Genomic DNA, 72089 nt, shown 5'->3' on the forward strand with positions numbered 1-72089 from the left:
TGGATGATCTTATGGACTACTTGAAGTGGAGCTTAGTACTTCACAAAGATAGATCTCAAGAGTGGCTATCATCAGATATGGATACGAGAAGGAGATGAGTGAAAAATAGCCTTCAAGACCAAGGAGGGTCTTTATGAGTGGTTAGTCATGCCCTTTGGATTGACGAACACCCCAAGCACCTTCATGTGGCTTATGAATGAGGTACTTAAGAAGTTCTTGGGAAAATTTGTTATTGTCTATTTGGATGATATTTTAATTTTCAGCAAGACTTTGGAAGAACATTTATTGCATATTTGTAGTGTCCTTGAAAGGTTAAGGGAAGAGAAACTGTTAATTTATTTTAAGAAGTGTATCTTTGCAAAAAGGGAGCTAGTCTATTTGGGGTTTGTTATATCACCTGAAGGTCTCAAAATGGATCCAGAGAAGGTAAAAGCCATCTTGGAATGGCCTACTCCAAGCTCTGCTACTGAGGTAAGATCATTTCATGGTCTGGTTATTTTTTATAGGAAGTCAATTAAGAATTTCAATGGCATATGCACACCCCTGACTGACGCAATAAGAGGGGATAGAAAAGAGTTCAAATGGATTGCGGCAACTGCGAGAAGTTTTGAAATGCTGAAAAAGAAGGTGACAGAACAATCTGTGTTGGCACTTCCAAATTTTAGAAAGGTTTTCCAGGTGGATTATGATGCTAGTCGCAGTGATATTGGGGATGTATTAAGCCAAGAAGGTAAGCCTATTGCATATTTTAGTGAAAATTGAATGATGTGAAAAAGAAGTATTTTGTTTATGATCAAGAGTTCTATGCAATAGTTTAGGCCTTAAAGAAATGGAGGCATTATTTATTGCCAAAGGAAATTGTTTTATATATTGATCACCAAGCATTACAATACCTAAAAAGCTAAGGTAAATTGAATTAGAGGCATATGAAGTGGGTAGAGTTCTTGCAGAGCTATACATTTGTGTTGAAGAAAAGAAGTGGAAAATATAACAGGGTTGCAGATACACTAAGTAGGAGACAATTGTTGCTTACAATAATGTAGGTTGAAGTAGTTGGGTTTGATTCACTCAAGAATATGTACCCTGAGGATCCTAATTTTACTGAAGCATGGAAAGCTTGTAAAGAGCCTGTTGCTGTAGACAAAACTAAGTGGTTAGACTATATAATTCAGGATGGTATGTTATTCAAGGGTAGTCAATTATACATTCCAAGGAGTTCCATGATGGAGAATCTAGTTAAGGAGAAACATAGTGGAGGGATGGTAGGACATTTTGGTCAAGATAAGACCATTTCCATTCTTAGAGAACATTATTTTTGGCCTCAAATTTCACAAGATGTGAAGAATTTTGTGCAGAGTTGTCAAATTTGTCAAGTTGCCAATGGATTTAGTCACAATACTAGACTATATCAGCCATTACATGTTCCATCAAAGCCATGGGAGGACATAAGTATGGATTTTGTTCTTGGATTGCCAAGGACACAAAGAGGTAATGGATCAGTATTTGTGGTGGTTGATAGGTTCTCCAAAATGGCACATTTCATTCCATGCCACAAAACTCATGATGATGTCCATATTGCAGACTTATTTTTCAGAGAGGTGGTAAGACTAAATGATCTTCCAAGGAGTATAGTTTCTAACAGAGATACTAAATTTGTGGGGTATTTTTGGAGAACATTGTGGAAAAATTTGAGAACAAACTTGGAATTCAGTTCCACACATCACCCGCAAAGTAATGGCCAAACAGAAGTGGTAAACAGAAGTCTGGGCAATTTGCTGAGATGTTTAGTTGGGGATAAGCCCAAGGGGTGGGATTTCATTCTACCACAAGCAGAGTTTGCTTACAATCACTCTATAAACAAGAGTATTGGTAGATCACCATTCCAAATTGTATATGGAAGTAGCACAAGGATTGCACTAGAATTGAGGAAGATAGAGCAAGGGGAGAGGACAAGTGCTGAAGCTGAAGAATTTTTTGAACATATCAAGCATCTACATGAGGAGGTTCAGGCACACATTATCGAGTTGAATCAAGAGTATAAAGCTAGGGCTGATCAAAGGAGAAGACATAAAAAATTCCAAGTAGGGGATCTAGTCATGGTACACTTACAAAAAGAAAAATTTCCAACCGGTACTTACAACAAGCTGAAAATGAAGAAATTTGGCCCTTGCAAAATTTTGAAGAAACATGACTCAAGAAATGCATATGAGGTGGAGTTTCCAGATGGTATTCACATTTCTTCTATTTTCAACATTACAAACTTAACAGGGTATCATGATGATGGTGCAGATGAGGAGCAGATGTTAGAGCCATGTCCAATTTCTGCTTCTAAGAAGGAGGAGATAGAAGACATTCTAAATCATCGTGTAGGTAGGAGTACCAAAAATAGGCAGTATCAAGAGTATCTGGTCAAGTGGAAAGGACAGCTGATAGAGGACTCAACTTGGATATCAGTAGCTAAGGTTTCCCATTTTGGATTTCCTCTACCATTCATAAAGTGACAGGTTCACTTTTCAATCTACTCTGGGTGTCTGATGCAGGAGCACCCAGAGGTATAAGGGCAATCCTATGTCATCCAAAAAAAATGTACTTAGACTTATTTTTTGTTTCATGTATTTTCATTTTTGGATACCCATTTGGGTCAAATAAAGGTTCCAACTCTCACAGTTCCACTATTGGTGTTCTGGGTTAGAGGTTTTAATCACCTTGGGATACGTGGAAATATTGAAAAAATAGGAGTATGTAATTGAGCCATCATTTTGGTGAACTAGAAGGTGTAAATTGGTTAGATGAATGTAATTGTAATTTAGAGCATTCCAAAAAAAGAATTAGGTCAAAAGGCCCCATGGTTTGAAAGTTATTACAGTTTTTTGATTTCTAGAGACATCCTAAGAATGCTTCAAAGTCAGGTTAGGGGCATTAAATGATTTCAAATAGGGCCAAAAAATGGGGGATGAGCAAAGCTGGTCCATAGGGCTATAGAGCACTTTGAGATATTTTTGAAAATGTAAACAATTCGTCAATCGGAGCTACGGTTCAAAAGTTATGCCTCCCGAAAGTTTGATTACCGTTTATGAATTCTTCTAATTTTGTGCTGACTTCTAATGCGACTTCTAGAGCCTTCTATTTGGTTGTTGGATGCCAACTAGCACTTTCTAGAATGTATTCCTAATCCTTAACCCTCTAGGGTTTATTTAAGAACATTTTTGGCATTTTAAAAGGCAGTTCGAAGTGGAGTTTGAGAGAAGGTACTAGGAAAAGAATTTATCTCCAGATTTATGCTATTGTAAGCCCATAAGGCATGTTTTGTAGTCTGTTTCTCTGCACTAAGTGTACTAGCATATTTTTACAGTTAATAAAATTTTCCCTTTCCTATTGTGTCCATTTTGTGCTTGGGTTGTGTCCCCATCACCTAGTTTAAACTCCCGATTCACCCCCCCTAGAAGTTTACTCTCTTCCCACTTGTAATTTCAACAATTGGTATCAAATCCTATTTCTCTAAAAGAGAAGCTTTGCTACTTTGAGGAAAGATCTTGAAATGGAAGTCTACAAGTTGGGAAAGACTATTAAGAACCTAGATATTGAAATACATATCATACTACATCAACTAAATGAGGCAAGAGAGAAACTAAAGAAATCCTTGAAGAGGAGGAAAGAGATTTCTATTGTGGAGAATGACACACTATACAAAGAGATAGACACTACGAAGCTATTTGTAGATGGTAACTCCAATGAATTTTATGTAGCAGTTGGAGACCTATTAGAAAATAACAAAATCCAAGATGAGTAAATTAGAAATCTCAAGCTACAACAAGAATCACAAGCTATACTACTATGTGAGATGACTAAACAAAAGAAAAAAACCATAGAAGACAAAGTCGTGATTGAATAAAATAAAAGAGTTTTGGCAAATAGATTGGAAGAGAAGTCAATAGAGCTAACCAAGATCTCCAACATGCAATTGGATACTCTAAGTCAAATGATGAATGCCAACTATGAATTTAATGTCAAAGAAATTGAGATAACTATATTGAAGTTGTAGAATGAAAAATTGTAGACTAGCCTGAAAAGAGAAAAGGAATTTGCTAAAAGTCTCAACAAGCCAAATGAAGCCATCAAATACTTTGAAAAATTACTAAGATCCCCTAGATTCAGCAAACATATATTAGGATTGGGATAAACAAGCACTAAAGAAAGAGAATCATCCAAAGTCACTGAAAAAAGGAACATCAAAGGTAAGAACTCTAAACCTATTTGCAATAATTTTGGTAAGAAAGGACATATTGCTAATGTGTGCAGGTGCAAGAATACAAATTAGAATGTCAAGCCTAAGAACATGACTCATTGTCATAAGTGCAACAGGCAAGGTCATCATGCACATGAATGCATAACTAGGACCATGCATAAGCAAAGATTTGAAGCATATTGCTACAACTATCAAAAGTATGGACATAGAGCCTTTGAGTGCAGATCCAAATCAATACAGTCATCAAAAGAGCCAACAAAGGTAAGAAACAATGGAAACTTTTATAATTGGGATTATAATACAAGATATAGTTGTCACTATTGTCAAGAATATGGACATGTTCCTGAGAATTGTATTAGGAAACACTTCAGTGGTAACTATAAAAGATGGTTAAAATCACAAACCTGTGTCACCTTTTTGTAAAGGAAAAGGCTAACAAAAGTATAACTATTCACCTTAAATGACATAAAATTGGTAGTATTATTTTGAATATGGAAATGAAGTAAACTAATGAAATGTGTTAAAATGGATGAATTTTAGGATTATAATTTTTAATAATTATTTGGAATAAGAATTGATATATTTTCCTAATTTTTATAGATAATTTTTTAGTTGCTAAAAATGCTGAAAATTAGGAGTCTAGTTCCCACCACAAAACTATATGAAAATAAAATTATTTCCCTTTGATTTCAGGATATGTTATAGATATCATATATAGCTAGAGTAGTCAAAAATAAAAATTGTCTTTAGATCTATATTTTCTCTTTTATAATGATTAAAATTTCAAATCACCTAAAACTGATAGTTTTCATCTCCCACCACATTTTTTAAAACAAATATATTCTAACTAAGAGAAAAATTATAATTCTAGAAGAGGACTCTCTCCTCTAGAACACTAAATATATGACTTAATATTTTTTCTTTCTCAAAACTGACATATTTTTTAGTGTTAAAATACAAGCTTGTAGAATTTTTTAATTACAATATACTATATCTAATTAAAACACTATAAACTCTATATGAGAATATTTTTGACTCTGAACTCTATAAAATGGTGTTTATATGCTATTAAAAATAATATCATAAAAATTAGTAAGAGTTATTGAAATGCCACTTTTCTGAAATAATTTTATTTCTTAGTAATTGGATGCAAACTAGTATAAAACATGCATTTAATAGACATTTCCAATTGGAAAAGTGTGAGACCATATATAACTTACCTAGAATGAATTTATCTAGATCATGTGTTTAAAAAAATGAATTTTACATAGAAATACTCAAATTTAGTTGTTCTATTAAATCAGCCTAAAAGGTGACATAGATTTTTACTTTTACCCAACTACATGTTTTAGCTATTTGAAGATTGGTCACATCAGTAAGCATTGTCCAACTAGGTCAAAGGCACCAAGTTGTGAATTTGATAAAGGCAAAAGCAAGGCAAATGTTGAACACATCAAAGATAAGATAAAAAAGACATGGAAAAAGAAGGATGATTGCAGCACATCAAATGGAGAAGGGATCACTTCACCCAATGGGTCAAGTGATCACGCCTCATCAAACTAGGCAATCAAGAGTTATGTGGGACTGATATTTAAGTGCTATATCATACATCAGTTACAGAGAAGATAGTACTAAAAAGAATATATTAACATGAATAAAGCTACAAAATGTTGAAAATTTAAGTTAAAACTTTAAGTTTTTCATGTTGTTACTGAGCATGACATGTTTCATATGTGTGTTGAGTAGAATGCTAGTTGATGCCAAGCTACCAAGCTATCTAGTTGATGTCAAACTTGTAGTAGCTACAAAGTGGTGGAAACATCTAATGAATGTTGAGTGATTCTAAAATTGAGTTAATGTCAAACTTACAGTTGTATAAGTAGTTAGCATTAAATGCAAGGTAATTTGAAGGGCATACGATCAATTTGTGCTCATTATTCATCATTTTGAATTCAAGCAAGAGTAAAAAAAATAGAAGGTGATTCAAAAACCTATCCAAAGAACTTGTAGAGAATTTAGCAATGATCTCACATCAATTTATCAAATTTCATAACATACTTATCATAAGTTGAGCTACGTAATTTAATTTTGCATAAACCCTAGTTTAACAAAATGGCATCTAGTTCAAAAACTATAGAAGGGAAGGAAGTTTTGAATGTCCAGCTTGTTAGTAACAAAGTTAAACAACCCATATTTAAAGACAATCCTGACATTGCCTATAAAGAAGATCCTTATGGCGCACTATCAATGATCCTGCCAAATGTTATTATGGTGCAAGATGTAAGGAAGGGTTACAATTATAAAATAAGAGGTATAGGAGACATGGAGATTAGAGATGCATATAAAAAATTATGTGAGAATAGTGTTTTGAAAGAGGAATACAAAATCATTGAGAAAAAGGGTTTGACACGAGCCCAAGATTTTCCAAATGTGTTTAAAACTGAGTGGATAAGAATTGTACTAAGCTAAATTCATGATGTTGGAAATATTTAGAATAAGGTAGGTTACTAAGAGGGGAGGGGTGAATCAATAACTTATAAAAAAAATATCCTATTCAGCATTTTAACCATTCACCATTCATTCATCTAAACTACTGCATAACTAAAGAAACAAACATTCATTGCACATGTACCCAGATATTTGGTGACCCAAAAACCTTCCAAAATAGAAAGTAAAATTGGGGTGAGGATGATACCCACAAAACTTCAATACTGTAGTATAAAGTTGGCCTGTTAACATCTGGTGATCTATCCTGTTAGGAGCAAATAGGACTGCTAGATCCACCCTGTTAGAGGATTTACAAACATACAGTGAAGTATGCACTCTATTATGAGATTTACAAAAAGACTGTTAGGTCCACCTGGTTAAAGGATTTATGAACTAATTCACCTGTTAGGATGAAGCAGTGGATCTACCTACAACTATTTTCTAATAAGATCCTTGTTGCATTGATCACCTAATGTGATAGGTATAACTTTTCTGCTCCTATGTTGACCTTGTTGTATTCCCTTTTATTCTGCTGCTGATTTGCTTTCACTTTTCTCAAAATATATCAATGCCTTCTTCATATGCAAATATTACTCTTATTTCTACACATCATGCCATACTACAAATGATATCATACATTTCATATATACCATTCCAATATTTACAATTACAAGGTCGGCTAAAACATAAGTGAACAAAATATTACTAAGTCGGCCAGATAGTAGAAAACTCGAGTTCCTCAAGCTGACTTGGTGACCTTTTGATACTTGGCATCTACTATATTACTCAGCATCATCATGCACTTGGTAGAAGTAGAGGCTTGGTTCATACTAGCCGCACAATATTGCTTGAGACTCAATAACCATTGGTGACTCGATAGATATAGTGTCACTCAGTAAAAGCTAACTTCTTTGTTTACCTTGATGTGCTCGGTGAACACTGAGTCCTTCATTTACCTTCCTATGCTCAGTGAACATTGAGTTCTTCATTTACCTTCCTTTTCTCGGTGATCACTGATTTCTTCATTTACCTTACTTTACTTGATGAACACTAAGTTCTTCATTTACCTTTGTTTTCTCGGTGAACACTGAGTCCTTCATTTACCTTGCTTTGCTCAGTGAACACTGTTGAACTGTCAATTCACTCAGTAACCTCTGGAATGCTCAGTGAGAACTGTTTACCTACTGAACTTATAAGGTAACTACTAAATGCTTGGTATATACTATAGACTAAGTGATGAGCTCAATAGGCATTCAGAATCGAATAAGTGTTTGCACTAATGACAAATATATCATAATTCCAACAATCTCCCCCTTTGGCATTAGTGACAAAAAAATTATGAGCCACAGCTTATGTGCAAAATTTGACGTCCTGATTTACATATATCTCCCCCATACAATATTCACATAGTATTTGCAAATATCTTTATCTTTACACATGGCTTCCTTATTTATATATGTCTCTATCTCTTCTTTTGGTACTCTATCCCCCCCTTTTTGACGATAATGCCAAAGTAAACAATATGTATTTATATAGAAACATCAAAATGAGAGATAAACTCATAATGTACCTTGAGAATAAGAGCCAAAGTCTTATCCCAATTTTCTTGCAAAATTTTGCAGGTGGAGAGTGTTATCTGAACTTCAGCTAAAAGTTCAATCACATGATCTGCAACTGAGAAATTGTTGTCATGGATCAATGTTTTGGAGTAGGCAATGTGTTTTTACATTGTGTCCATGATAGGAAGAATCATATTCTGAATGTCAATTAATGTAGATCTGATCCTTGCTTCCTCTCTCAACAATTATGCCTGCTTTTCTGACAAAAATTTGATTTTGAGATGATGGGATGAACTTGAATTGGGGTCAAGTTGCAGCATTTGGGCACTGACCTTCATATCCTCATCAATTTCATTCAATTTTTCTTTGATTTCCTTGGTGTACTCGATAACATCACAAAGTTTGGCAAAAAGTGAAGTTACATTATTAAAAGAATTTTTTAAATTGACCAAAATTGTGAACAATTCTACCTGCTTTATTGCAATGTGCTGAGTAATGCGCTCAAGCACCTTATTATCAAATTTTCTTTCAGCCTTTTCAATCAATTTTTCTTGGCCAGAGGTGTCCTCATTGAATTTATTTATAGCCTCTTCTAAATGAATCAAAATGTGTTGGGTAGAATCTACTTCAACACCTATAGCTTCTGTAATTATATTCCTGGCATTCTCAATTATTTTGTACTCCTTATCCCTTTCAAACCTTAACTGCTTCTGCATAGCCTTCATCTCTATTAGTTGACTAGCATACCTCATTTCTTCAATGGTAGCATTTTCATAGTCAATTTTTGGAATCACTATCTCTATGTCTAAGTCAATATCCTTAGGAATTTCTTTTCCAGTGAGAAAAAGTCTTAATGGTTGCTTTTGTTTGGCTTCTGTGATGACTAGTTTGACCTTGGGAATAGACACAATAGTGGAGATGGAAGGACTAGCAGTGAAAATTGGGATACTTGAGGATTGAGTGCCAATAGGAGTATTTATCAAATCAAAAACTAGAACATTTTCCAAAAATTATGGTACACTTGGTAATGCAGTATTTGATCTAACTAGATTTGAAGTAGATGTAGATAATTTAGACAAAATTGTAGAACAAGCTGGAATATTTATAGTGGGAGGACTAACTGGTGCAAAAATTGGTGCCAATGTAGCTGACAAAATTGTGGAACTTACTACTATACCGACTGAAGATGATGGAGCTGAGGAGGCTGGCTTGGTAGCTAAAGGAGAGGGTTGTAACTCGGTAGATGAAGTGGTAGACACTTCCATTGATGATACCTAGAGCTATGATGAGGCAGGTGCAAATGATAAATCTGATGTGGATGTTATCAAACCTACTGAATCTGACTCCAACCTTGATGATGTGATAGTTTTAGGTGGAGAGTGAGGAAGGGATGTAATGATTGTTGCCGCAATTTTTACTAGATCATCTTCCTCCTTATCTTCCTCTTCAGCTCCTTCCTTGTCGTCTTCTCCCATTAATGCATGTGGCTCACCTGGTGAAACTGTGATAGATGGAGTGCCATCAATGTCCTCACTATCACTACTGTCATCATCGTTGATTTCTACTGGGTCTTCACTGGGCTTATGTAGATGATAGATGTGTTTCCACATGTTTGTAGCATCATTTACAACATACTCAATGTCTTTGATCAAAATTAAACATGTGTGAAATCTGATCATCATTTTGCCTTCATGGTTTTTCATTGTAGTTTTTACTTCTGCTCCAATGAGACTTGGTTGAAGATTCTTCAGAGATTGCTCATATATGTCTTTTACCATTTGCATTGTTGACTCCCATCTCATTTGCAATCTCTCCAATAGTTCCTTTGAGATTTGGGAGGTAAGTTGGTCTGGGGAGTATTTCCATTTACCTATCTTGCCTAGTACTAGTTCCTCTATCTACATTTTCTCAGCATCTGTTCTAGTTTCAAATTTCAATGCTTTTAAATTTGTGATGCCAGCTCCTTCTTCCAATTGTTTGAGTCTTTCCTCAAATGTAGGTGTAGGCCTAACCAATATAGGTTCCTGCTTACCTTTTCTAGTCCTTCTGGTAAATACTACAGTAGGCTTCCTTTCAGGTTTCGTAATTATTACCCTACCTTTCTTCTTCAGAGGTTCTTCTTTAGTTTCTTGTTCTTCTTTTTCTTCTTCCCCTCCTTCTTCTTCATCATCTCCTTCATCCTCACCTTTTCCTTCTATTAGCATAAGAGGGCCAGATGCAGTTTTCAATTTTGCTATCTTCCTCTTACCTTTTCTTATGGCTTGTGGTAGCTTGATTTCAAGCTCAATTCTAGCCTTTGCTTCATCATAGGTTCCAAAAATTTGTTGCCTTGGGTCTACTGTCTCATTTACTAGTGCTTCTATGATGTCTTTGGCTTCATCAATATTTACCTCATAGGGAAGAGGTTTTACCCATGCAACTCGGGGTCTGACTGCCTGGATGTACACCTTATCACAGTCAACCATTAAGCATACATCATCTTTGTAATCTTCAACTAACTTTGGTGGAATCTGGAACCTATTATTCATTCTCTACTTGAAATCTTCAAAATAGTTGTCCATGATGCTATCAAAATTTTCACCCATCTCTGCTATAAACTCATTTATTTGATACAAAATTGGAATGTCTTTTCTCCATACGATAGTTCCTTTAGATGGAAAGAATTTTTGAATGTAGAAAAATAAACAAATCAATAGAGAACCAAATTTACAAGATTTATTCTTGGAAGTCCTTATACTATCCATATTTTTATTCAATTGTTTCAGCAATACCTCAGATAGATCAAGTTCAAGGTTTTTCTTTACAACCTTGAGGGCTAAATCCACAGCTTCACAAGGTACACTGTTCAATCTACTGGAATTGTATAATTTGTAAGCAATGACATGAATGTCGAATCTTAGTTTGACATTAGATACAGTGTTTACCTTTACACCTCTACCATCCCATTCGGCTAGGGTTTTCCCTTGTAGCTCCTCCCAACTTAGGGTTTTGGTGGTTTTGGCTTTGCTGAGCATAGGGAGACCCATGATTTTGTGAATCATTTTCTTAGTGATTAGCACTAGCTACTCTAACCATAATTGTCCATTATGTACCTGACTCAAGATATACCTAATCCATTTGGTTTGGAAGTTTCTAGGCATATGCGAGATATGAGTCAATCCTTTGGTTTCAAGATGTTTGAATTCAAGTTTCAAAGAGCCATCTACACTCATTTCACCTAGGGCACTGTCCATTTCTAGGTTTTTGATTTCTTGAATAGAACATTTGAAATGAGTATGAATATCATTGATAAGAAGTACCTTAGGGGGTATTTTTGATTGAGCTCCAGTTGGGTCGAGTGATTCTGTAATGGTCAGAACAATCTTGAAATTGGGCACTTTCCATTATGTACCCTTTACTAACATTTCTGAACCTCTTTTCGCCTTGCTACTACTGGTGCTTGTGGATGCCATAGCTGCTCAGTAAATATAAGAAAATCTTGAACAAACTTTTCATTTGAAATTTTCTTAGAATCGCTTGGGATTTACTCTAGATTCACTGGAAATATTTTAGCTCTGAGTATTCTTAAGTTGCGGTGAAAAATGAAATCAAATTTTGCCCTTTTGATGAAAATGTTATCATTAATGCTCAGTACGAAGGTAGATGAGATGACATAGTGCTTGCCAGTCTGTTATCACTCTACTCGATAAAGCTTTGCAAGTCGGTGATCAAACAAAATCTTTGATACTCTTGACCTAGCTCGATAAAGTCTTTAACCAACCTTGCTCAGTAAATGCAACATGGTGAATGATAACTTTCCTTTGGTTCTTGAACCTGAGATACTGATCTGATCATTTACACTCTTTCACTCTGGAACTGCTTGAGATATGGCTTGATGATGTAGTTCTTGATTCTTCTTACATCTAATTAGAAATGTTGGATTCACCCATTTCTTGAGTGAAATAACCATCATTTGAACTGTCTTGCTTGGTAGATTTAGGAATCCATTGTTGTCTCATCTGCCTCCAACTGTAATCAGCTTTAGCTTTTTTTTTCATCTTCAATTCTATTAGTATTCATGCAATTCTTGGCTATAGGACCAAGTTCTATACATGTATAACATCTTATTGTTGTGTCTCTTTTCCTCAAGTGATGCCTTGAGCAGTCTTTGCCAACATGTCCATATTCTCCACAATAATGACATCTACACCAAGTATTGTAGTCCCATCTAAAGAATTCTTTGACAAGTTGTTCAGCTAGATTGAATGATTTAGATCTACATTGGAATGCCTTGTGACCGTTTTTCTTGCATTTGTGACATTTGCCTTCAAATTTTGGTTTTTCTTTGCATTCATTAGCTTTGTGACCATGTTGATTGTAGTTGAAGCGTTTTCCATTGAATTTTCTTTTTCCATTACTCCAACATTTGTTTGATGTATGACCTATCTTACCACAGTGATTACAAGTGGGTCTTTGATTCCCTTGGGCACCTTGTTTGGAGGATTTGCCTTCTTCCTTGTATCCAAGACTAGCTTTACCTTTTTTTCTATGAAGGTTCTGCTCATGTTGTTGATTCAATTGGTTGGTGTCTATTTGAGATTTCATCATTGTTTCATTGACTTGCCTTTCAGTGACAAGTCATTTTCCAAGCTTTCATTGATTTGTCTCTCAGATCTCAGATCACTTTGTAAGCTTGCATTGATTTTTCTTTCATTGATTAAATCATTTCTTAAACTTTCATTCTCATATCTTAGATTCATAACTTCTTCATTTGCATTAGATAGCTGACCTACAAGATTATCATGCTGAAGGAATTGATTATTTCTTGCCTCCAGGTCTTCATTTGCCTTGTTTCTCTGTTCCAACACTTCACATAGCCTGATGGATTGGATTTCCTATTATCTTTTAAGCTTCATTGCTTCTTCCTGCAGAGAACCATTTTTAGCTAGGAGTTCCTTGATCGCTTCATTAGCTTCATTTGAACTACTTGATGGTAAAAGGTCTTCAATCTTTTCTTCAACATACTAATGATCATTCATTTGTCTTGCAAGTTCCTTCCTTCTTTTTAGAGATTGAGAAAGATGCTCCTTTGCTTCTTTGAGTTGAGCCATGGCCATTTCTAGATCTAGCTTTTCATTTTCAATAGATTTGTCAAGTTTGAATATCTCCATTGTTCTTGATCTTTGCTCAAGCTGTCAAACTTTATCCTGAGAACCACAAAGCTCTGATACCAATTGTTGGAAATATTTAGGATAAGTTAGGTTACTAAGAGGGGAGGGGTGAATCAGTAACTTATAAAAAAATTATCCTATTCAGCATTTTAACCATTCACCATTCATTCATCTAAACTACTGCATAACTAAAGAAACAAACATTCATTGCACATTACACAGAGATTTGGTGACCCAGAAACCTTCCAAAATAGAAAGTAAAATTGGGGTGGGGATGATACCCACAAAACTTCAATACTGTAGTATAAAATTGGCCTGTTAAGGCTTATAATGATCACTTCTGGTGATCTACCCTGTTAGGAGCAAGTAGGACTACTAGATCCACCCTATTAGAGGATTTACAAACATACAGTGAAGTATGCACTCTATTAGGAGATTTACAAAAAGACTATTAGGTCCACCTGGTTAAAGGATTTATGAACTGATTCACCTATTAGGATGAAGCAGTGGATCTGCCTACAACTATTTGCTAATAAGATCCTTGTTGCATTGATCACCTAATGTGATAGGTATAACTTTTTTGCTCCTATGTTGACTTTGTTGTGTTCCCTTTTATTTTGCTGCTGGTTTGCTTTCACTTTTCTCAAAATATATCAATGCCTTCTTCATATGCAAATAGTACTCTTATTTCTACACATCATGCCATACTACAAATGATATCATACATTTCATATATACCATTCCAATATTTACAATTACAAGGTCCGCTAAAACATAACTGAACAAAACATTACTGAGTCGACCAGATAGTAGAAAACTCAAGTTCCTCAAGCTGACTTGGTGACCTTCTGATACTTGGCATCTACTATATTACTTGGCATCGTCATGCACTCAGTAGAAGTAGAGGCTCGGTTCATACTAGCCACACAATACTGCTTGGGACTTGGTAACCATTGGTGACTTGGTAGATATAGTGTCACCCGGTAAAAGCTAACTTCTTCATTTACCTTGTTGTGCTTGGTGAACATTGAGTCCTTCATTTACTTTCTTGTGCTTGGTGAACACTGAGTTCTTCATTTACCTTCCTTTTCTCAGTGATAACTGAGTTTTTTATTTACCTTGCTTTGCTTGATGAACACTGAGTTCTTCATTTACCTTGGTTTGCTCGGTGAACACTAAGTCCTTCATTTACATTGCTTTGCTCGATGAACACTATTGAACTGCCAATTCACTCGGTAACCTCTGGAATGCTTGGTGAGAATTGTTTACCTACTGAACTTATAAGGTAACTATTGAATTCTTGGTATATACTTTAGACTAAGTGATGAGCTCAGTAGGCATTCAGAACTGAATAAGTGTTTTCACTAATGACAAATATATCATAATTCCAACACATGATGGTTCTTTATGGCTAGAGGGAGGACCAATTAAGATCACCAAGAGAATAATTCATAGGGTAACTAGCTATCCAACACTAGATTGACCAAAGATAATTAGAAGTGACTGCAAGGAAGTAATTGAGAAGAACACTAGAGTAGTTTGCAATAAGAGAGGGATGACTATAGATACCATCCCTGATCCACTGCTAAACTTTTTTGTCAGGGTAATCTCTCATGAATTCTATCAATCTAGTAGATTGAATAGTGTACCCTGCATAACCATGGATGTTGGATACAAGATTGTAAATAAAGATCATATATATGATCTAGTAGAGCTTCAATTGCAACAACTTATGGAAAATCTTAGAGCTATCAAGAAAACCAAGAGTGCACAATGCAATTTTGGTTCAATTCTAGTTTGCATATTCTTTTATGTATGAAACACTTTTCCATCATTTGAAAAATTAGGATGGATGACAAACGGATCAGCTGCAGTGAAAATAAATGATTACATTGAGCAGATGGGAGAAAACTTTGAATCCATAATGATAAGTTACTTTGAAGATGTTGAGAAATCAATGAAGGGAAGAATGAGGATACTAATTTCTTTGGTTGAACAAAATTATAATGACATATGTTTTCTTGTTGATGCTGATTACACTTTTGTGCAAGCTGCCACACCAAGGGTAAGATGGTTAAGACCACTTAGGTATGAAATAAATGTTGATGAAACTTCTACAACCATCACAACACTACTATCAGAGGAAATACATAAAAGTGCAAAGATATTTGGCAAATATGAGATCATAAAATCAAATTTTACCATGGAATTGAAAACTACATCATTTATCAAGAAGAAGGATAAGTTAGTGAAGAAACTAAAGGCCAAATTTGGAGAAGGTGTATAGGAGGAAGAGGAAGAAGAAGAAGAGGTTAAAGAGGAAGAACAAGCACAAGAACCTCTTACATTGACCCAAGGCATGGGAGAAGACAAGGAAGAGGAGGAAACTAAAGGTACCAAGGGAGAAGAAGTCAAGGACACACCTATTCACGCTGAGCCAAAGAAGAGGAAGGATAAAGCATAGCCAATGGAAAAGGTAAAGAAATTTCTTAAACCTAGCCCAGCCAAGCCCATAGCACCTACCACTAGAGCCAACAAATGTAAAACTACTCAAAAGGCCAAGTAAAAGATCAAGCAAATAGAGCAAGGTGGCCAAGAGCAGAAAAGACAAAGAAGAAAATATGTGGCGAAGCCAAATTTACATGAAAAAGGACAAAATCAAATGAAAATAACCAATTTAAAGTGGTACGTCACAATCCTTTATTTGATCTTGAAAATTTATGTGAAAATATCAAAATCAATGGAAATTTATCTGGTTTGAAATGTATTGATTTTAATAAATTGGGAAAAGAAGAGAGAAACCAAGTGAAAGAGGTATTATATGCCATGATTTCAAAGTTTAAAAATACTCCAATAGAATTTTCTAGCACAATACCAAAAGTTTATATGATGTTCTTGAGAAAAAATGACATTACTATCTGAATTTGGAAAAAGAAATCAAAGAAACAACATTAGCTCAAGTGATTCCAGAGTTGACAAAGGGACAGATTGCTAAGACTATCAAGAGTATGTAGTTAGGTTTAGACCTAAATATAGAGCCTTTGGAATTCTTCAAAAGAACATTGAAGATGTGGTTGAGAAATAAACCCAAATATGGAAACTTATCTATGGGCTAACCATTGTAAAACAAGGAGAAGCTGACCCTTTAGAGGTTAAACAAGATGATAAAGATGATGAAAATGATGATTACAAAGTAAATGATGATAAGCAATATGATACAATTGGGGAAGAAACAAATAAAAAAGATGATGAGAAGGCAACAGTTGAGCAGCAGCAAGATGAATAGAGTGTGAGGGACACACAAATGCCGAGTGTCATTCCCCCTCATGACACAAGTGTAATAACTAAAACTATAACTATAAAGGATGTTTCTGATACTTTAGCTCAGAACATCAATCCACTTCCTATAGAAGACCTGAAGAAGGTTCTAGACCAATTTATACTCCAAGCTAAACTCTACACAAATCCAATTTTGGTTAGTGTAGAAGAATTTCAAAAGGTAGTAACTGAGGTCACAAGGGAAAAAGTGAATATACAAGAACTGCCTTCTATCATTCCTTCAATTACTAATGTAAAACCTTCAATTCAAACAACAATATACATATCTACCAAGGTTGATACAAGTGTTAAAGATTATACTATTGAGAAGAAGCCAGCAAAAGAGAAAGATATTGCAAGACAATAGAAAATAGGATAGATAGATTCATCTATACCTAAAGCACAAGAACAAGGTGCCATTCAAGTCATAGTGATAGATTAGGGAAAGCCTAAAGAACATGAGTTAACACCCAAGGTGAAGGAATAGGAAGCCATCTAAGCATTGGTAACTCTACCAGTATCGGTTACTCCTTCTACATAGGTTCTTCAGAAGCTGAGCACAGAAGCCATTCCATTACAAATCTCAGTGCCAAGCCCTAGCTCATCAAAGGTTGATAAGGTGATTCACTATGGAGACATAAGCCTTGATGAAGAAATTGTGATTCCAAAATTTGACTATGACACCATAACATTGGAGAAAATAGGCATTTTACAACATGCCTTAGAAAAGAAAAAGCATCAAGAAATGCTTAGGAGAGAACATAGGCAAAAGCAAGCACTCCAGGATATTAAAGACATCTTTTAAGATGTATTTAGCTTGCCAAATCTTGAAGAAACCAAGCCATTAATAGAAAAACTAATAGATATAGTGGAAAAGGTCAGTAATGAAGACCTTGATACTACTATAAAACTTTTAGAATGGTCTGAGAAAAAGTGTCAAGGAAAGGTGAATGAGAAAATATATAGTGAAATAGCACTAACTCAAGTTGCATTAGCAACTAAGGTTGAAGAGGTGAAGAAGGTACTTGAGAATATATTCTCACTATAAACAAAGTTATGTGATCCTACACTCTTCACTTAAGAGACTAGGAGTCATATTTTGAGTCTGGATAGAAACCTTAACATATCAGGTACTAAGCTACCTCAGAACCTAGCTCAAAGTGAGAAGCACAAAGTCAATTAGCCATATTGACAACAAATGAGGCTAGTATAAGAGCCAAATTGACATGTATATAGGCATCCCTTACCCTACACATGGAGATACTACATAAGGAACTAGGTTATGATGAGACTCTAATGAAGAAAGACTCTAATCTTTCTACTCTAGATGGCCTAGTGCACCTTGCTATCGTGCTTGCAATCCAAATCAAGTCATTGGATGTTTCATGTGACAACTGGGATGCAACCTTCAAGATCATAATGGATGTCCATAAATCCCTTTTGGACCAAAACACTATAAGTGTATATCCCATTTGACATAAGTGTCAAAAAGGAAGAGAATAAAGAAAGGGGGAGATATAGTAATAAATGGGGGAGAGAAAAGAAAGGAGTTAAAGAAACAAAGGAAGAATAAAGAATGGGGAGATACATCATAACAGAGCATATCAGATGAAAGAGTATTAGATACAGTGCATTAAAGTCAAAAAGGAGCATAGATTTTGGAGAAAAAATTAGACACATTAACGTAGGGTTATTACAAAATTTTGAAAGTTCTATATATAATTCGAGTCATGGATATGTTATGCTTGAGAAGATTAAGGTTGATTATGTATATTCAAGTTTTTTTGACACTCATGTCAAAGGGAGAGATTATTTATCTTAGATTGGTTTTGACAAGTGAGTGTCAACACACTTAATTCATTTACTTAGTTCATGAAAAACTAGTAATACATGCTAAGCACAACATGTAAATATTAGACCATGTTGAGTTGCAATGAGTGTCGAGTCACTCATGTGCTGAGTCACTCAAGTGTTGAGAAGATAGACCATGCTGAGTGATTCAAGTGTTGAGTAAATAGTGGATGCCAAGTAATGCAGGTGCCAAGTCATAGTATACAGAATGGTGCATGTTGAGCATCAGTGACTTCATATGCTGAGTGACACGATTTTTACATATTTTTTTTTAATGGCACAAACAACTATGTAAACCATTTTTGAGATAACTTAAGGATGGATTATGATCCTTTGGAGATAAGGATGAATCTATATTTGGAATCCCTATGCAATTAAATGCAGCCAATCAAAAAATGGGAAGGTTTAAGTGGCAAAATGGGTGAATATCAACCGTAGATTCATAACTAACCCTAAGCCACCTAAATCTTCTTAAGGAGGATGAAGCCTTAAACTCTATACAATGGATGGATGGGTGAATGATCAAATTTGAAGAGTGAACAAGATAGTTTTTAGAGCATTCAAAGTGACTTAGAAGTAAGAGTGAATTGAATAATCTATTAGAGAAGAATAGAGCATAGAGAGAAGGATACAACATTGATACATCAGATCATGAAGGATCAATTAGAAATTGTGTGGAGGTGATCTATCATCAGCCAAGCAAGTTCCAATCATAGGATCTATGTTGAGACATTTTAACAAGTAATTTTAGTTAAATCTCTTAACAGAGTAGTCGTAATAGACTGTATGAAATCCTTTAACAAAGTTCTTACTTAATTGTAAGTTGAAGTCCTTTAACTAGGCACACTTCTAATAGGGTGTTGAAATCCTCTAATAAGGTGAGACCTAAAAATCTTTGTAAACCTTTAATAGGGCAAACCTTTCATTGGGTAGACCATGATTCATAGTCAAATCATTGTAACCTTCATTAGATACACTTAACTATTGTAGTAGTGAAGATTTGTGTGTGTCATCCCCATCCCATTTTTACCTTCTCATTTGGAGGGTTTCTAGGTAATCATATGTGGTCTTATGTGTATGATTGATTACATGTTTACATGATTTAGATGTATATTCTTTACATGTTATTTATATATATTAATGAATGTGATGAATGAATGGTGAAAGTTTTATGGGTCCTAGTTTAAACTCCTAATTCACACCCCCCCCCCCCCCCCCCAGAAGTTTACTCTCTTCCCACTTGTATTTCCAATAGATGATTTTTTATAAATACATGGATGTAATATGTACTCCAGGTCATTATTTTTATGTAATAATATATGCTATTGGTGTTCTCATTTTGAGTGTAGTTATTCTTGATGTAATGTGTTATTTTTGTGAATGCATGTTCATGAGTAATAATGGAGCCAATGGTTTTATTGTTTTGTTATGATTGTGAAAATATTTTATTTTTGGTGTTTGCCTTGTGTTAATGAATTTTTCTAACTTACCAATTTGGAGAAAGGATCATCTATTTGTTCTTGCATAAATTTTGTCTTGCATGCACACACTTTATGTGACCTTGCGATTTGATGAAATGTGAATTTATTTTGGTTCATATTGAGTTCCCATCAATGATTTCATCAATAGAGTTAAGGAAGCACCACACCTAATTTCATTGGTTTCCTACCCAATCTTTTTGACGATTTAATTTGTAGACATGTTTTTACCATGGTTTATGTCCATTAGGAGTTTTCCTTTCCAATTATTTTCTTAAATCTCTTGTTACTTCTTTGTTATTATCTTTTCTAACATTTGGTTAAAATAGGAATTTGTATAGTTGCATCAATAAAATGCATTCATAATAAAATAGAAATACCAAAAAATATATCTCTTTTGTGGTTACATTTTCATATAGCAATAGATCAAACTAATTATCTAAAATTGGTTGGAAGAAACTAGCAAGGCCTCCTCGTGAACATATACATTTATCTTCACCTAAGTTGATTACAATAAGGTTGTAAAACCGCTCAAAACCTTGGATTTGATCCTTAATTAGCTTTTCAAGAGAGGAATTTTCAAGGATCCCTGTCATTCAACATCATGCAAAACAACAACTTAACATGTCCCTAGGGCAGGGACATATTCTAATTGATCCTATGTGTCAAAAGGGGTCATAACTTAACCTATGAGCCCTTTCAATACATTTGATGACAATATTTGTCCCTAAGAGTCCTAGGACCCCTTGGGACATATTTTAATTTATCATATGGGTCAAAAGGGATCACAAGTTAACCTCTAACCCCTTTCAAGACATTTTATGAAAACATATGTCTCTAAAAGTCCTAGTACCCCTAAGAACATATTTTAATCTATCATATGGATCAAAAGGGGTCATACAATAACCAATGATCCCTTTCAACAAATTTTATTGCAGCATATGCTTGAAGGAGTCCTAAAACCCCTAGAAACATATTTTAATTGATCATATGTGTTGAAAGGGTTAATAGCTTAACCTATAAATCCTTTTGACACATTTAATGACAACATATGTCCCTAGGGGTCCTCAGAACCCTAGGGACATATTATTATATACAAAAAAACCTAACATTTTGAAAGCACACATAAACAAGAAAAGTTAATCACACATGTATATCAAAGATTTAAAGTAATGCAAAACAAAACTAATTCTATGTTTTACTTTTAATACTTAGTGCAACTAAAAAGAGAAGTCCTCATGCAACCTCAAAATAGCTCAACAAGGGTGCCCAAAAGAGGTCTTGTTGATGTGCTTAAGATGAGGGATATGGACATGCTCTCCCAAACATAACTACTGAGTGAATCCCATGATGATTTAAAAAGAAATGCAATGTGTATGAAGCTAACTAGATGTGAAGAGAATGCTTCAAACAATGGTTATGGATACAACCATGCTCAAAGCATTAAAGGATGGTTAATATAGATGCAACAAAATAAAATAATAACCATGCAAAAAAATGAAGCTAGCAACTACCAAAGGCCAGAAAAAATGCATAAAACTACTAAGAGCTCTAGAAGTACACTAGCATGATAACAATGCAAATGAGAGAAATGAGAAATGCTTGAGACAAGGGCTCTAATTATAGGCTTGAGAGAGGCATTTTGGAGGTGGCATCTATGTGGCATCCACATAGGTGCCACAAGGGACACACATAGGCTAAGGATACAAGTCATGCAAAGGTTAAGATAAGCCTTTTTGGTGATAGAGATGGCTCAAGGTGTGCTCACACATGTGTTAACAACCTTGGAGAAAGGAAAGGGGGACAAGTGTGTAAGAGTGTAAGAATTTTTTGATAACATAATAAAATGGAGGCTTTCTTGTATTTTGAGTTGCTCACACATGTGTAAAAAAATACTTAAGGACTAAAAGATGCTTAGGAAGGCATTTAGGATAATTAAGTAGGATTAACTAGTAGGCAGACTTAGAAGGATGAGAGTGATGGGTGGTAGACTAGGTTTTAGGATTATATTATATAGGATTTACTTAATCACAAGAATATAGAATTTAATAAAGTGGAGGCAATTAAATAAATTAAAATTTATTTAAAAGGGGATTTAAGGAGCATTATGCATTAAATAAATTTAACACGTTAGGGGAGATACATTTAAATTAAATTTAAATACATTAGAGAAGTGAACCTGTTTAATTAAATAAATTTAAATAAATAAGTAGAAGAATATGACAAATATAATAAATAAATAAATAATTATAATGTCAAGGGAAATATTAAATAAATTAATATAGTGTTTTGGAAAATTTTAAGCGTCTACAATTCTAATTGATTGTATGTGTCAAAAGAGGTCGTAACTTAACCTATGAACCTTTTGGACACATTTTATGACAACACATGTCCCTAGGAGTCCTAGGAGCCCTAGCAACATATTCTAATTGATTTTATGTGTCAAAAGAGGTCATAGCTTAACCTGTGACCCCTTTTGTTACATTTGATGACACCATATGTCCCTAGGGGTCATAAGACCCCTAGGAACATATTCTAATTGATCATATGGGTCAAAAGGGGTTATAGGTTAACCTATGACCCCTTCCAACACATTTCATCACAACATATGTCCCTAAGGGTCCTAGGACCCTTAGGGACATATTTAATCTAGCATAAGCATTGAAAGGGATCATACATTAACCTATGACCCCTTTCAAAAAAATTGATGGCAACATATGTTCCTAGGGGGCCTGGAACCCCTAGGGATATTCTTATTAAGCATATGTATCAAAAGGGGTTATAGGTTACCTTATGACCTCTTTGACACATTTCATGACAACATATATCCCTAGGGGTCTTAGGACCCTTAATAAATATTCTAATTGATCATATCTGACTAAAGGGGTCATAGGTTAACCTATCACCCCTTTTGACACATTTGATGACAACAAATATCCCTAGGGGTCCTTGGATAGCTAGGGATATTTTCTAATTAAGTGTAAGTGTCAAAGGTTAACTAAAGACATATTTCATGATAATATATTCCCTAGAGGTCCTAGGACCCCTAAGGACATATTTCATTGATTGTATTTGTCGATGACCCCTTTTGATATATTTGATAATAACATACGTCTTTAGGGACATATTATAATTGATCATATGTTTCAAAAGGGGTCATAACTTAACCTATGACCCCTTTTGACACATTTGATGACAAAATATGTCCCTATGGGTCCTAAAATCCTTAGGGACATATTCTAATTGATCATATGAATCAAAAGGGGTCATAGGTTAACCTATGACCTTTTTCAACACATTTCATGACAACATATGTCCCTAAGGGTCCTAGGATCCCTAGGGAGATATTCTAATCTAACATGTGGGTTGAAAGAAGTTATAGGTTAACCTATGACCACATTAGACAAAATTGATGGCAACATATGTCCCTAGGGGTACTAGGACCCCTAGGGACATATTAGATGGTATGTGTCAAAAGGGTTCACAGCTTAAGCTATGAACCCTTGGTTCATAGATTAAGCTATGAACCCTTTTGACACATTTAATGACAACATATGTCCCTATAGGTTATCTAACCCCTAGAGACATAATTTACTTGATATTATTCATTGAAAGGGGTCATAGCTTAACATATGACCTCTTTCAACACATTTGATGACAACAAATGTTCCTAGGAATTTATTCTAATTGATCGTATGGGTCAAAAGGGGTTACATGTTATCTTATGATTAATTTTGACACATTTAATGACAACATAAGTCCCTAGGGGTCCTAGGACCCATAGGGACATATTTTAATCTATCACATGGGTTGAAAGTGTTCATAGATTAACCTATGACCCCTTTTGAGACATTTGATGTCAACATAAGTCCTTAGGGGTACTAGGACTCCTAGGGAAATATTCTAATTTATTGAATGTTTCGAAAGGGTTCATAGCTTAATCTATGACTTCTTTTAACACATTTTATTACAACATATGTCCTCAGGGGTCCTAGGACCCATAGGGACATATTCTAATTGATTGTATGTGTCGAAAGGATTTAGAAGTTAACCTATGACCCCTTCAACACATTTCATGCAAACATATGTTTCTAGGAGTCCTAGGACCCCTAGGGTCATATTCTAATTAATTTTATACATTGAAATGGGTAATAGGTTAACCAATGAACCCTTTCAAGATATTTTATGACAACATATACCCCTACAGGTCCTAGGACCCCTAGGGACATATTCTAATTAATAGTATGTGTTGAAATGGCTCATAACTCAACCTATGAGCCTTTTTGACACATTGGATGACCACATGTCCCTAGGGGTCCTATGAACCCTAGGGAGATATTCTAATTGATCGTATGTGTCAAAAGGGGTCATAGCTTAATCTATGACTCCTTTTGACATATTTGATGACAACATATGTCCCTAGAGATCTTAGAACCCTTAGGAACATATTCTAATTTATCATATGGGTCGAAAGGGGTCATAGCTTAACCTATGAGCCCTTTTGATGAATTTTATGAAAACATATGTCCCAAGGGGTGCTAAGTGTAATCACCTAAAAAAATTCATCTAAACTATTAGCCCCCTTTATCAACATTTTGGCTAATTTAATTAATCATTTGCCTAGGCCAAAATGCTAAAAATTAACTAATTTTTAGTATAACCTATAGTTTGACTATATTATCCTAAGTTCTTCTTTTATTAGAAGAACATGTCCTCTTTTAAATAAATAAAAGACCCCATTCTTCTAACGCACTCAATGTGTACATATAAAGTCCTTTTTCTATTTACAAATTAAAAGAAAATGATTTTTATCTCACATGAAAAGTAAACTCCTTTTCATTGGTTGACTTGCTCTTGCACATGGATCATGGCAAAGGTCAACCCACACCCTTAATCATCCATCTCTTGATCTTGATCTCCATCATCCGTACACCTTTAAAAGAAAGAGCTCTCCCCTTCTCTAAGGATCCAAACTCTTGAGTATTGTTATGTTGTAGGTTTATCAAGCAATCTTTTTGAGAGCTTGTGGAGAAATTCTATTTTATTGTCTAATTCTCTCATATCATTGCATATTAACTTAGATTCATATAATATAGCATTCTTTTGCAATAATCTAGATTACCTAGTTTAATTAGCATGGATTTGTAACACTCTCATTTTATTAATCTAGTTGTATTGTGCATCTCATTCTAGCTTAGTTCATATTTTCATTACATGAATTGAGATTTTTTTTGGACACTTGGATTCTTTCTCTTTTCTTAAGAATCTCCCATTGCATGGTTTACTAGCAAAGGTTGTGTCTCAAAGGATCAGTTGGAAGCTATTCATGTTACTCAAAACACACCTTTGCACTACATAGATAGGGAGCTCTAAGCTAACATTCAAATATTCCAACTGATGGGATCACTTAAATAGTACGGTTTAGAGTGGTACACTGTTATAGTGTAGATTTGTGGTACCCACCATAGGGCAGAACACTCTAGTTTTTCTCCTAATCTGCATCTTTTTCTTGTACTTTGTCTACTCTTTTGTTTTTTTACTACTGTAAGATTGATTTTTAAAAAAAAATGTTAATTAAGACAATGTACTACAAAAATTCTAATTTACAATAACATTTTCAAAAAAAAATCGTCTTTGATCAAAGTGGCACCATGATTCTGGTGAGAAAAATTCCATTCTTTAGGTCCTTCCATAATGATCTCTCACAACTAATTTTATCCTTGGATGACAAGGCATCTCATTCAGGATAAATATTGCATAATTTCCTCACATTTGATGATAATTTGAAGCATCTATTCTTCCATATCTACTTTCTCCATCCACATAATGAAAGAAATACATCACATTATCTTGCTTCTTCATCTTCAATCCCTTCTAAAATAGTTGTTGTAACCCATATTACTTTCCATTCTAAAATTGATTCTAAACCCAAAATAAAATCCTCCTCAAAATAACATGGCTATCCAACAAATAGTATTAATACCCTCTACAAGTTCAAGCCCCTAGCTATCACCAAAGATATGATATCTAATTTTGGTATGCATATAAACTTATTTTCTTTAAAATTTCAGCCCCAAAACCCTCGACTAAAATCTTAATCATCTTGTCTAATTTAGTATATATAGCCCATGAATCCATTCCTCCATTGTTGGCCTTAATAAGACCTATTTTATATAGTCATAGAAAAAATTGCCTCCAGGATTTTCTAAAAATAGTTAGATATTTTCACTAAGGGAGAAGTCTAACAGTGGAAAAGCTTTCCATTGGAGAGAGAAAAATAAATAATGACAACTGATTATAGTTGACACCACCATTTTATAGAGACTCAATCAACCTTTATTTGTGGGAATCAAACATTGAAGTACCTGCAACTACTTAAACCTTCATTTCTAGAATTTGAATCCTTTCATTTATGGCATTTTATTAAAAAATTAATTATCCTCTTGCATGCTTCATTACACTAAGAAAACCTCTACCCTATCAAGTATAATTTCCACTTTGATAATGAATTTTCCTCACCCTTGCCTTCTCCTAATATATGACTAACATAAAAATCATCAAAATTTGTTAAGATTTCTAGAATTTCATCTATGAATGGTTGTAAATGCTAAGCATTATATATCCTTGTTATCATATCTTGAATAAATATCATTGAATCCCCTTACAAGGTATGTTTTCTTAAAGTCCATCATCTTCCCAAACTTTACACCTAGAAATACAGTCTTAGCCTTATCAATGTTGTTCAAACTATCCAAAAATATTTGAGCCCCTATGGAAAATGTTTCATCTTTTCTATCCTTGATTATAATTCCTACACTTGAGTAGTATTGATTTTTCCTTGCAATAATCTTTATCCAATCCTCATTAGTTTTCTACCATCTTACCTTCTCCCTTTTTCCTTTACCATAATTTTTATTAAAAGAGGCCCCAATAATTTGACTTTAATGCCTGGCCAATTTGAGTCAATTATTTGGTCTCCTAAGGTATAAGGGACCTAGCTATGTCAATGAGAGGTAGTTTCCCTACCAACTTCCTCAATCATATAGTTGATTTTGTATTTGAATCTATGTTAAGTCTCTTGATTTCTTACAAAAAATTATTTGGTTTCTTTCATTCTAAAACTCCAATATTAAGATAGATGGGCTTACATTCCACATGCTTGACAATACTATTTTTTTATGATTAAGAGGACAACCTTCAAAGACCTTAAGGTGTTTTTCAAGGCACCATGTTAACCCACTTTATGTTTTAACATGTCCCAACATTCTATAGATACCTCTCAATTAAGAAGAGAATTTCCAATACTCTTCTCTTCTTATTAGCACAATACACACATATATGCCCTTCAACAAAAATATCTTTCTTTATTCCCCTATCAAAATTATTCCTATTATTTCCATTTATATAAATGAGCCAACCTTTGGTAGACATTAATGACCCTTATCTACATGGCCAAATTTATGCCTCCTCATCTTCATCTAATATTTTCTATTCAACCTTTCTTCACAACACACCAAACAATCCTATCTTGTTTTTAAGTAATTCAAAGTGGCCTTTATTGAAATATATATCTTGTTAAATCCAACTATTCTTTTCTAAGGACTAAGCCATCCAAAAAAATCCAACCCCATTCCTACCCACAAATGTCATTTTTTATTTCCACATAATTACATAGTTTATCATCCCAATCTCCTAAGAAATAGTTTCTTAAATCTAGAAACTCTATAGCTTCCTTCAAAGTTTGGAGGAAATTCTATAAGTCATCCTAAAGCTTATTTTTGTGGATGTTACATATTTGTCATGCAAGATGATAATTAATTAAAATAATTGTACTCAACTATGAAATTCCAAATTGCAAAATCCTTATGAGGGTTTAAAACTATCAAAATCTTGTTTTCTTCCCTACTATCCAAATATTTTTCCTTAACCCCATGGAATATTTGGATAATTAAAAGTGTTCCACACTAACTTGGCTTCCAAAGCTATATTAATAAAATTTCCCTAATACCACCCCCCTACCCCCAACAACACTTTTAGCTTTATAAATTTTACTCCATGCAAGAAAAGTGCACTTATCTTCATCACTGTCCCTATTCCAAAAGAACATGTATTATTTTATTTTTTTATAAATTTAATAACCTTTCTAGGGACTCTTAAACACATCATTAGAAATATTAGGATTTTAGATATGGCATACTTGAGCATTCCTTCCACAAAATAGCTTTTGAAGTACTGCCAAATAGAAGAACCCCCAAATATTTGAATGGGAGATGACCAACTCTCATCCAAAAAAAATTGCATATACCCCTTTGTACTTGCAAATATGTATTAAATAAATATACTTCATAATTTGGCCAATTTATATTTTTCTGTGAGTATAAACTATACTTTCCTAAGGTTTTCTTTATCACTCTCTCTTTCCTCAAATTTTCCTCCCCTATAAGATATATGTCATCTACAAGATGTAGATGTGATGATAGGTTTAAAACATCCCTCGCCTTTATTCCTTTTCATTTCCCCTCATTATTACTATTAGAAAGCAACCTACTGAACACCTTGGCCATTATAATAAATAAGAAAGGAGAAATTGGGTCACCTTGATAAATGACCATGTTAGATTCAAAAAATCCCTAAGAGACTCCATTTACTAACATTAATAACCTTTGGGAACTAATGCAACTCTAATCTACCTAGTCCACTCCTTGTAAAAATAAAATTTCCTTAGAACTTTAAAAAGAAATCTACAATCCACTTCATTATATACCTTTCTACTACCATGTTTGATCATCATCCTCTTTGTGTTTGCATTCCTCATTGAATGTATTGCTTCATGTGCAAAAATTATCCCCTAATAAATGGATCTATTTGGGGAAAAACTACTGTGTTCACAAAAAATGAAAAAGTCCAAAATTCCTTTAAACTTGTTAGCAATAATTTTGCACAAGGGAATCGGCTTGAAATCACCATAAGTGTATCTTTATTCCTTTTTAGTGATGATGCTTATAAATATGTTATTAAAGTATTTTAACACAAATTTTCCACACCTAGACTCCTCTACTACTTCCCAAATATATGTCTATAATATCATTAAAAATTTTGAAATAAATGGTTGAGAACCCATTTGGGACCAGAGATTTATCATAATCTGTATCATAGAGAGCTCTATTAACTTCATATTTCTAAATACGACACATCAAAATATAATGAGATAACTAATGTAGATGTCTTCAAGAGTTGAAAGATATTTTGTAATTTCATAAAAATATGTTTGATGATGATTGAATCAATTTTTGTATTATCATTCATGTCAACTTGATAGTGTGTGTTGAATTGTTTATCAAGAAGTTGAGCTTTCACTGTACAATTAAGAAAGAAAGTGTGTGATTTATTTATATGATGATGTAGTGTAGAGATATCTCTAGTTTTTTTGTTTTTAATTTTCTATAATATACATAAGTATTGAGTTGGCTATGAATGATTGAAGTAAAACAATCTTATTAGATTGGTCAATTTATGATGGTCACTGAATGATTTGATTGGTTTATCAAATATTTAGTGTATCAAGTGATGATACTCAATATCTATGAATATGACTAAGTTTTATGATAAATTTTAAAGTTATGGTCAATTTTGTTTAAAGGAAAACATGTTCTGGATCAATTGAATTGAGGAATAGGTTTAGTGTTTAGGTTTGATAAAGAACTAATAACATGTGGGTCATTTCTAGATCTTTTGATTATGGAAGATGGTTAATAACGTGGAAATGATGTGGAAGAAAATATATTTGAATGATTGGGTATACATTAATTATATTATGATGAAATTTCTTATAATCATGTTTGTTCATTAGAAAAATAGAAAATAATAGATGTGTGATGTTAAATCGGTACACAATGAAATATTTTGATCATGTGGTAATAAATAATGATGGATTAGGCTTATGTAACATGTTTTGTTCAAACATATTTGGATATCCACAAGTAACACATTTAGGGTTAGGGTTACCTAAAGATGCAAAGTATATGTATTTGGTAGAGAATTATTTTGCAAGTGTGTGAGGGAGGAGTTATCAATTGAAGGAGTTATGATCAATCAGGGTTATATGATCAAGATATTAGTTGAATATATGAGAGTGGATGTAGACAGTGTGATAAAATGAATATGTATAGTAAAATATGAAGATAAATTCCCAAATCAATTCACAAGCTGAAATCCTCTAACAAGGTCATTTTTAATAGGTGGGTTGGATCTATAGCATGATCTAAAGTTAATTCCTTTAATCAAGTGGAACATAAACATAAATTAGAAAGTAAAATTATTTTAATACTCCTAATAGGGTTATACTCATAATAGGGCTAGATGTAAATTCCTTTACTAGGTGACTCCTATCAAGGTATGTTCTTAATCAAACATTATTGTAATCTTTTAACAGAGAAAGCTCTTAACTAGGTGCACTTCAAAAGAGTGTAAAATACTTGTGGGTATGAACTATTATGTTTTTTTCCCTCTGACCAAGTGTTTCTACAATTAAATTATTGGTGTTATTTTGTTAATTATGTGGATTCTTTTATGTATATGTCTTTATGATTAAGTTTCACAAGTTAACACGAATACATGGATGAATAGATTGATGATAAGTTTAGTTTTGGTTAATCATTTTTTATAGGTTTTGATTTGATTTGAAAGTTGATAATTTTTGATTCATTGACCCCCACCCCAACCCCTAGTAGTCTAGGAGCTTAGATATATTAATAATTAGTATTAGAGATTTGGTCTAGAGATCTTTGTCCTCTAGGACAATCATATATGGTCTCTAGTATTATAATTTGTCTTGAGGGTGTTTACTAATGTAGTTTGGTTAGGAAATGTTGATGAAAAGAAGAAAATAGGTGGTGGATCATAATTTCTTGAAGGAAGATTAGTTTCTTGGTTTGGTAAGAAAAAAAATTGTATATCTTAGTCAACATCTAAAGCTAACTATGCTTCTTCCTCAAATAACTTAATTATTCACAAGATATCTGATTAATAAAGTCTTGGAAGGTATACATGAGAATGTTATTGAACCACATACTATGTATTCTAATCATACAAGTGTGATTAATATATCTAAGAATTTGGTGCATCATCCCAAGATGGAACATATTGCGAAGAAGTATCATTTTATTAGAGAAGAGTTACATGAGAAGGAAGTAAGAATGGATTATGTTACATCAAAGGAGAAAGTGGAAGATATATTCACTAAACCATTACCTAAGGATGTTTCTGATTTTCTAAGAGGTAATTTAAGGTTCATTCCCTTTCTAGGTCATAATTAAGATGTAATAGTTACATCAATTCCCACTATAATAATGATTATCTTTCTATGGATTGGTGTTTTGGCTAAAATCTTTCACTAACTACGAAGTAAAAAATAATGAATTTAGGAAAGGTTTCATGATATTTATCTATCCTTATAGAATAGGGGAGGCTCCCTTCTTATCGTAGGTAGCTCCAATAGAAACTTAACTATAAATCACAAAAAGGGTGGTTCTCTTAATCAATTCCTCCTTTTTTAGGAATGGTTTGACAACAACTTTGACTTTAAAACTTAACAAAAATGTACTATTTTTGTGATAATACTAGTGGATTGGGTGTTCACATAAGAACAACACCAAACATAGCATTTTACTTTTATATTTTCTGTGAAAAAAATACAAGAACCCAATGTCTCTTACACTTGTCTCATGATGATTCAAGTTTAATAGGGCCTGTAAGACATAAAGTCTTTTATTGGATACCCTTAAATTTAATAAAAGCACTTGTAATGGAATCAAAAAGTATTTAGCTCTAATTAATTGCACTCACTACTATCCATCAAAATTTGTCCTTTTGCAACAAAAAGTATTCAAGAGTTCAAATTTGTTTTAAATGTAATAGATAGCTTAAAGTCTATACAATTAAATCCAAATCTCTCTTGAATTCAGCCCATTAAAACCTACAATCAACTCAAGATATTTTTTTCACATAATGTTTGAATTGGCACAAAGTCTCAAAATAATATGCATCATTTTTTGAGAATAATTTGATTTACATCCAAGCACAAAGTCTTAGAGTGCACAATACAAAGTGGCAAAATTTTCTTGCCTTTCCAAAAGATTCTTATTTATAATGAGCTTCCCTCCTTGATATAGGAAAAGAATGGAGAGAAAGGTGGAGAAAGAAGGGGAAAAACTTTAACCACCTTGACTAATTCTCTCAAAAACTTCTAACTAACTTTGACTTATTCAAAATCGCATGCCTAATGTGCTTATACTTTGATTGCATGTTATACTATCACATGCAATTGTATCTTATTTTTTTATTATATGTACTATGTCAATTACAAATGCATGGTAGAAATATATATTTTAAGTGCTTGACAAGACATGACTTCTATTACATCATCCTTTGTAGTCTTCATGATATTCAATGAATACTTCATGAATGATGTGTGCAAGTTTTGAGGAAGCAAGTCAAAGAAAAATATGAACATGTATCCTTGATTATTTCGATGAGTTTTCTTTGACCATTTTTGTCTTTAAATAATTCTACACTTGTAATAATTCTTTCACCTCCTTGTAGGCTCTATTACATGATCATGTTTTCCTCATCTCCATCTTTCTTATTTGCATGCATGATTGGAGGATTTTTAAGAAATGAAGGATGAAGGAATTAACTAAAAAAACAACTCTTTAAATTGGAAAAAACACAAAAATAAGATTTTCTAGGATTATTACAAATATAGTATGTGTTAACTATATAGCTTCATTCATATTAAATCATATAGTATTTTCTAATTAAAGTTGACATATATATATATATATGTCAAATTCTTCATTTTAAAGTAATATAGTATTCTGTCAAAAGAAGATCTATGATATTACAATATATCTTTAATGGTAATATTGAAAGTTTTGTATATTAATCAAATGTTGATTATAAGGATTATTACAACCACAATAGTATGTTATCATTGATATTATGTGTTTTCATAATCAAATAGCCATGTTTACATAGGATCATAACCTACATGGCATGAGCCATGTAGATTTCATGATTGTATGTAACCATGCCCCTTCATAATATTAATGTATGTATCAAAAATAATCTCCATTCACTGTAGAAAATCTATCAATAGCAATGATCATACTACTATTTGTGGTTACAGTAAATAAATCAAAGTTATATAAATAAAATTATCATTAATATTGTAACAGAAAGAATTAGATCATTAGTCAACTACAATCATCTTAATCTACATATAAGGATATATAACACTCAGTTCTGAAATATTCAAGTAATTATATTCTCAATTGAGATCATTGAACAATAATAATACACAATATTATTCAAGAAATAATATATAAATATGTGATAAAAGGTTGAGGTTCTCATCTAATATACACTAAAATAAAGGCTATTATTTTCTATCACTGATCCATATTCCTCAACATGGTATCAGAGCCTTGTTGGTAGATAGAGAAATAGATTGTGAAAACACTTCCAAAAGTTCTTGAATTATTTGCTCTACTCATAAGAGAAATCATGGTGAACAGAGTCAAGCTAGAAGATGGACTTGATGGAGTATCAAAATTTGTATCTTGGAGAATACATATCATGATCATTCTTAGAGAACTCAAATTAGAGCAATTTTGTGGAAGAGAAAAAATCCATGTCTGAAAATGAGCCTAACAATTTCTATGGAAAAGACACAACAACAAGTCCATTAAGATTAGAATTACTTTTGTAAAAGATCACATTCTTAGATATATATCAAAATCTTCAACCGCATATGAAATCTTAATGAGAATTCAAAACTCATGAAATCAATCACACCTATAGATTTCTTACTCTAAAAACTCAACTCCTTCACATCAAAATGAACAAAGGAGAAATTGTTACATCATACTTCTTGAGAATATCATAATTAAGAGACCACCTTTCTACTCTCAAAAATATTGTAAATGATGAATAAATATCTTTTATAGCTCTTAAAGGGTTACTTACTACATGATAATCCTTCAATCAAGGGATTAGTGCTTTTCCTACTCTAACTAAAATTGATCAACTCAAGAATGATTGTACTCAAGAGGAGTTACAATTAATTACAAGAGGGATCATAGCCAACAAAGAAGAGGAAGTTCAAGGCTTACATGTGAACTCTAACAATAAAAGGAAGAGAAACTTTAAGAAAAGAGGGAAGAAAAAACAAAATTATAAGAAAATAATTTTTTCAAAAATATAATGTTACAAATGTGACAAATTTGGACCTAAACACAGGTATCATCCAAAAAGAAAGAAATACCTTGTCAATGTGTCTAAAGTCAAGGAACCTAAAAAAACTCACTATTCTTTCGTGCCTTATCAAGTAAGATAAAGTTCAACAAGAATACCTAGATAATTAATAGTGGAGCATTAAGACACATAACAGGATTCAAAGATCAATTTGAAACCTTAAAAGGACACTCCACCGAGAAGTTTCAATAGGAGATAACTCTACTTACCTTGTGAAAGGAAATGGGATATGGTCAGTTCAAATGAAAATTGGAGCTACATTACAAATAAAAGATGCTCTATATATACTAGGTATCAAGAGAAATGTAGTCTCTATCTTAGGTCTCGTAGATCAAGGGAATTTCATTACCTTCCATGAAGATAAGGTCATATCTTGGACTAAAACTTCAAACATAAAAAATACAATCTCTATTGGATATAGAGACAAAAGTCAATATAAACTATGCAATGCTCAAAATTTTCTCTTTAAATCATAAAGTAATACACAAAAGAATAAACCACTTACATTTATGAGCTTTACCTTACATAGAGAAAATTTTGAAAGGTAGACCTACCCTAAAATCTGAACACAAAACATGTAAAGGCTATGCATTAGGATAGAACTCCAAAACATCTTTCCCTCATAATGAACTTAAATCTAAGATTGTACTTCAACTCATTCATACTGACTTCTATGGACCTATGTTGGTACCTTCCCTAGGAGGATACTTGTATTACATTATTTTTGTTGATGATTATTCTAAGAAAACCTGGATCCACTTCTTGAAACTAAAAGAGTCAAATGAAGTTCTATTTAAATTTAGAGAGTTTAAAGCCTTAGTCAAAAATCAAATAGGGAAGAAAATTAAAATCCTAAGATTTGACAATGGAGGAGAATACTTTTTTAAAAACTTCAAAGAATTTTGCATATCTATTGGGATTAAGAGGGAGTATATGGTACCATATTATCCTCAATAAAATGGAGTAGCCAAAAGAAATAACGAAACCATTATTGATGTAGTTAAGTCTATTATGCATGACAAAAATATTCACTTAACATTCTTGGCTGAAGCCTCCAATACTGGAGTATATATTCAAAATAGATTTCCTCAATCATTTCTAGAAAATGTAACACCTAAAGAAGTCTTCTCAGATATCAAATCTGATCTAAGTCACCTCATAATCTTTGGGTGCCTTGTATACATTCATATACCTAAAGAGAAAAGGACTAAACTAGATTCCTCAAGAAAGAAACATATATTTATAGGCTATAGTGAGTCTTCCAAAGCTTATAGGGTATACATACTAATTTCAAGGACAATTGAAATTAGTAGAGATGTTAAGTTTGAAGAATATGTTTCATATAAACACTCTAAAAATATAGAAGAATCATATAATGACTCCATCCTAGAATTATATAAAATTTATATGATTAAGAGGGAGAGTTTTACAGAAAATAATAGACCTACAATCTCTAATCCTAATGATGACTCAAATCCACTCAACAAGAAATGACCATTATGTGAAAAGAAAATTATTGAAGAAAAAAATGTGGCTTCTAATGAAATCTTAAGAGAAAATAAGAAAAAAAGAAGTCACTCATTTTATGCCACTCATATCAATGAGCCCACTCATTCTAAACCCTCAAATGTTGAAGAAGCCTTAAAATATCAAGCCTAAAAAGATGTCATGATTGAGGAATATCAATCTATATTAAAGAATGATGTTTGGGACATTGTACCTAAATGATTTTCTCAATATAAATCCACAAAGACCGAAGAATACCTACATGTAAAAAACTTTCACAGAGAAGAAAAAATAAGAGGCAAGGATTTTTCTCTAAAAGTATGCAAATTGTATTCTCAAAAATCAAAAAGATAAGAGATAATTACAAACAATCTATCCTCATAGAAGAAGATCAAAACACAAAAAAGGGTAACCTAAAAGGGAAAAGACATTTAATAATTACTAATTAATTATTAAATGTGAATGCAAAAGTACATAAAGGTGATATCTTAAGAAGGGAGAAAAGGTAATTTAATAAATGAAATGAAATTAACCTTTTTCTCTAACACCCCGCCTTTAGATGAGCAACAATGTAGCTAAAAAAAATGTAGAAAGAGAAAGGAAACTACAATGCAATGTAGAAAGCAAACTTGGGTCTTGGAAACAAGGTCTAATGAGGTACCAATCAAAATCAAATATCTAAGAAATGAAGAAATAGAGAAAAATAAGTGGGAAAAAATGTACTCCAAAAAGAGATAATAATAAAAAAGGATGCACAAATGAAACATCTCAAGAGAATCTCTGAAGACCATAAGTACAATAAAAGCCTCCATGATAGAAGATTGAGACACCATGCCTCCTCCCCTAGAATACCAAAACTCTTGTGTCAATAAACATACCAATGTGTCTCTAATCTAAAGGAAACAAAGGCATTGGACAACGATGATAAAACCCATGTATGTTAGGTGTAGCTAGAAGTCCTAGTTGATGGTCAAAGGAGAAAGCATGAGAATCTTGAAATGGAATCTCAATGGAGGTGGAATAATAGGTGTGTTGAATCTATCATCTGAGAGGAGATGTGTGTCCTCTAATATATCTTCAACAACTATAGTAGGTGGATCAATGATTGGAGTTACAATAGTAGGAAATGTTGAAGAGTAATCATGTGCAAGAGATGGAATTTGAATAGGAGGTGTGTTAGAAATGCTTTAGAATAACTGGAGGGGGAGGGTGAATCAATTATTCAAGGTCCAACATTTCCAATTCAAACTTTTCACTAAGTATAGTGTGCTCATCAAACTATTCATTCATCCAAGCTTTAACTTTCCTATTCAACAAGTTACTATAAATCAACATGCAAGCATAACACATAAAAGATCAACACATAACATAGTGATTTATGTGGAAACCCAATTTGGGAAAAACCACCAGTAACATGCTACTCAATCCTCACTCTTCTAAAGTGATGCCCTATGAAAGGTCTGCCCTATTAAAGGCTTACAACACATTGTTAAATATGATCTGGTTAAAGGATTTGACCACCCTGTTAGAAGTGGGCCTAGTTAGAGGACTTTAGAACATTCACTTGGAATTTCACCCTGTTAAAGGATTTAAAAATGGCTATTAAACCAACCTAAGTCCATAGGATTTTCCTTCTACCCTAACTGATACAATTGATAGAGAGTAAAAATAAGGGGTTTTGACCTTTCTACAACTTACAACTCACCTTGCAAATTTTAGATCACTTCTCAGCTCATATCATTGCTTGGCTTTCAATCTCTACAACTCTGATAGCTTGCCCTCATTTCAAGCTTAGTCACCATGAGTCTTCATGCTCAATGTACCAGTGCAATCATCTCTCTCTAACCACTTGTTTAAGTATAATCTCTATGCTCTATTCTTCCTTTTTCTAGATGCCTTCTCCTTGACACCCTTCTAACCACTTCATAATTTGGCACTCCAGTAGCTCTTGCTTCTTGGTCTGTGACTCCTTAAATAGAAGTTTGAAACATCCTTTTTCACTTGATTCTTCCCTCCTTTAATTTCAATTCGTATGGATTAGGTAGGATTCATTGAATCTAACCCATATTTTGTTTCTTCTAGAAACATCATGAAGAATTTACTTGAATTCACTCAAAAATGGTTTACATAGAATTATGTGCCACCAACTCATCATCCTTATCCTCCAAATGGTTCACAAAATTCAAGGTAACAACTTTGTTAGCTTGGATTTGGAAAATCTTTCTCATTTAAAATAATGCAACAGCTTAGCACTATTGAAATTCTAGTGCTCGACACATAATGTGTTATTCGACATCAACTCTGTTTTACTGATGCTCGGCACCTAAAGTTCACTCGGCACCTAATAAGATTTTATGATGCTTGACATCTGTTACATTTCTCAACACTTAAACTTCACTCAACTTCTAAAGTTCACTCGGCACACACTAGATTTTGCATCTTCTCGACTCCAACTAAAAATTTGCTTAGCTTCAACTAGCTTGCTCGGCACCCACTAATGAACTTAGTTTAAGCTTTGTAGTCAACCTTGTTACAACATATTCCTCCAATGTTTCTAAGTGTGGCAAACCTTTTTATCTTTGAATATGTTACCAATACATCATTTAACCATTGTCTTAGCTGATCCTTGCACTTCATTACAATATCATAACTCAACCTTTCCCTTAGGTGCTCTTGTTACATCTTGTTAATCAAATCCTCTTCATCAATCAATTAAGTGATAGTACTTGGATCTTATAAGAAATTTTCATTCCTACAAATAGAAAGCTTGACTTCAATGACAAAACAATTATTGAAAACATTCTTTATCAACCAATCTCCCTCTTTGACTTTCAACAATGATCTTTTCAATCAAATTTCCAACAAGGTGGAGGTGTAGAAGTCACAACACTTGTCTCTAGAACAACACATAAGTTCAAGTGACTTGAATTCACCTTAGTAGACTCTCATGAAAAAAGAGAATGAGTTTTTGATAGTGGAGATGGTGGACCAAAATGTGAGAAGGAATATAGGTGAGAAGCATGATCAATAGTCCCTATAGCAATAATATTACCTGAATCACTATCTCTGATGTGCACTGAATCTTATCTATCCCACTATGTGTAATCTAATAAATAGAGAGAAGGTTAGAGGAAAAATATTGAACACAAAGTACATCATTAAATTTACCATCATCAATGTCAATATAACCTTTCCCACATATAGTCATAATATTATTTTTCCCCATCAAAATGTATAGAGTAGGAGAAGCCTCAAAAGAAGAGAACAAATCCTTAGAAGGTGCCATATGGTGTGAAGCACCTAAATCTAGTAACAATCTAGAAGAATGAGGAACACTAGTTGCACATAATGCATGACCCTTTCATGTATCTTTACCATATGACTAAAATGATGATGATGAAGGTGGTCTATGAAAAGTAGAAGAAAGATCAATGTTTCTCTTCTAAAGGAGAGTTGTCAAATTTGAAACATGTTTGGCATAGCCATCTAACTTTTCTCATAGTAATGTGACTCATCATGTTTAGACTTATTCTATTAAGTAAATTTTAGTCTTTCTAGATTTGGTTTACCTCTTTAGGAGGAGGTGGCCCTGATGAACTATGAGTACTAGAATCAATTTGAGACTCTATAGAATGAGATTTATGAGTCTTCTCCTTCACCCTTGAAGATGGCTGAGCTACCAATGCATGAGTATGAGAGCCTATGAGAGAATCCAACTAAGAGAGCTTAGCTTGCTCTCATTTTAAATGATCACAAAAAACCTCAAATGATGGCATGGAAAGTCTATTATGCAAAGCATCTTTAGTAGAATAGAAGATAGAAGAAAAATTCTAAAAGTTTTCATGAAGCTTAGAAAGAATCAAGTATATACACTCAGTGCCAATCTTTTTCTTTCCACAAACCTACAATAAGGATCTTTGTTGATTGAAATTCATCAAGATGTTCTCAATGGAATGAAAAGAACCTAGTATAAGAGAGGCAAGTTTTGCCTCAATCTAAAGTGCCCTAAACTCATTCACTATAGCAAACAAGCTTTCAAGCTTGGTCCACATAGTTAGAGGAGTATTGCACCCATCAAGATGAAATTGTAGACTATTGGAGACCTATAAGGAAATCAATCATATTGTCTCATTCATCTTATTCCTGTGTTGCATGACCTCAAAAGGCCTCTGTAAAACTAGTTGCATTGCATCTAAACAATACCACAACTCTTTTGACTAGAGAAGCTATGTCATCAAGGTCTTCCATGTTTGATAGTTATGAGGGGTCAGAAGTTCTAGACAAAAAGAGGTCTTCGTCATTATTTTAAGAAGGTGTTGAATTATTTTTGAATTGAGTTATGATTTACATATATGAATTAGAGAAATAATATGACAAAACACCCCCCATAATGCAAAGAATTGAACCCCAGCTACTAGTAGGAATGTGTAAATGAGAGGAGAAAAAAAGCTTCAAATATGAATCAAAAATACCTATTTTCTATAGGATAAAAAATGACCAAATGCTAAAAGTACTATGCCCACACAATATTACTCACTGATACTAGATCTAGAAAGTAGACAATAAATAATGCATTTTTAAAAAAAATAGCACCTAAATATGTCTCCATATGAGCTTGAATGAAGCCTTTAAAGTTGCAAAAACTGAGATTTATGATTTTCATAAAAAATTTGAAACAAAAATCACAAACAACCTGCACCAATGTGTAGATCATGAAATTCTACCGCAAAAAAAAAACAAAAATTGCTCAGAAAAAGGAGTCTGTATGAGTGAGACATCATTGTTTGAAAATCACCTCTGTAATTATTTTTTCTAAATCACCCTCATTGCACCTCCGAAAATCAAAGAAAAATGCTTGAAAAATATTAGATTTATCCTATCAAACCCTTATTCTCCTTCTTCTCCAAATACTAAACAAGCTACAATAGATTCGGCTTTGATACCATGAAGGATTTGATCAATACAAATCCACAAAGCCCGAAGAATACCTATATGTAAAAACTTATCATAGAGAAGAAAAAAATAAGAGGAGGTGAGGATTTCACTCTAAAAATATGCAAATTGTATTCTTAGAAATGGAAAAGATAAGAGATAATTACAAACAATATATCCTTACAAAAGGAGATTGAAACCCGAAAAAGGGTAACCTAAAAGGGAAAAGTCATTTATTAAGTATTAAATGTGAATGCAAAAGTGCATAAAGGTGAATTTTTAAGAAGAGAAAAAAGATAATTTAATAAATGAAATTAAATTAACCTTTTTTTCTAACAATACCAAGACCCAAAGATAAATATGTTGTTTCATCAAAGTGGCAATTTAAAATTAAATAGGCACCTGATGGCAATATAAACATAAAGCTAGATTTGTGGCAAGATGATTCTCCCAAAACGATGGAATTGATTACAAGGAAAAATTTGCTCATGTTTTTCAATATACATCTATTAGAATCATCATTGCAAGTATACTTTGTAAGGATGGAAGATACATCAGATGGATGTAAAGACAACATTTTTGAATGGTGTTATTGAAGAGGAAGTATACTTGTAATAGCCAGAGAGTTTTTTTATTCATGACAAGAACATGCATGTATATAAACCAAATAAATATCTTTATGCCCTTAAACTTCCCCCAGGGAATGGTATGATTGATAGTTATCTTATCAAATTGGGGTACTCAACAAATGAAGTTGACCCTAATATATACTTCAAAGAATCAAAGAGTGATATGATAATACTTGTTCTTTATGTTGATGATCTTCTAATAATACATGTAGATCACCTTATTGTGAAGTATAAACAAGATCTTACATCTTAATTTGAAATGAAATATTTAGATCTTCTACACTACTTTTTGGGGTTTGAAGTATGGCAGAAGGAAGACTATATCTTCCTAAATCAAGGCAAGTATACTTGTATTGCATAAAAATGTAATAAGAGAATAAACACTAAGCAATATTCCTACATGATTATGCAAACCTCAAAATATGCAATATAAACATGTAAATAAACATAATATGAAATCAAAAGAGTATAAACGATTACTTCCCTTATGTCTTCCAAACATGATGATGGGCTTTATGGCTCAATTAGACTGTCCTCATGAAACTTGATCCCCAAATGCAATCCTTTGACCTACAAGTTTAGACTCACAAAACACTCAAAAACACATTAGATGGTTAGTTTGAACCCGTGAAGTGGGTCCCACTGGGCATGCCAAAATGTATTGTATAAAAATGTAATCAAAAAAATAACACTAAGCAACTAATGCATATTCCTACATAATTATGCAAACATCAAAATATGCAAGATAACATGTAAACACAAATAACATGAAATAAAAAGAGCATTAAACTATTGAAAATAGCACGTACGCAAACCTCACAAATCACCAAGTGATTGATGATTTTACATTTTTGTGGGATGTGGTTGCTCACAAATCCTGCAGCATAACAATAGGCTAGATAGTGCTTCATGTGAAAATGAGGAGAGGGCTCTCCTTTTATAAGAAAAAAGATGAAATGGATGGCTAAGATTGAATGCAAGATGAAGGGCTAGGATCTCTCAAGATCAATGAGGTGTCCATGAGGTGGAGGCCAAGTAGACTCCAAGTGGATTAGAGTTTTGACCATTCAAAGGGGGCAAGATGCTCACACATGTGTGAGCAACCTTTGATGGTGACATGTCTATGAAAGGTGTAAGAGGCATGTAAAATTATGTTTCCTCACACATGTGTGAGACAACTTTGAAAGCAATGGGTCAATGACATGTGTAAGAGAGTTGGAGGCTCAAGGTTTCTCACACATATGCGAGACACCTTTGGTTCACATGTGAAGGGGGACAATTGTGTAAGTGTGTAAGAGTCACATGTCAAATGTGACTAGGGTTTTCTAATCCTTTGATTAGGATTGTGCAAATGATTAAGGATATAATTAGATGGGAAACTAGGATTAATTAATGGGTAAGTGGATTGAACTAGGTTAGAAGGATGGGTTATGTTAAGAAAGTGAGGTTAGGTGAGGGTTAAAGTTAGGAGCCATATGCTCAAATAGAATTAAATTTAATATTTAATTCCAAGTGGGATTAATTAAGTAAATGAAGTACTTAATTAAAGTGAAAGGGGTTAGCATGCAAGGGGAATAGGTTAGGATTTAAATAAACCTTAGTTTATTTAAATCAAGAAATGGTGAACATAATTAAATAAATGTAAAATTTATTCAATTAAAGGTAGGGGAATTGAATAAATAATAAATATTTATTTAATTGGTCAAGACACATGATTTGAAAAATTTTAGGTGTCTACATTTTGCCCCTCTTTGATATAGCATTAGTAATGTTATATCAAAGAAGAATAAAATATAGTGGCTGGGAGGATAAGACTAGTAGCATGATGCCCCAGTCATGGAAGGATGAGGAAGGATGATGAAGGTGGAAGGGTATGCCCCCTCAAGAGGACATGCAGGATAGGAGAACATGGATGTTCTCTTGAAATGGATGGGAGGATGGAAGGGGTTTATGCTGCAATGGCGTGAACAACCTAAGTTTGATATTGTATTTAACACTATGCACCAAGGTATGAGGAACCAAGATGACAATGTGTCAAGTACATGATAAAAAGAGTCTAATACAACCATCTTCCTTATAAAACCATGATATGGAAGACCATGATTCCTAGGACAATAGGATGCAAAGACCATGATAAATGCAAAAAATACTAATGCAGACAAGTAAAAAGTACTAATGCAGACAAGTAACAAGCAATCATGCACAATGAACCAAAAGAAAACCAATAATTTGCCCCTAGTCAAGTTAAAAACCCATGAATGGACTGATTGATGATGATTGATTAAGGATGAAAAAGCTAACGATAAGCATAATGCACATCCAAGGATTGGGAAGGATTCATCCCATGATAATGTTTGAATATGATTAATGGATTATCAGCTAATTGGGTCAAAGTGATGAATTGATTAGGATTGATGTACAAGATTACAAGATTAGATTGATTGAATTAGTATTGATTGCACAATGAGATTTTTTTTTTTTTGATTTTTTGATTTTATGGCAGATAGAAGAATGAATGTGGGTGAGATTGGGAGAATAATGTTGATAGGATGAAGAATGATGAAAATAGAATTGATGTGATATGAATGGATTAGAAGAAGGGAAAATTGATTGAAATAGGGGATAAATGAATTTGATTGAAGTGAGTTGGAAGAATTAGATTGAATGTGATATGCATGAATGTGGGATAGAATGGATAGAAATGAATTGATTGAATGAAGGTGGAATAAAATGGATTGGGACCAATGACAAGGGAGAGCCAAAGCAATGTAAATGGAGGAAAAGAAATGTGAGTTGGTGGATGTAAGGAATGGGGAAAGGATATGAGGGGCCAAATGATATGGTATCAAAAAATGTAGAGTCAAGGACCATGTTTTGAAGGAGTTCAAATGCCCCATACCAAAGATGGGAAAATGGAAGAAAATATGGTGGGAAAGGATGCATGAAAATGAAAAGATGGTATGAAGGCTAGCGTATGGAGGAAAAGAAGGCATGTGTTTGTCCAAAGCATGTATTAGCATTGTGTTGTTGCATCTCTAGTATGGATCATGAGCATGGGCATGAAAGTGGAATGAATAAGGGATATGGGAGGGAGGTATGAAAAAGGGATAATGATATAAAGGGTATGGATGAAATGTGGGATATGAAGTGGAGGAAATGGACCAAGATCAAGGACATATGAAAGACAGATGGAAGTATGGAGGAGTATGGATGGAAAATGGATGAACATGAGAAGGACTATGGAATGCAAGATATGGATAGCATGTCAAGATCAAAAGTATGGAAGGATTATGGAAGTATATAGGATAATGTATGGATAATGTGCAAGGGATATGGATGGATGAAATGAAAGTGAAAGTCAAGATCAAATATGGAAGCAAGAATGAATAAGGGATATGGGAGGGAGGTATGAAAAAGGGATAATGATATAAAGGGTATGGATGAAATGTGGGATATGAAGTGGAGGAAATGGACCAAGATCAAGGACATATGAAAGACAGATGGAAGTATGGAGGAGTATGGATGGAAAATGGATGAACATGAGAAGGACTATGGAATGCAAGATATGGATAGCATGTCAAGATCAAATGTATGAAAGGATTATGGAAGTATATAGGATAATGTATGGATAATGTGAGAGGGATATGGATGGATGAAATGAAAGTGAAAGTCAAGATCAAATATGGAAGCAGAATATGAACAGTAGATGGAAGGATGGAAGAGATGTAAGGCAGTATGGTATGGCTGGAGCTTACCCCCAGTGTAGAGTGCAACTGGAAGAGGGATAAGTGGAATTGGAAGATAATGGATACATGATAGGAGAATGAAGGGAGGACTCAAGAATCTATTTTTCATGGATGGTATCCCTTGATATATTTTTCTTTTCTTTTTTATTTTCAAGGAATTTTTACTATTTTCTCCTAGATGTTGGTAGGATAGTGAAAAGAAGGATGAGGTGGATTAGGAAATGGAGGATAATGACCTATGAAAAAGTTTGGATTAACGGGGTGGAGTGGGTGGGAGGAAGACATGGTTGATGGATGCTAGGTTGGAAGACTTGTGAATGAATGGATGAAGGAGGCAAAAAGATCATCATTGGCACACACCTTGAAGGGTGATGGAAAGGAGGAAATTGTGGGGTGCAATGACCCAAAATGGAGGAAGGAGACAATGGATTTGGGATCGTGGATTTGGGTATATAAGGACCCAAAATAGATTTGGACAATGGAAGCTTGGATGGATTATGAATGTGGGAAGCCTTTGGATTAGCAGAATTGGATGTCATTTGAAATCTTTCTTTGAGATTCATTGCTACATTACATAGCTTTGGTATCCACAAAAATTTTGCGTTTTTTATTTTCAGCCTTTGTGGCCTTTTGATTTTGCTTTGGATCAGATTTTTCTTTTCTTGAACATGTCTTTTAGAGGAGACATGTTGATCCTTGGATTTTTGTGGATTTTTGGCTTTATTCTCTTTTTCTTCTACATCCAATTTGCTACCATTGGTCATGGTATGGGTGTATGAAGAAGAGCAAATGGATGGTGTACATTGGAAGGAATTCAAGTACATGTGCCTTTGTTGATATTTAATAGGAGCATGAAGGGATGTAGTAGAAAACATGGATATGAGGGATGGATGTATGTAAGGACACAAAATAGAAGGAAGGGATGAAGGATTTGGCTGTGGAACATAAGAACCTAGAATGGATGAAAGGGAGGAAGGAATGGGAATATGGATATAAGGTCCTAAAATGGATTTGAAAGAGGAATTATGGGAGTGTTTAGGTTTTGATGGATGAATTTTGGAGTTGGAAGAAGTGGAAGGTATACCAACATCTTGAGACATTGTGTCTTCAATGGTATACTTATTATGTTCAACACAAGAGGCGAGTCTAGGTATATGAAGTTCATGAGTGGATAGGATAGGCATGATACAATCATGTGGAGGATTAGGATTATGAGGGCTAATAGGATCGTGAGATGGAGTGGGATCATGAAATGAAAATGGAGGGGTGCTTTGATCTTGACTTGAAAGAGGATCATGTGGCGGAATGCATGGATCATGAGATGGAATAGGATCATTGAATAGAGTGGAGGGAATGGAGCCATGAGATAGGGTGATTTGATCTTGACATGGAGGAATATTAATGGATGGCATGGAAGGAAGTTCTTCATGAAGTGGAGGGTCTAAGGATGCTAACTCTTGAGAAGGAGTGGAAATGGTAAGATGTGCGGTACATGGAATTTATTGATCTTGATTAGGAAGGGAATCAAGAGATGGAATAGGGGGGATAAATGGATCTTGAGGGATAAGGGAATGATTGGATGAAGAAATGCTTAGATCTAGAGGAGAAGAGGCATCTATAGTGACATTCTTTGGAGGAATAACTTTGGGTGATTGGCTCTCTTCATTTTGAATTGTACATTTAGCTAAGAATTTGTGGGAGAAAAACCTATTATGAGGTGGGGATGATGTTTGTGGAGGATTAGGATTGTGTGAAGGTGAAACTATGTGTAGGGGATTGCATGGAGGGTTGGGGTTGGATGGGACATGAGGACTAGGATCTTTGAAACATGGGGGAAGAGGACTCATGGCATGGAAGGTGGCCTCTTTTTGTTGGCTTGCTAAGAGATAATTCTTTAATTATTCCATTTCCATGGCAAGGGCACATGTGTTTGAGGAAGTGTGTGAGCTAGGAATGGAATTGTATGGAGTTGAAGGATAATGAGGTGGATTTCCCTTATCAAAGGTAGAAGAATAATGAACATGAGATGGATGAGAGTTGGATATGAAGTTTTGAGGATGGATTTGATATGCAGGTTGAATAGGAGGTATAACTCCATATTTTCGATTAAGATCATCAACCATTTGATTAAGCAAATTTAGATCCATAGATGTTAGATGAAGACTGATGAAAGATTCGATGATGGATGGAAAATGAACTTGAGACTAGGAGCAATTTGGACTTTGTGTTTATTTGATTTGGATTGGATTGCACTTGATATTGAGTTGATTGAATTTGATTTGATATTGATATTGATATTGATATTGATGAGGGTTTGATTTGATTTGATAAAAAACCCTATGATATTGTAAACAAGTGAATGTGAAATTTGAATGAAAGTCCAATGGTGATGACAATGCGCCTATGACCAAAGTAGAAGATTTGATGCAAAGTTGAATTAGAAGAAGACGTGGATGAAATTAGAAAGATTGATTATGGAAGAAGATGTAAATGGATTGAATTAATAATTGATTAGAAAAGAATGAATTTGACAAGGAATTGGATTAGAAGAATGATGATGATGTGGAATATTGAATTAAGAATGCATTATGAGATTGGTGGAGGAAATTGAATCTCGATGATGATGAAGCATGACTAGGATGAAGATTATGGATTAGATTGAATGATGAGGAAGATAAGGAAATGATGTGGATGAATAGAGATGATTAAGATGTCAATGAATGGTTTGAATGATGAAGACAAGAGATGTATGAGTGTGATGACGTTGATGATGTGGACAACTTGACTAAGAGGACTTGAACCAAGACTTGTTTTTGTTGTTTTTGAAATTTTTTGATTTTTGAACTTTTATGATCTTTTTGGATTTTTATGTTTTATAATGTTTTTGGATTTTTTAAATTTGAATTGCAAAATATATACAATGAAATATATGATACTCATTTCTTTTCTTCAATACATTCATGTTCAAGAAAATGAAACAACAATATCAACACCAAAAAATCCTCTTTCGTGTCCCTCTCACACTTATGTACAACACATTCATCAAACATGTACATAGGGTGGTGAAATCAATATATCAAAATTTTCACATTGGAAATACTTTCTCACAATACATAGATTTCTCCCAACCTCTCTATTGACAAATGAAATAGAACAAAGGTAACACTCTTACAATACAATATGAGCACATAACAAGATGGAGTTTCCCTCTAAAAAATACAATAGTGTCTTCTTCTACCATGCAAAGGAAAGACTTCACAATTCCCAAATTTCCAAGCCTCAAGAAAAAACCTGCAGATAAGAGACAAATGTAGAACCATGGAGGCTCACCTCCAAACCTAAGCCTCATGGAGACCACCCATCAAGCTTGGGAAAACAAATCACAAATGGTTGCACACCTTCAAACTCACATATCATGCAAATCCATAACAATACAACCCATCCCAAGGCTTGCACATAGATTCCACAATAGAATTAAGATATAGGGTGAAGGTGGGCTCTCTCCATGATGAAAATTTCAAATCCATGAATCACATATTTTTACATATTCCCATAAGTAACATGCCCTTTCAAGGCTTAACAATGTCTTCACTCTTCATACACCTCCTTATTCCTCCCAAGAATGCAAGTAACCATGAAGTCCATACTCCATTGAAGCACATCAAAATCATCTCCACACATAGGAGAGTTTCTCAACTACATGAGTCAGCCCAACTAACCCCTTCACCCAAGTATCTCTTCCCTCCCAAGGGTGGGTGATGCTTCACACCCATTTTACACAAACAAACAACATGAACAGAAAAGGATTCAAGAAGAAATCACATAAAACTCTCACATTCAACACACATACAACAAGATTCTTCACAAAACCACATCTACTCCATATCACATCTAAAATGCAATGAAGAAATGCCATATCAAATCTACAATGCAATACATTAAACACCATAGATCATGGATACCAAACTCACTCAAAGCAATGGCAAATGAAAGTTGTTGTAGAGCTCCTTATCCTCTTCCTCCAAACCCTAAATGTCTCTAAAGTAAGAGAGTAGTAAGTGGGTTTCTAATTTGGCCATTCCTCTATATAAGTCTCCCATTTTTGGATTCAATAAAAAATACATTCTTTTTGGGATCTCCTAGGTCTTCTAGGCACCCTAGTTGTCACTATTAGCCCCCTAACTTAAAGTATTATCATGGGTAGGGTTTTTTTTATCACAAATTCACCTTATAGCTTCGTTTGGCCCTCATAATGCTAGGTAAAGTTCAATTTCAAATTTCCTATAGTGATAACCTTTGTTTCCCTTACTAAGTCAAGGCAATAAGTATAATTCTTAATTAAGGGATTTAACTTGAGATAAGGTGGCCACATGATCCATCTTTAGAGAACATGTCATTTTCACACAATGAGTACAAGTGTTAAGTGACACACACAAAATTCACTATACATCATGCATAACATGTTCTAAATCTAATCATGAAATACATGCTACACACATACATCTCACATTTACAAAATAAACACATCACAATGAGGTTTACAAATCTTCTAAAGATTCACCTTGGCAGTGTCATTTGAACATGTGTTTATACCTTGTTTCCCTATTATGTTCCAAGGTTCCTTTCCTATACACTAGACTCGAGCATCAGTAGTCCAATAAAAAGTCACATATAAAATACATATGAAGTAAAGATACATAATAGTTTCGTTATTCTACAATTCACATATAACACATTTCATAATTAAATTCCTATTCCCCATCATTTTCTTATAAAAAATTTAATCATTAAACCTCTAAAAGTCTGCATATTACATTAAATCAAAAATCATCGTAATCATCATATCATAATCTAATTTTATGATGTCATAAAGCTGCATCCATATGTGTTTGATCATTTCATTCACAATATCACGTGCATAGTACATATCATAGATGCAAAATACTACTATAAATGTCAAAATCAATAGATAAAATAAGCCATGGTACTTCTAAGTCTTGAATAATGTCAAAATATCCAAATCATGAATATCAAAAGCAAGTAACATGCACCCCACTTAACATTTCATTACATGCATTTCTAAAATTTAGCTTCTATCAAAGCAACTGAAAAGGGTTAGTACATGAATGAAATCATTACTTATATCATTTCGGTCTTAATGTGTAGACATAAGTGTGGATTGTCAAAATGTAGATATTAAAATAAATAACCCTATAGTCTTGAAAGTATATCAAAATATCAAATTAGAAGAATCATAATGCAATTATGTCATCTATACTATGATAGATTAGGTGAGGCCTCATAGAATCACACATGTATCCATTGTGATAATCAAAGCTACATTAAACTCTTTGTAAATTCACTCTTCCATAATATGTCCAAGCACATAGAGATTCCCTATCACTACATAAGGGATATGGTAGACAAAAATATTATCAATTTGGCATATATTAGCACTAAAGAGCACACTATCAACATATTTATCAAACCCCTTATGAAATTAAAAGTGGAACATTTCAGAGGTAAACTTGGTATGGATAAGATATAAATATAATTCTTGAGATTAAAATTTAGGTTTTTTTTTTGTGTGTGTGTGTGTGTCTGTGTGTGTGTGTGTGTGTGTGTGTGTGTGTGTGTGTGTGTGTGTGTGTGTGTGTGTGTGTGTGTGTGTGTGTGTGTGTGTGTGTGTGTGTGTGTGTGTGTGATTACTATTGTGTACATGTGTATTGTTTTATGATAGATAATAATATTTATTTTGGGTGTAGGATCTCTATAGTAAGGTGAGATTGACCTATTATCATGTGAATTCAATAAGTTGTTGTCCCATATTGTGTCAGTTATTATGATAACAAAATCATCAAGATCAACTTCACTAAGTTGTTGTCCTAGAATGAGCCAAAAATCATGATGCTACTTGTGTTGTTTCCTCTAAGTTATTTATTCATTGTCATGTTATACTACATTAAATTGATGTCCCAAAGTGTGTCATAGGTCATGATAAATAATGCATCAAGATGGACTATATATGCTAGAGATTATGATACCTATGATATTGGAGACTCTATTGTCTATAATAAGATCAAGGTTGTTATCTAATAGAATTCATTTAGTTGTTGTCTCGAAGTGCTAGAAATCAGATAACTTATATGTCTCAAACTTCATGTTGAGATATGTGTGGTGATTCAATCCTATTTTTCTAGGAAGGAGTGTTAACAATATAACCTCATTTAGATTAAAGCATATAGTATTTTAGAATTAAAGTTGATATATATGTACATAAGTAGATTTGAGAATTATATATATATATATATATATATATATATATATTTCTTCAATTTAAAGTAATATACTAATCTACAAAAAGAAGATTTATGAGATTACAATATATCTTTAATGGAAATATCAAATTTTTCATATATTAATCAAATATTGATTATAAGCATTATTACAACCATAATAGTATGTTATCAATGGTACTATAAGCCTACATAATTGAATGGTCATGTTTACATAGGGCCATAACCCTATGTGGCATGAGCCATGTAGAGGTCATGACTCTATGTAAACATGCCCCTTAGTAATAATATAGGTATCCACAATAGTTTCTATTCATTTTAGAAAACATATCAATAAAAGTGATTATACTACTTGTTAGAAATAGGGATTATTGAGAGGGGGGTGAATGAATAATCTAAAAAATTTAATTGCCAACTGGATATTATTTCTTACTTTAAACCATGCATAAAAAAGTAATAAATTAATGCTAAATAGTAATAGTAAAAATTGACAAAGATAACTCATAACACCATATTTTGTTAGCTAGGGAAACCCTAGCCAAGGGAAAACCTCGGTGGAGATGATACCCACTAGATAATATATTGATATATAAGTTCCTTTTTATAAGATGGGCCCTATTAGGAGTCAATGAAAAAATTTAGTATAAGGAGTCCCCATTAGGAGACTTTGAATCCCTATTAGGAGATTCCAACCCTGTTAGGAGTTGTGGTACAGTAGATGCAAGATGAGCCCACTGCCCAAACATGCACTTCCAATTACAAGAAGTACCCAAACAAGTAATCAAACTTTTGGAATATAGGTACTATGACTTCTTTCTAATGTTCAACTTGATCTCAGATCACAAAAATAGCTTTCACAAAAGTTTACATACAATTACTCAACATCACAATTAGCACATATAATCACCACATCTTATCACAAGATTTCCTTTGCATAAATACCATGCCTTTACACAAATTGCTACTAGCTCAACTAAGATCATAATACATTTTTCCAACTTAGAGTAAACATCTAGGATGTTGGCCCAAATTGGACAAGCAATTAGTTTGTAAACAAAATAATCCTTTCCTTCAATTTTATTGTCCTATTTCATCAAAACATAAATAACTATTTACCGTATAGTTTGTACTGACTTTTGAGGTTATACATGTCATTATCAACATGTATACTATCTCCATCTATCTTCTCTAGTTATAATATGACATTAGCAAATAAGTTATAAACAAAACAATATATTGTTGTATCCCTTAGACAATTTTCTAATTACCAAAAGCTAACTATATTTATTTATGAGGTTTCCTATAAGCATGTACACCATGTGTTATCATAAATGACAACAATTACATATCTCCATTAGCCAATTGTCAACAATTTCCCCCTTTGTCATTAATGCCAACAAAATAGGGAAAATTGGCTAAGTAACAAAACTTAACAAAAATAATATAGTAACATTACATCTATTACAATTTTTCCATCTTTACATATGCTCCCCCTTACAATACACTTTAAAATATTTCTCAATGTACTTCTCCCTTTAAATGTACTTCTCCTTTTATCAATTTTCATGTGTACTTCTCCCTCTTTGACATCAATGACAAACGTTAAAATGTCAAAAACTATCCAAAAACTGTCAAAAATGTTGTCCTTCCTTAACCTAATAGAATCTTCATGCAATCATCAAAATTTTCCTTAAGATTATCCATACCTTTAGTCCATGTCTCCTTGGTAGTTTTAGCTAAGGTGAGAATTGCATATAAGGCATATGATGCAATTGTTAGAATATTCAAATATGGAAAAAGTAGTTATGAGAGGGGGGGGTGAATCATAAGTATCATACTTTAGTCAATAAAACTTTTAACTGAAAGTAAATTGCATGCATGTAAATACATCAAATAAACATGAAACTAAACACATGCATCAATAACACTTAACACTGGAATTTGGTAACCCAGAAACCCTCCAGGAATAAGAAGGTAAAACTGGGGTGGGGATGATACCCACAAAAATTACTGCAGGAATATTGTTCAACCACTTCTGATGGTTTTCCCTATTAAAGGCTTTACACTATGTCAATAGTGACCTGGTTAGAGGCTTTCAAACACTCAACATGAAGTGTTACCTTGTTAAAGGATTTCATCACCTAGTTAAAGGATTTATCAAAATAGTTGTTAAGCTAACCTATCACCATATAATTTTCATTCTAATACAATTGCTAGAGAGTATTAGGTACAATAAACCTGACTGATTACAATCCTTGATTGCTGATTGCAGGCACTTGTTCTGCTTTCTATGATCTGGATCCTTTTGTGATCTGATAATCCTCACTTCTGAAAATAGAATTCCTTGCAAACCCTTGTATGTCTTCTCATACCTCTTATCTCTTACACTTTACAATGAAGTTTCATCTTCCTTATAAAGACATTTGAAACTTTAGGGTTAGGTATGGATCTATGATCCACATTCAATCTTCATTTTCTGCTCAATACTTATCTTTTGCTGATTGGTTGCATGCCTTTAGCATTTTCTTATTGGTTGCATGCAAATTGCATAGGAAAAATAAAATATTTGATCTCATCATTAAATCCTTTGAGATTTACCTTATGTCGGCTGTAAAAACTGTTTGCATCATAGTTTGTGCAATTACAAACTCTTATGCTGATATACTAAGTTACTCAGCTCCTGAAGTATTGTTGATGCTCGGCACATGCTGTTTCTTGGATAGCTTGGTACCTTAAGTAGCTCGACACATTTTAACACTCGACACTTGTTAACACTCAGCACTTGTTAACACTTGGCACTTGTGTAACTCAGCACTTATACTTCACTCGATATTTGATCTTCACTCGGTAGCTGATCTTCACTCGGCATCTAAAAATTACTCGACACATGAAGATCACTCAGCATGCATGATGTACTCGGCATCCAATTTTGAATATGATTAAGTGTGTTGGCACTCAAGTGTCAAAAACATTATGATGTCAACAATCTCCCCCTTTGACATGAGTGACAAAAACACTTAAATAACCTTATAAGTACATTTACTAATCTGATTGGTATGTACATATTGAAAACTTTGATCAAAATTTGTGACTTACAATCTTACAATATATACCTCAAAAATTTTGTAACTCCCCGTGGGTTGATTGTGCCTTATCCATATAACAATGCTCCTCCATTGTATCTATTCTCCCTCATTAATTTATCTCATATCTATATCTCCCCTTATTAATCTATATCTCCCCCTTTTTTACACTTATGTCAAAGAATGTTTAAGGGTTAAGACCATATTTAGCCAAAAATGTGCTATTTACCTCCATAATCATTCTGAGAGCTACATACCAATTATTCAAAGTGATTTCTAGTGACTTATGCTGGATAGCAATCTCGGCAGCAAGATGAATAAGTCCATCTAATGTAAAAATATTTGATCCTTTCTTGAGAACATTTTCAGCATATACTTGCTCTTTATGGAGTATCTCTAAATGTGGGGTAATGGAGGACTGGAGCTATATTAATTTGGCCTTGATATTAGCCTCATTTGCTATTAAGACAGCTATTTCTTTGTGAGTGTGAAGTGATTGATCAAAATGCTTCTCACTTTGAGCTGGATCACTTGGTAGTTGCATGCTTGAAATGTTTAAATTTCTTTCCAAGCTCAGTTTCTTTTGGCTTGTTTCTTGTGTGAAGTATGAAAAATCACACAACTTTTTGTATAGTGAGAATATATTCTCAAGTACCTTCTTCACCTTATCAATAAGCTTTGCCAATTCTACTTGTGAAAGTGCAATTTGTCTTGATATTTTCTCATTCACTTTCCCTTTAAATTTTCTTTCTGACCATTCCATAAGTTTTGCATTGGTTTCTAGGTCTTCATTTGTCACCTGGTCAACAATATATGTTAGTTACTCTGTGATATGCTTTGACTCATCCGGTGATTGCAAACTAAAGGCATCCATAAAGATGTCCTTTATCTCATAAAGTGTTTGCTTATGTTTATACTCCTTCCTGAGTATTTCCTGTCTTTTCCTTCTATTCAATGCATCCTGCACCTCATTGATTTGATCAATGGTTATTGATTTTGAGTCATAGCTCGGTATGACTATCTCTTCATCTAATTCAAGGTCTCTATAGTGAAGTACCCTTGCAAATTTGGTAGTACTGGATGATGGTACTGAAATCTGCAATGTCTGGTGTGAAGGAGTTCCAGAGGTATGCAAATTTATTAAAGTTTGAATTGCCTCCTATTCTTTAGGGGTTTTTACTATTTCCTCCTCCTTCTGTCTACCATAATCAATTATTGTTATCTGTGGAAGTGCACTTTGTGTTTGTGTTGTAGGATTAGATGTAATAGTCTGTCCTATTTGTTCTGTTCCTTTTTCTACAGCTACACTTTGTTTTTGTCTTGCAGCATCAATTATACTTGTTGGTATTTCAAATTGACTACTAGTAGTTGTGATAGAAGGTGGTTCTTGTGTATTCACCTTATCTTTAACTATACTTTCTACTAGTTTCTATAACTCATCTATACTGACCAAGACTGGATCTATACATAATATTGCTTGTTGTGTTGATTGGTCAAGAATTCTTTTCAAATCTTCTACAGTTAATGGATTGATATTCTGACCAAAAGTATCAAGAACATCAGTAATTTTTATAGTATCTGCGGGTGGGATGGATGCTTGTGGAGGGCTAGGAGGTGGCAATTGTGTGTCTTGCACACTCTGTTCTGGTTGCTGCTCTTGCTCAGCTGTTGCCATTTTGTCCTATTTTTGTGTCTCTTCCTCCTCTCCATCTTTCTTTTCTTCTTCTTCTTTCCTTTTTCTCCTCTCCTCTATTGGTATAGCTGCTTCTTCCTTGTATTCTTCCTCAAGAAAATCTTCAATCTTTTTGTACAAGTTCTTCCATGATTTCGTTGTTCTTTGAACAATTTCTTCCATTCTATTTTGAAGTATAAAGAATGCCCTGTATTTGGGTGCAAACCTGTTATTATGCCTTTTGACTACTTTGCTAACTTGTTCTCTAGTCAAATCCGGCAATACACTGGCTAGGGTTGATTCCCTCATCTCCTTCTCCATTTTTAAGCAAAAATGCCATATGTCTTCTACAATTTTTGACAGTTCTTTTGGCAATTGACCATCTAGTTCAAGTGGAGTGTACTTGAACTGTGCCATCATTCCATACATTTTTCTTCTATCTTATTCTATTCTTCTTTATTAAATTTACTAAAATCAACTTTATTTAAATTATTCAAGTCACCACTTGCAATCTTTTTAGATAGGGTGTCAACTGATGAATTGCTTACCTTTTCTGTTTGCTCTTCTTCATCAGTGTCAGGTTGAGCCACATACCTTCTTCTTTTCCTCAGCTCTTCCTATGATTCCTTGACTTGTTTCTTCTTGGTAACTTCCTCTTTAGCCTTTTGAGTAGAGGCTCTTGTTGATGCTCGTGTTTTTGGCTTTTGAGGTGATGGAGTGGCAGCTTTCTTCATTCTGGGCTTGGTTGAAGGTTGTTTTGTTGTCTTTCTCTTCTTTGGCTCAGCTTCAGTTGGTGCTTCCTTGGCTTCTTCTTCCTCTACACCTTCCTCCTTGTCTTCTCCAAGACCTTGAGTTAGTTCCATTGGCCCTTGTTCCTTCTCATCTTCATCCTCACTGTCATCTTCTTCTTCTTCTGCCTCAGCCTCAATTTCCTTGCCAAACTTCTTCTTGATCTTCTTGATTAATTTATCTTTCTTCTTCAATGTAGAAGCAATTTTTAATTCCATGTTTATTTTTTATCTTACCACATCATAAGTGCCAAAATGTGGTGCATTTTTATCTTCTTCCTCTGCCAATAATGCAGTTATTGCTGTTGATGCCTCATCAATATTGATTTCGTACCCAAATGGCCTTAGCCATCTTACCCTTGGTATTACTGCTTGAATGTAAGTAAAATCTATGTCAACTAAGAAACATATGTCATTAGTATGCTTTTCCACTAATGAAGTTGGTATCCTTGACCTTTGCTTCATGGATTTCTTGAAATCTTCAAAATAGCTTGTCATCAAAGTATCAAAATTTTCTCCCATTTGCTCTATATATTCATTAATTTGTGCAATGATGGTTATGTCATTCCTCCATGCTACTTTTCCAAAAGAAGGAAATTCATTCTATACATAAAAGAATATGCAAACTAGGATTGCTCCAAATTTGCATTGTGTGCCCTTTGTTCTTCTTATGGCAGTTAGGTTTTCATTGATCTGTTGCAATTGCAGTTCTGCAAGATCATAAGTATGATCCTTTTTCACCAATTTTTAACCCACATCTACTGCAATGCATGGTACCCTTTTGAGTCTACTAGATTGATAGAATTTATGGGCAATGACTCTAACAGCAAATTCTATTAGTGGATCCTGTATGGTATGAATTTTCATTCCTCTTTTGTTCCATTGAGTACCAGTATTCTTTTCAATGACCTCCTTTGATTCACTTCTTAGGGTTTTGTACCGATCTAGGGTTGGGTACCCTGTTACTCTATATATAATTTCCTTTGTCAATTTGATGGGCATATCTTCTAACCACAAGTTTTTGCCATGGATTCTGCTTAGTACAAGTTTAATCCATTCAGTTTTGAATACGGTGGAAAAACTTAAAACTCAGATCAAACCCTCTTTCAACGATTTTAAATTCTTCTTTCAGTACTCCATCTACACATAGTTTATCATAAGCTTGTCTAATTTCCATGTCTCCTAGAGCTCCTATCTTGCAATTGTAACATTTCCTCACATCTTGAACCATTACAACTTTTGGGGGAATGTGGGAGAGAGCTCTGGCTGGATCATTTTTGTAGGCAACTTTGAGAATAGGGAAGAAATCAAGTTGCTTGACTTCATTTGAAACTAACTGGACTTCAAATGACTCTTTTTCCTCGACTTTCTTTGAACTTGATGTCATTTTTGTAAACTAGGTTTTATACAACAAATGGGTATGAAACTATGTAGCTCGGCACAAATGAAAATACCTTTAGATCGATGAAAAATGTGTTGAATGAGGTTGCAATCTTCTTGAAATACTAGATTCTTGCTATGAAGTCGCTCAGCTCTCTTTCTTCTCCTTTTCTTCTTGATCGTGATGCAAAAAATTGATTGAAATTGCGATAATATATCCTAATTTCATCGCATTGAATGCTCAACTGCCAACTTGGCTTCTGAAGAAATTTTGACCTAACTCGGCTTTCACTATATTTCACTTTTACTCAGCTTCCATTGGATTTTTCCAACTCAACATCAGTTATTAGCTTGGTCGCTGTTGGGAGCTCAGCATCTGTTTGAGTTTAACTCGGTATCCAAAGTCACCTCAGCATCAACATTTAGTTTTTTTCTTGACATCTTGTTTCATGTAGATTTATACCTTGTTTAGCTTCTTTTTTTTGGGACTAATGTGTGATATAGCTTTATATATCAGTCATGTGTACTTCTCATGCTTAGTTTGATGAAGTGTGATCACTTGACCCATTGGGTGAAGTGATCCCTCCACTTGATGTGTTGCACTCTTCCTTCTTTTTCCAAGTCTTATTCATTTGCCCTCTTATCTTTTCAACATCAATCTTTTGTTTTCCTTTGTTATCTTCAGTCTTGGGTGCCTTTGATCTTGTAGGACAGTCTCTGCAGATATGACTAGTTTTCAAACAACTGAAACATGTAGTTTGATTCAACCATCTTTTGTAGTTCCCTTTGAAATGTGTTCTTATGCAGTTCTGTGTTATATGTCCATATTCTTGGCAATAGTGACAACTGTACCTGGTGTTGTAATCCCAATGATAATGACTTTCATTCCCTTCTATTTTTGCTGGTTGATTTGATGTCCACATAGGTTTTGATCTACATTCAAATGCCCTATGTCCATACTTTTTGCAATTATAACAATGTCCATCAAATCTTTGAGTCCTTGTGACATTGGATCTGCAATTTTGTGTCATATGTCCTTGCATGTTGCACTTGTGACAAAAACTTTTGGGTATGTTTGATTGATTGAATCTTCTACTCCTGCACACATTAGCTGTATGTCCCTTCTTATTATAGAAATGACAAGTGGTTTTTGAATTCTTACCTTTATCACTTCTTTGTTTAGCACTCTTTGATGAGTTCCCAACTTCAGTGCTATTGTATCCTAATCCTGATGTATCATGAGAAGATTTTGGTGATTTTAGCAACTGTTCAAAATACTTGATTGCTTCACTTGATTTGTTGAGATTCTTTGCTACCTCTTTTTCTCTGTTCAATTCATTCTGCATCTTCAAGGTAGAGATCTCAATATCTTTTACATTGAGTTCATGATGAAGGTTCATCATTTGGGCAAGTGTATCCATCTGCATGTTTGAGATCCTTGTCAGTTCAGTACATTTTTCTTCAAGTTTGTTTGCAATATTTCTTTTGTCATTTTCCAACATCACTTTGTCTTCAACTATTCTTTTCTTGTGTTTAGTAATTTCACATATCATTATGGCCTGTGATTCATGTTCCATCTTGAGAGATCTTATCTCATCTGCTTTAATTTTGTTTTTCTACATCAGTTCTGCTATTCCTGCATCAAACTCTTTAGTATCTCCACTGGAAAATATGTTGGTGGTATCAATCTCCTTGTAGTGTATATCATTTTCAGCTATGGCTAGATCCTTCCTCTTTTTTAATAAGTTTCTCAATTTGTTTTTGAATTCCTCCAAGCTATGCAAAGCAAGTTGCACATCTATCACCTGAGTTTCAATGATCTTTCCAAGTTTGAAAGCTTCCATCTTTAGATCTTTTCCTCCAAGCTATTAGGCTTTTCCTTAAGAGAACCTAGATTAAGCTCTGATACCAATTGTTGGAATATTCAAATATGGAAAGAGTACTTATGAGAGGGGGGGGTGAATCATAAGTATCATACTTTAGTCAATAAAACTTTTAACTGAAAGTAAATTGCATGCATGTAAATACATCAAATAAACATGAAACTAAACACATGCATCAATAACACTTAACACTAGAATTTGCAACCCATAAACCCTCCAAGAATAAGAAGGTAAAACTGGGGTGGAGATGATACCCACAAAAATTACTGCAGCAATATTGTTCAACCACTTCTGATGGTTTTCCCTGTTAAAGGCTTTATACTGTGTCAATAGTGTCCTGGTTAGAGGCTTTCAAACACTTAACATGAAGTGTTACCCTGTTAAAGGATTTCATCACCTAGTTAAAGGATTTATTGAAATAGTTGTTAAGCTAACCTATCACCATAGGATTTTCATTCTAATACAATTGTTAGAGAGTATTAGGTACAATAAACCTGACTGATTACAATCCTTGATTGTTGATTGCAGGAACTTGTTCTGCTCTCTCTGATCTAGATCCTTTTGTGATCTGATAATCCTCACTTCTGAAAATAGAATTCCTTGTGAACCCTTGTATTTCTTCTCATACCTCTCATCTCTTACACTTTACAATGAAGTTTTGTCTTCCTTATAAAGACATTTGAAACTTTAGGGTTAGGTATGGATCTACGATCCACATTCAATCTTCATTTTCCACTCAATACTGATCTTTTTCTGATTGGTTGCATGCCTTTAGCATTTTCTTATTGGCTACATGCAAATTACATAGGAAAAATAAAATATTTGATCTCATCATTAAATCCTTCAAGATTTACCTTATGTTGGCTGTAAAAACTATTTGCATCATAGTTTGTGCAATTACAAACTCTTATGCTGATATACTAAGTTAATCAGCTCCTAAAGTATTGTTGATGCTCAACACATGTTGTTTCCTAGATAGCTCAGCACCTTAAGTAACTCGACACATGTTAACACTTGGTGCTTGTTAACACTTGGCACTTGTTAACACTTAGCACTTGTGTAACTTGGCACTTATACTTCACTCAGTATCTGATCTTTACTCGGTAGCTGATCTTTACTCGGCATCTGAAAATTACTCGGTACATGAAGATCACTTGGCATGCATGATGTACTCGGCATCCAATGTGGAATATGATTAAGTGTGTTGGCACTCAAGTGTCAAAAACATTATGATGTTAACAGCAATTTTAACTACATTAAGGTCTGAATACAAAAAGTTAGAATAGTTGTCCTTTTCCTTGACACATTCCTCCAACTATTTCTCAACAAAAGACACTTTCAGAGCAATAGACTCTCTAAAATTTGATATTCTCTTTAAAATTCATTCTTTCCAAAGTTCTTGTTTCCTGATATCACTATGAATACTAGCCACTTGTCTTTCAAAATGATCAACCTTACAAGATAGATGTTGTAACTAGCTAGATAGAACCTCTAGCTCACTCATATTTCCTTCAATCTGACTATCAATTTCTTGAGTTAGTTGATACGATAGAGTACACTTAATGTGCAATATCCATCCTATTGACACTTCTAAAGTTCCTTGACACAAGTATCAAGACTTATCAAATCATTCTTAATATTTTGGAAAATAGTGCTAAAAAAGTTAGCATCATGTGAAATATGTGCCTTCACTTCTACAATACTTAGCAAGTTAGTGAATTATTCACCAAATTATTTTAGGACTACCTATGCCCTCTATTCTAGGTATCCTTCTATGTGCTACCCTGCTAGAGTATTGTGTAGTCTGCCAGTAACATCCATCAAGGTTTTCTGCAAGTTCTTCACTATTCTATTCTTCTAAATAAGTTTTGACAGGGATGAGATTAATTTTGTTTGATCATCATCATTAGTTTCTAAGCTGGAAAGTGAAAGTGGAGTAAATGAACTAGAAGGTTTAGAGTCATCCTCCCTTTGCTTCTTGGTTGCCTCTTTTATTCTTCTCTCTTCTTCTTTCTTTTCTTTTTCCTTTCTTTCATTTTCTCTCTTTTCTTCCTCTCCTTGTCTTCCACTATTTTATTTCTTATTTCTTCTTCTACTATTATTTTCCTTCCCCCTCTTCCTTTCTTTTCTTCTCATCCTCGATCAATTTTTTCTTGGCATCTTCTACTTTCTTCTTTTCTTCTTCAAGTAATCTATTTTCCTCTTCAATTTGTATCAGTTTATCTTCAATATCCTTAGTATTAGGTTCATTTTGTTTAGAATCTTCAATGGATTAGTATCATTAATGTTAATGGTAACATTGGTCTAATCTATTTGCTTACTGTCACTACTCACTTTGACTTTTGAGGTTTTGAGTGCTGGTGGAGATGCTACCTTAGATTCTATCAATCTCTAACTTATTGTTGCTATAGTCTCACTTCTTAATTTATCTTTCTCACCCACCATAAACAAAAATGGTCTAACTTTATTCCTCAAGTAAGGTGAAAGATTGTTCAATAATCTCTTAATCTCTTCTTTGTCATCAATCTTGCAAATAGTTCTTAGCATAGACTTCCAAAGTTCTAAATCTTCTTCTCTTGTTGGTGCCTTCTTCTCAATAAGTCTATCATAGACTTTTTCATTTACTATGCCCTCAATATCCTTCAATTTCATATTGTTTTCTATAATATACTCATAGTAGAGATATCAATTTGATCTTTTTCAAAAAATGTATACAAGTCATAAAATTTGTTCATCTAAAAAAAGTTACCCTCAATAGCAATAGCTGAGTTAATCTTTTCTATCTTCAACTCCCAAGGTTGTTAAGCTTTTCCTATTGATTTTTTTATTACTTTCTCTACTCATTTGACTTCTTGATATTCTTCTTCTTCATTACTAGATTTGATAATTTTCAACAATGTCTTTTGCCTCTTGCCTAGTCTAGTGGCTTGTTGCTTGAACCTTTTTGTCTTTGTCGTCACTACTTCCACTAATCTCTCAGATTTTTTCTTTGGCTCACTAGGTTTCACATTAGACACTACTACATACAGAATACTCTATTCTAAAGATGTCTCTACAATAGATACTAGCAAAGGTTGTATATTCAGTATGTGTTGTTTCATGGTTTTCCTAAGTACCTCAAACTTACTCTCAATCATATTGGCCTCTGATAAAGCTTTCTTTATAATAGACTCTATCTTCTTGTGAGATGCCTTCTCCAAGGATGCCTAAAGAGCTAACTAGCTAATCTCATCATAGGTTCCAAATCTATATTCTTCTTTATCCTTCTCCTATTTCAATAATAAATCAATGTAACCAACTACTATATCATCATTAAATTCACAACCCAAAGGATCAAGAAATGTTTCATGAGGTTCTACCACTTGAATACAAGTATAATTTGTATCAACCATAATAGAAATATCTTCCTTAAATCTATCTATTATTATAGGTGTAATTTTAAATCTCTATCTCATTTCATTTTGAAATTTCTTTAATATCAAGTTTCCACTATCCAATATCTTATTTGCAGGATGTCTTTTGCATACTTTCATGATCTTCTCCATTGTCCATCTATCACTTCTCATTATCTCTATGACTGATAAATATGGAAATCTTTTAAGCACATGAAAGAATATGTGATTGATTAGTGACTAAAATATAAACACACTATTCTTAGTCCTTTTGATCTTTTCTAGGTTCTCAAGTAATTGCATTCTCATAATTTCACTAGGGTTTACTTGTTCCTTCTCTACATATATCTTATATGCTACATAGATGAATCTAGCTGATAATTTATCAATATTTGAGCTTGCAAAGTAGATAATGATTCTACTTAGGAATCTTACATCATATTTCTTAATGGTGTTGATCACCATGGCCTTTCTATTCAACACCACTTTGGTATAACTCTCAACTTTCTTCTTGACCATTTTCTTGCCTATAAGTGCACTGCCTTGTTTACTGAGACTAGTTACCTCATGAATAAGGTTGGTAGAAATATCAATTACTCTATCTTGCATCCATAGTTTCCCATTGTGTATCCTACTTAATATGATCTATGTCTACTCATTTGTGTCCAATTCATGGTAGAAATCATATTCAAATATTTTAATCTGGGCTTCATAGTTATGTTGTGATTGAAAAATAATTCCATATCTTTTTTCATGTATTTACTCCAAATAGATTCAAATTTACTATAAAGATAACTTCCTACATCTTCCAAATATGCTACATTGTTTGGAGTAATGGATAATGCTGAGTTAGGGTTTCCTTCTACAAGTTTCATGGAAATAACTTTTAACTTAGGTTTGTCCTTGTTCTCAACATTGTGCACTACTAACATATCCATGATTCTATCAAATATGAACTTTTACCAAATGAATTTGTGGAAAAATGATAATATACCTCTTTCTAAAAATAGGGTTTGCTTCGAAATTTCCTTGACAAGTCACTTCTAAGTTCTCTTTGGTTTGGATTTATTTACGATGAAGTAAAAATAAATTTTCTACTCCATTTATTCCATCAACTTTAACTTTCATTAATTGCATACTTTTCAAACATGAAAAAGTTGTCAATTACATTTTGTAATCAAATAACTACTCAAGATCGTCTATCTGATCTTTAGATGCCACCCAAGGTTTACTATAGCCTCCTTTCATCATGAAAATTCTCCTCAAGACTTCACTTCATGAAATTTTCTACAAAATATAGTTTTCATCTTTTGTTATAGAATTAACCTTTTTTATAATACCAATAACTCTTAATTCCTTCATACTTTTTTTTATATGAGCTCCAAATTTCAAGTGAGCTTAGGTACCATTTAAACTTAACTAGATACACATTTTCCCAACTTTTCTTCCTCTACTTCAATCTCTGAATGAGGTTCTTAAATTTTGGTATTTTAAACAATATTAATTCAACTTAATTGAATCAATCTCAATAACTAGCCTCGATCTTCATGTCTCATCATCATCTAGCTTTGCTTTTGAGATGTCCAATCCTTTTACAAATACCTCATTGAGTTCTTCTTAAAGTTTACTAACTACGTTTCTTTGTTCCTCATTGTCTTTGTTAGTTTCAAAGTTCCTCTCATGGTTCCTTCTATCATTTATGATGTTCTTTCCATCATTTCTTATGTTTTTGAAGTTTCTTCCATCGTTCCTTCTATCTCTAAAGTTTTTTTCCATTCTGCAATACTTTGTTGTATATCCAAAGTTGTTACATAACTGACTTACTAGTGCTCTACTCCTAGGATTCTATTGATCATCAAGTGCATGAAAATTTAGAGCAATATGTCCTAAGTTACTACACTTATAACACATGATATGTCTTTTTTCTTCATAAGGTCTTCCTTCTCTCAATGTCCTTTCATTAGATGTTCTTTTATATGTAGGATTAGTATTTCTATATATTCCTTCTATCATTATCATACTTAGGTTTCCTACAATCAATTTCTTTATGACCCATACCATGAAAATTATGACAATAGAGGTCCTTAACATGATTAAATGACTTATTTGTACAATATCTTTTCATATGACCTTATTTCATTACATGAAAAAAACTTACCTCCAAATTCATACTTGGTTTTCTTAGGAGATTCCACTTGCTTTGGTTCATCCAAAATTTCAACTTCCTTATCTTTTTCAACTTCTTTAGGCTTATTAGAAGATTTATTGGATTCAATATTATCATTAGATTTTTCTTTTTCTTTTAGATCTGATCTATTCTCAGGTTTCTTTGTAGATATGTTAAATAGATAACCAAGACAAGTCTTATCATAAGTAGGTCTATGTATTGACATTGAATCATCAAGCTTTTCTTTGCTAGAATAAAGCTTCTCAAGTTTTTGCTTGCATTGAGTTAATTCACCTTTCACAATAGTATTGTACTTATGAAGTTCTTCATGATCTTCTTACAATATTTTAAATATATATGTCTTCTTTACCAGACCATCTGTCAGATATGCATTCTTAATTTTCAAATTAGACTCAACTTTGCTAGGATCATTTCTCAAGGACAATTTTAGATTCATAATATTTAATGTATGCTTCAAGATCTTGTATTCTTTCTTTAGCTTTGAATAATCATTATTACTAGTTTCTAATTTACTAGATTTAGGCTTGGATTTGAGATGTTCAATATTTTCCTTTAATTGTCCAATGTATACTTTGGAGTCTTCATATATGTCCTTCAGCTTATCTCTTTTTTTAGTAAGGAGATCAATTTGTTCAAAAGCTTCTTCAAGGTTCTTCATCAATTGTTCCATATCCATAGGGATCTTTCTCAAGCTATTAAGCCTCTTTAGAGTATTTGTGCTTTGATATTAATTGTTAGAAATAGAGATTACTGGTGGGGGGGAGGTGAATCAATAATCTACAAACTTTAGTTGCCAATTGGATATTATTTCTTACTTTAAACCATACATAACAAAGTAATAAAGTAATTTTGAATAATAATAGTAACAATGTACAAAGATAACTCATAACACCATATTTTGTTAATTAGGGAAACCCTGGCCAAGGGAAAACCTTGGTGGGGATGATACACACTAGATAATATACTGATATATAAGTTCCTTGTTAGAGGATGGAGCTTGTTAGAGTCAGTAAGAAAACTTAGTATAAGGAGTCCATGTCAAGAGACTTTGAATCCTTGTTAGGAGATTCTAACCCTATTATGAGTTGTGGTATAGTAGATGCAAGATGAGCCCAAAGATGCACTTCCCATAACAAGAAGAGCTCATTGCCCGAACAAGTAATCAGACTTCTGGAATATAGGTACTGTAACTTCTTTCTAATGTTTAGCTTGATCTCAGATCACAAAAATAGCTTTCACAAAACTTCACATATATCACTTTCACAAAAGTTCTCATACAAATCTCAATATCACAATTAGCACATATAATCACTTCTCATCGCAAGATGTCCTTTGCATAAATACCATGCCTTTATACAAATTTTTGCTAGGTTGGCTAAGACCATAATACATTTTTCCAACTTAGAGTAAACATCTAGGATGTCGACCCTAATTGGACAAGTAATTATTTTGTAAAAAAAAAAAATCCCTTCCTTCAATTTCATTATCTTGTTTCATCCAAACACAAATATATATTTTATATATAGTTCATACTTACTTCCAAGGTTATACACGTCATCACCAACATGTATATTATCTCCATCTATCTTTGCTAGTCATAATATCACATCAGCAACAAGTTATAAACAAAACATTATATTGTTGTATACCAAATTCCATAGTTAAACAATTTTCTTATTACCAAAAGCTAAGTATCTTTATTTCTAAGGTTTCTTGTAAGTATGTACATTATGAGTTGCCATAAATGGAAATAATTACATATCTCCATTAGCCAATTTTCAACACTACTATCTATGGTGATGGTGAATATATCAAAGTTATATAAATAACAACGTCAATAATATTGTAGCAGCAAGAATTTAATTATTAGTCAACTGCAATTATCTTCATCTACATGTAAGGATATTAATAATCAATTCAAAAATATTAAAATAATTGTTTTCTCAACTAAGATCGTTGAACACTAATAATATTCAATATTCTTCAAGAAAGAATATACAAAATTAGTGAAAAAAGGTTGAAGTTCTCATCTAATATACATTAAAATAAAGGTTATAATTTTCTAACATTGATCCATGTTCCTTCTTAATAGGATGGTTGAAAACTTGTGGGATAGTGAATGGAAACAAATGTTCTAGCTCAAAAATATGTGTTTTTATGGTGAAAAACTCAAAAATAGGTTTTTAGAATGTGCAAGCATATGTAGACAACAAGGATTTTATATGGAAAATACATGGAATTAAATGGATTTCACAACCATCATGAGGTTTTAATCATGTGGTGGTGGTATGTAAAGTGTGAATGGAGTGATAAATGAACTCACTTTTTTTCATGGTCTCTTTCAAGATACAAGTAAAATGAAGTTCCTACACATGCAACTTAGAGAACGTAGATGGAAGATAAAAGGAACACATATCATATATATAAATGGTGAAAATCAAAAAATTATAATGAAAATATTTTCAAATAAAGAAAGAACACGTATCTACAACTTTGTCATATGAAATTCACAAGAAATTTTACTTCTTTCCACAAAAAATTAGAAAAGAAGTTTCTTCAAATCTTTGTGCAAAATCAAAAGTAGATCTAAGAGATTTTCAAATTGTTAAATATTGCAAAGAGGCTTTGAATCTTGAATCAATCATCTTGACATGAATGCATTTTAGATCTAAGATTCATTTATTTCTACTAAGTATGGGAAGTTGGAGAATTAAAATGCATGAAAATAGAAACCATGTGAACTAAAATGAATGCAATGTGTAATGACTATTAAGAATGGTGTTTATGAAATTAAAAATAACTCGAAGAGAATGATAGACAAGTTTGAAATGTTTTGATTAAGTAAAAATAAGTTTTGAAAGGACCTGAAATCTTTAATAGAAAAATGATAAAAGTCCAAGAGAAAGTATGCATCAACACCAAATAGATAAACAAGCCATAATATGAATCCCTAAAACAATAGGTAGAAGATAAAGATAGCAAAAAATAACAAAATGACAACAATAGGATAGCTATAAAGTTTTTACTAGGTCAGCATCTTGATCAACTAGAATGTTCATGTTCATAGGAGAAGCCCTCGAATCATTGATCTCTTTATCATCCATGACCTCAATCTTATTCAAATTTTACCTTGTCCATTTGTTGGGACCATGATCCTCCTTCATCTCCTTTATTCCCTTGTTCTTTCTTCCCTTATCTAGCTTATCCAACAAAACATTGATATTATAAGAAATACCTGTCAAAATGGAGCATCTCTAATCAACAATCTTTTTCAAAACGTTCTTAGTGCCCTCAACTCTGTATCAATATTTTTATGCATGTCCTTCACCATTCGATCAATAGCTCTAGTTTTACCTTCAAGAGGGGACTCTCTTCATTATGTTAGTGACATATTCAATAGTCCCAATCAAATCCATGAGCCTATCCAGATGCTGGCCTAAAGTCTTCTCACCCATATTGGTTTTTCTTAAATGATCAAACTCCCTTATGAGATCTTTTATTTTCTCCTTCATACTATTAATGTCCCTCCTCATCACACCAAGGTTGCTAAGGACACCCTTCATATACCCATGATTAGTCAAAATAGAACTCCAATTCTAATTATCCTCATCCAAATCCAATTTATCTTTCTCTACATCAGCATCATTGTTATCTTTATCTTCAGTATCCCCATGAGGCATATTCTTCTTACCTCTCATATTCTTCTTATTCTTTTGAGTCAGGGGATCATCATTTGAGGATTTTTTCATGTCTCTCTTAGTTTTCTTCTTTTTATTTATGGTTCTTTTTCTACTACCAATTGTTCCCATGACAATATTTTTCCCATTACTTTTATTTTCTTTTTCCTCTGAACTCTCCTTATTAGTGCTAGTATCTATCTCATTGTCCCCCTCATTTCTATTCTACTCTTAGAGGATGAACCCCCAAGGGTTAGATTATTTCTCTTTTTCTCCACCAGCTCAATTTCTTCCTCCTTAGTTTCCCCATCATAGGCCTCATCTGAGTCACTTCCCTCAGTATCACAATCAAAGATATTTTTGCTCAAATAGGGTCCATCCACTTTCTTTGATTTTAAAAAACCCATAATCAAAACCATCAGACCTTCATGACAAGATTGATCTTCTTCTAGGTCATTATATAAGGTTAAAATGGTACTATCTAAAGATTTCCTAAGATAGAAGGGAAAGTTAATCCTAATCCCATTCCTAAAATGATTAACCAACATGAAATGGTGGCCATAGATCTTGGTATAGCTTCCATCTAAGGTAGTATACTTTATCAAAACAAACAGAACAACCCTCCAATGTTTAGAAATACTATTAGGGAAAAAGTATGAATTGCTCAGTTTATCCAACCTTTTTCTCTCCTTAGTTGACTCTAAAAATTCATCCATAGCTCTATTAGACATCTTCCTATCCCTGTAGAACTTAATCCCTTCCATGTTCAAGCCTATAGCTTTGGAAATGATTTCCTCCATAACCTCCATCCTTTGGTTTCCAACCAGATTGATATCATTCTTCCAATTTTTGAGAAACTACCTAGTAACAAATGGGTTACTTCCCTTTAGCTTCTCTAAATAGCCCATAATCTTACGCTAATCCAAAATATCCCATATATCTTGTTTTTTCTTCCACTCCTGACAATTCTTGGGCTTGTACCTCTTTCTCCTCCCTCCCATATTCCTGATTCTACAAAAAACTATGATCTTCCCAAAGAGCTCAAGCAAGTTCAAATGCTTGGTTGTAATATCACAGTAGACTATTTTGTTTTGTAATAACACCCACAATCTATGTGATAATAAGTGAGTAGTCACATCATACATCTACAAACCCCCTCTCCAGCATGTCTCATAATTATTTCTTGTTGTTGTTACCATCATTATTAAAACAAGTTTTTCTACTGCCAATCCTATCGTACTCCACTACAGATGCTCCATCAATTGGGATATCATTGCCTTTATCCCATATCATTTTCATGTCACTTTTACAAGCCATGTTTTCTTTCCAATCAGCCACTTTATTAGTTTCTCTATAATTTGTATAAAAACACATTCAACAAAGGCATTGATCAAATTTATATCTTTACATATAATATTATGAGTAGTCCATGAGGGGGTAGTGACCTTGTTAAGACAATTGATGATATTTAACAAATCCCCTTCTAACCATATTTTCTCAATATTCATACTCTTAGCATATAAGAGTCCATAAAGGGTGGCACTAGCTTCCACTATGTGATTAGTTTGGTTACCAATTAGGATTTCCATTGCACCAATACTATACCCATTATCACTTTTGATAGAAATTTCACAACCTACGTACAATCCCTAGGTTTCCCTTTGAGGCCCCATAAAAATTTACCTAATACCAGCCCTTGGGTGGGCAGTTCCATCTAGCATAGCTTCTCGGAATTTTCTCAATTTGAGGATAACTAGTCACTTCCACATTCCAATTCTTAATGACTTTGGTCTCCCACTCATCTTTAGGCTCTTTTTATTTACCACTTAATCTAAAATTCTTAGTCATCATCCTCTTAATCTTATGAAAAATTTGATTGGAATTTAACTCCTTACCCCTGAAAACACTATCATTCATTTCCTTCCAGATACCCTAGCATAAATAAGGTAAAATGTACATCCATAAAATGTTAATTAGGGGATTACAATAGGGTATGTAGTGTCTCTCATGTTTTCAGTCTATACCTATAATATTTTGATCTGAGAGATACTTGTTACTCATGTTATTTTTACATTTGAGATGACCTGAGGGTCAGATGTTATGCTTTGACTTCCAATATCATAGATGTTAGATTACTATGTTGTTCAATTGATCATATTTGCATGATGATGCCATTTTGAGATGACAATATATTTTATGATGATATATGGTTATCTAGTATTTGGACATATCTTTGATTATGTTATAACCTAAAATTCTTAGTCATCATCCTCTTAATCTTATGAAAAATTTGATTGGAATTTAATTCCTTACCCCTGAAAACCCTATCATTCATTTACTTCCAGATACCCCAGCATAAATAAGGTAAAATGTACATCCATAAAATGTTAATTAGGGCATTACAAGAGGGCATGTAGTGTCTCTCATGTTTGCAGTCTATACCTATTATATTTTGATCCGAGAGATACTTGTTACTCATGTTATTTTTACATTTGAGATGACCTGAGGGTCAGAT

This window comes from Cupressus sempervirens, chromosome 8 (assembly GCF_028749045.1).
Source record: "Cupressus sempervirens isolate cs-2001-9-10 chromosome 8, ASM2874904v1, whole genome shotgun sequence".
In the NCBI taxonomy this organism is placed as follows: domain Eukaryota; kingdom Viridiplantae; phylum Streptophyta; class Pinopsida; order Cupressales; family Cupressaceae; genus Cupressus; species Cupressus sempervirens.